General features: G+C 39.6%; 1 protein-coding gene across 3 annotated transcripts; it reads left to right on the top strand.

The window, feature by feature from the left end:
• The first annotated feature begins 3318 nt into the window (after positions 1-3318).
• Positions 3319-41971, top strand: SS18 (SS18 subunit of BAF chromatin remodeling complex). Of its 3 annotated transcripts, XM_048080037.2 has the most exons (11): positions 3319-3471; positions 5236-5312; positions 6512-6596; positions 19401-19554; positions 24795-25016; positions 31430-31597; positions 32315-32419; positions 34566-34658; positions 35375-35497; positions 38029-38162; positions 40293-41971. In XM_048080037.2, exons 1-11 carry the CDS (start codon positions 3403-3405, stop codon positions 40317-40319), a joined length of 1257 nt encoding a protein of 418 aa, XP_047935994.1. In that variant the 5' UTR covers positions 3319-3402; the 3' UTR covers positions 40320-41971. The 3 variants fall into 3 exon arrangements, with proteins under 3 accessions (XP_047935994.1, XP_047935995.1, XP_047935996.1); XM_048080038.2 differs by lacking the exon at positions 34566-34658; XM_048080039.2 differs by lacking the exons at positions 32315-32419; positions 34566-34658.
• The last annotated feature ends 18977 nt before the right edge of the window (positions 41972-60948 follow it).

Here is a 60948-nt window from a genome sequence, read left to right as displayed (position 1 = left end):
GGAAGCATGGGAAACAATCTCTCAGAAAAGGGCCCATCCTTCCCTACGCATGTTTGTATCTCTCCAGAAGATACAACATACTCAAATGCACATTAACAAAAAAGACAATATGCTGATAAAGTTAGAACAGAGGTGAAAGAAAGATCAGGATGAAACATATTTGTGTTTGAAGCTCTTGGTGATGACCTAGATTTATGCATCTAAATTACAATTAAATAATGTTAAGGTTGCGAGTAACTCACAAGAGCAAAGAAATGTGCAATTAAAGAGAAAATACACCATATGTCCTTTGATATCTAGGCATATTGCTGTGCATTAAGAAAGTCATAAAAGAGACACCCTGTTGTGGTTATGTGTTCTGAGACATGTGGCACATTTCCATTGTAGCTATCTATTTCCCTGCTTGTATGCATCTGTGCCATTATTTACATGTTGGTTTTAAAATGGAGCTGTGGAGTCTTTTTTCAACATTTCTTTAGAACTGTTGCTATTTATGAATGTGTAAGTCCAACATTTTAAACATATGAATGAAAAATCATCACAAATGAAAGGGAAATAAAGGGATTTCATTTAATTGTCAGACAAAGCCAGGCAAAAGAGATGGTTTTAGTTATTACAAATGAATGAAATTATGTGTCTGTCTTCCTCTGAAATCAGATATAGTGGAATTCCAAACACTATTCTCCCATATTTTGCATAGAAATAGGAAGGAATGAAAAAGTTGCTAACATTCAATTTGGACCACCTTTGTGAAATACGACTGGCAATTACTCCTTTCATTTTAAGGTTCCTCACCTGTGGAATCCCACAAGTCTATTTTTTCCTCTGCTCATCATCAACCAGAAAACGTGGGGGAACATAAAGCAACGTTCAGGTCTTAAAAGCAGTACTAATGTGGCTGACATCTAACCAATATTGTCCCCAATACTGTGATCACCAAGTTACCCCAATGCAAAATATTTTGCAAACAGTGGTTGGGTAACCAGAACAAGAGAGGAAGTTAAGTTATACTTGTGGGGAAGCATTCTGCTGAATTCTGAGTGTCCAGACTACTTGATGAGAGTGTTTGCCTTCTGGTTACTGAAGGTGTCTGCAGCTTTATGACACTTTCAGACACCTCACCAGTTCTCAAGAGCCAGGTGTGAACTTCTTCTGAAGAATTAAGCCCTCGTTCTTCTATTTACAACTGGCTAGGAGATAGCACCTCCTCATTTGGTCACAGTTGTCTTGCCTTCTTCACTCCTAGGATTCCTTATTGTCATCTGTGATATCTAGAAAAAGTATCCGTTTGAGCACAGAGCTATTGCAACCATTATCCTATGAGTTTACTTGAAGAACATTGAATGATAACCACAAATCACCATGAAGCCTATCAACTTTAGGAAAACAAGTTTCTTTGACACTTTCTCTTTTGTATTTGGTTTCCTACAAGCATGATAGTGAGGATGATGATAAAGTGTGTCGGAGACAAGAGAAAAAAAAAATCCTGTTAGTACAAATAAAGTAAAATGGGCCCAGATACCACGGTGATGAGTGAAATGGTTAGAAACAAACAGCCTAATGGATATGCTGGCATCACTCCTCCTCCTTAGAATGACCTACAGGGAAAGGACCGGGCCAGAGACATTTTCTGGAGAGGACAGCAAGCCAGATTACCGTCACATCGAGTCAGGGTGCCATGTAATCAGGGGCAGCACAATTCTGGGCATGGAGAGGAACAGGCCTAAAAAAGGGGCCTTGGAGAGGGGGATGCAGTGGGAGTGCAGCAGCTTGGAGACAGCAGACTGGGAACTGGTTGTCACAGGGGAAAAAAGGGCAATGGGCAGTCGCAGGGACAAAAGGGTAATGGACAGCAGAGCCAGGAGGAGCAATCTGGACAGGGCTGCGGAAAGGAGCCAGCCTCGGAGCAGCCCCAGGACGGAGCACGCCAGTTGGGAATCAGCTGTACAGCCACAGGGTGGCCAGCGATGCTGCTGGCAACCTGTGCTGTAACCAAAGGGTTAGGGCCTGAGGGACGAGCCGGGGGGACCTCAGCCAGAGACAGCCAAGGGGCAGAGTGCGCAACGTGTCCGCCATTTTGTGGCGGGGTGTCCTGTCACGGAGCCGTGTCCTGCCAGCCACCAGGGCGGGCCTTGTCAACCCCAAGCTCCGCAGCCATGTTACAGAAGGCCGTGGTTTGGGAAGGAGGCAGCACTCGTAGCCCAGAGCTCAGCACATAGAGGAGCGGACGTGCCTGGGGAAAAAAGCATTTTCAAAACACTTTGGCTGTGCATTTTCTGCCTTGCTTTGCTGCCACCCTCTGCAACTCCTTGCCCTGCCAAGAACTTAAGACTTGGCAACTTTGCACAGGAGGATCTGCGGTGAAACCAGAGCCCCTCCAAAGGCAGCAGTGGGAAAGCTGGGCTGATGCGGGGCGAATTTATTTCAGCAAATTTAATTTTATCAGCAAATTTATTTCAACCCTCAGCAGCGACCGCTTCTCCTTGCCCCACGTCGCTTGGGCGAGTGGGAAGCCACAGAGGCCGGTGCTGAAACCAGCCCCACAGTGAGGAGCTGGGGGCACGGGGTGCCTGCTGCTGCTCCCCCAAAACTTCTATTTTACTTTATTTTACCTTATTTTACCTTATTTTATTTTACCTTATTTTATTTTATTTTACTGTTTTATTTTACTTTATTTTACTATTTTATTTTACCTTATTTCACCTTATTTTACCTTATTTTATTTTATTTTACTGTTTTATTTTACTTCATTTTACTATTTTATTTTACCTTATTTCACCTTATTTTACTTTATTTTATTTTATTTTACTATATTTTACTTTATTTTACTTTATTATCCACCTGTCAGTTAGGGCAACGGTTCGGAGCGGGCACCGCGCCTTCCCGCCCCTCCACCCTCGCCCCGCCCCTCACCTCCCCTCGCCCCTCATCGCCCCGCCCCTCCTCCCGAGCGGGCTGCCCGGGCGCGACCAAGTGCCGCGAGGGGCAGAGGGGGGAGGAGCGCGGCCCTTGTAACGTGAGAGCCGCAGAGCTCCCATCCTCCCTCCTCCTCCCCCCCCCCCCAACCGGACTTACCACTTCGCCGCCCGTCCGGCGCTAGGGAGACTTGGGACGGAACGTACCATCGGCGCGGCGGGGGAGGGGGAGCCGGGCAGGCGGCGTGACTCGGAGCGGGTAGCATTCAACCAGCACACCGCCGGCTAAACTCCCGCTGCTTTATTAAAGCTGTCTGAGCTGACCGCGGCCGCTCCACGTCCCCTCCTCCCTGCCTCAAAGCGCGGGGCAGCCCCCCTCCTTTCTCCCGCCCCCCCAAGTCGGGCCGGGGATGGTCCGTCCCGCGGGCGCGGGGCGCCCTGAGGGGCGGGGGCGGGCTGGGGCCCTCCTGCCAGCGGCGCCGCCGCCATGTCGGTGGCCTTCGCGGCCCCCCGGCAGCGGGGCAAGGGCGAGATCACGCCGGCGGCCATCCAGAAGGTGAGCGGGGGGCGGGGAGCTCCGCGCGAGGCGGCCGTAACGGCTCCCGGCGGGGCGTGCGGGCGTCAGCGAGGGGCGTGCGGGGAGCGGCGCCCGCCGGGGGAGGCCTGCGCCCGGCAGCGGTCGGTGCGGAGGGGACGGCTCGGTCGCAGCTGCGTGGAGCGCTCCTCGCAGCCCCCTCGGGGGTGCAGCTGCGTCCCTTCGCCTTTGCTCTGCTCCCGGCCCTCTTCTTTCTGCTTCTCCCTCCCGCGCAGAGGTCCGGCTTGCTCGGCAGCCGCGCGGAGTGCCAGCCCCAAGCTGGCAGCTGGAAGGTCTGCCTGCGCCTGCCGCCCTGCTCCGGGGGCCTTCTGAGGAGAGCCTCGGTTCGAGCTCTTCCTCACGAGTGCGCTCCGCGTCAGGCTGCGGTGTAAAAGATATTATCCCCTTTACCGCCATTCGTTTCTAGTGAAAACGGGTACTGTTTTTCTTACACAACTCGATGTTGGCACGTGTGAAGGGATCTGCGAAGCGTGTTGGTGTAGGACTGTGTTCGTGATCCTCTCGAGAGCGTGCAAGTATACCTCTGCCTAACTGCTGGAGTTCAGAAACTCGGGATATTGCAGTCCTGTCTGCCTTTCCTGCTTGAGGACATGGTTTCCAGGTCCAGCAATTTCAGGCAGGAACAGTTGCTCACTGATTATTCCGGTCTGCTGTGGTGAATCGCTGGTTTGAATTTAGGAAGTCTTGGCTGGTTGGCTTATTCTTACCTGGGTGTAAGTCCTGAGTGGGCTGCGTAAGGTTTCTGACCTTCTTCATAGTAAGGGTGGATTAGCTGAAAGAAAAAAAAAAAGTGTCAGGCCTTACTTCTTTTTTTTCATAGGACTTGTGTAGGTTGGATTCCAAGGGAAATGGAGGTAATGGAGTCATGAGCCTTCTAGCTGATATCTTGAAGATGATTACACCCTGTTAGTTTTGTAAAACTCACTAGCTGGGTAGGGGAAAGAGATCTGAACGATCTTTCCACTGAGAGGAAGCAAAGGAAAAAAAAATCAATGTAAAATTTTCCATTTCATAGTAATTTTTCCCCTTTAGCTGAGTAGACATGGGTAACTTGTCTGATAGCTCAGGTTAGCCGTGGTTCTACTGCCTCTTGTCTTTTTGTAGGAAACCAGGAGATCTGCAATTTCCATGGTTTTAGGACTTTTTTTTTGGCCAGAGAAGTAATTCACATATGTTTACGTTCCTGGATACTTCTGTAGTCTTATGTATCTATTGTGGCAGTTAAGCTGTGTTTTATAAGGATTCTGTACAAGAGATTCGTAATGTTCCAGTGCATTTCCTTGAAACAAGTTCTGTGGCAAGCTCAGTTCCTATCAATAACCATTTCAATGCCTTTTATAACTAAATTTATGGACAGCTGTGGGCTTTGGATGGGGGAAACCCAACGTGGGGCATACACTTTTAAGAAAATTTCTTGGTAGAGGTTAAATGAAGAAACTGAGAACTTCCTATGAACTTCTTGTAGATCAAGCACAGGTAATTGAATGGGGAACTTGACAAATGTGACAGTGACTTAAAACCCTTAAACTGTAAGCTCTAAAACTAAGGGGGAAGGTTAACAGTGTGTTGTATAAGTAATTGGTTAAAGTGGAGCTTTCTGGAATGCTAACTTTTTTTTCTTAATTGAAAAAAAAAAAAGCTCTGAGAAGAGGAGCAAGGCTCAAATTTATCTTCAGTTTTCCATGAAGAATGTTAAACTTAATTCACACTTCTTTATCGTTTCAGATGTTGGATGAAAATAACCACCTTATTCAGTGCATAATGGACTATCAGAACAAAGGAAAGACATCTGAATGCTCTCAGTAAGATATTAATCCAAATCCTGTGGACAGGATAAATTCGCATCTAGATCACAGTTGTTGATTTGTTTAGCTCATGTTGAAGGAAAACTGTGCTGGGAGGAATAGAAGAGTATTGCTGCAGATACTGCACTTTATTTTTTTTGCTGTATGACTATCGCTTCTGTCAATTAAATGTTGCAAACTGATTACTGCACGTTGATAGTATGATGATGCTTATGAAAACAGGGGCTGTATAACTGAGATAATCTCCTGTATCATAATTAAGCTTTGGGAAGGAGGTACTCTTGCCTAAGAACAAACAAGACTTATCTTAAAAGTCTGGCTTGCTAAAATATCCCCTGCAGATCTGTTGTCTAGTGGGGTTTCTGTAGAGTGATCAGGGAGACAGCTGCGGAAGGAGGGAATTATTTTCCCATTACTCGGACAAATGTTCCATCATGTGATGACAGGCGGAGTATCACAGTATGGCTCTTGAGGCCCTTCGTAAGAGAACTGGTAGTCTGGGGGGTAGATGGGGTCGTACGTGGTAGGTATTTTGGCTTTAAGGGAATGCTTTTGTTGATATGAGTAGGATGTAGCACAGTTACTATATTAAGCCGCATGCAAGCGTGTAGCTACATATTTGTACTCTGTTCGTGCTTTCAAAGCTATTCTTGTGACTGTGGGCTAGATGTTGATGCTCTGGAATGTGGTTTGGTAGCAAAAAAAATAAAAAATAAAAATTCCACAGCAAACTTCCAAAGCTTAGGGTCCTGATGAAATGTTTGCACTGTTCTTGGTCGTGATTCATATTAATGTGATACCTTGCATCGTGGGGACAGAGTAAAAGAAGGTCCCTTTCCCTAGTGTTTCTGATTGAGATTACACCAAACAGCCATGCTTATACTCTAGCTGTCTCCTGGTGACTTAGTTTGAGGCAGGAAGTGAAACAGTTGAGAACAGTATCGCCATGTTTTAGACTTGCACTAGCAAGAAAGGAGATGTAGAGAACAAGCACAGATTTGGCAGAAAATCTGGGAAAGGTGGGGCAACAGGGAAGTGCAGGGCAAGGGTGTAGATTCCTGATAATGGTACCCTTATAAATCTCTTCAATTTTGCTTTACCTAAGTAGCTTTCTTGACATGCGTAGAGTTGAAGTAAATGAAGTAACGTTGTCTTCCTGACTTAATGCCTTTTTTGCTTTGGTTTTTTTTTGGTAGGTACCAGCAGATGCTGCATACGAACTTGGTTTACCTAGCCACTATAGCTGACTCCAACCAGAACATGCAGTCTCTACTACCAGCAGTAAGTACAAAATGCTGTAAAACTGAGTGAAGAGATTTTACTTGGGATACTGGGGTGGGTAAGAAAAGGAATTTGAGGTACTGATCAAACATTTAGCCTGCAGTTGACTGTACAGTGAATACAAGCTGCAATGTCTCTTCGTGCCATGTTTGGAGTCTGATGTTCTCACTGCTTTGGTCAAGCTCACAATCTGACTGGTTTAGCTGAAGACTGATGGTCTGGGATTAAACATGCAAAGACTAGCTAATAAGGCAAGCCAGACAACCTGTGTGTACTGCACTTTCTCACCTGGGAGTTTTCCTTGTGTGTCTCTTTGTCACCTCACATAACAGTACTGTTTTTCCCCCCTGCTACTTCAGGGAAAGGTTGGGAGTTTGGGGGATTTTTCACTCTTGTTTTTTGCTGAAGTATCATGCATTTTTCAGCTTCCATGGAGCGAGGTGGTTGGGTGAATGTCTGTTTGCAGAATTTTAGGGAAGTCTCTTAAATTCTTTTTCTTTCCTTAAATTCTTTGTTTCTCTCCTTTATCTGAAAGTGACCTTTTTATGGTAGGTAGTGATAATATGTAAGAAATAAGGTCATGCAGACTTACCTTGAGAACCTGCATAGCTTTACAAACAAAACGTTTGCTGGATTTGCCTTTTGTTTAATCTACAATTTCTCTGAATCTGTATTTCTGAACTTGTATTTCATAACATACCACCAATTTTCCCCTCCTTTCCATTGTTTATGGAATGGTGAGGAAAGATAACAACAAACATGAAAATAGCTTGCTATCTTTTTGTGTGTGTGTGTGTTAATCAGAAAGCTTGGGGAGTTCATTGTGAGTAACATGAGGAAGTTCTTTGTTTTTTTGGTAATAAGACTTTTCTTGAATTAATATAGTCTTGATTCATTTCTGTAATATGAAGCTAAAAAGAATGTCTATAAAACAGCCATTCCTAGATACTAGTTCTCACCAACTGAAATTGAATTACTTTTTCTTTGGTCTCTGGAGGAGTGTTCTCCAATCATTGCTACTAGCGAAGCATCTTTTCAAGTTGGTACCTAGAGGACTATAGAAACCAGTGCTTCATTACGTCCAACCTGTTGTGCCTGCAGAGGCTTCTCTTTTTATAAATCCAAGCTTGTAGCTGTGGGGGAAGGGAAAGAAGCCTTTAAGAGGGTTGTGCATTACTCAGCTAATATGTTTTTTGGAGGCTTAATTCATATCCTGGTTCTGATGACAACTGGAAATGAATTTGACCTTATTGTAGTCCCTGGTGCACAGCCCTGTTCTCACAGTTGAATGTGGTGACATTCTCTTAAGAAAAAAATGAAGATAGGGCCAGGAAAGACTCTTGCAGATCAGGACTGAAATACATTTCTGATCTTGAATGTGAGGTATATTCTATACTAGCGACAAAATAGTTTTTTTCTTCTTCGGATTACTGGGTGGGGGATACAAATGCAGCTTCCTAGTTTTCCTTCTAAGATAAAATGCAAAATGAAATTTAGATGTTCAGTCTCACTGAAGTGTAAAGGCACTGACCTACCAAGTCAAATCTTTGAAAATCTGCCTGAGATGTAGTAACTTAATCAGTTAAGTGTGACTTCTAGCTGAGGTATTTGGAAAATCATTCTTTACAGTTGTTATCTTCCCAATGAATTTTAGCCAGAGAAATTTGGGATAACGCAAGCTACTGCTTTTCTCAATATAGGAAACTTCTTCAGACTTGCTTCATTCGTTATCCACTTCAGACCTGAGGAAGGTTAAGCTGACTCTGAAGTCACTTGGCACATGCTTCTGTGCCAGCAGTTGAACAGTCTTACTAAATTCAAGGGTTGTGGCTGGCAACAGTGAAATGTGGAGCAAGATGCTGGGTGTGGAAACACCTATTTTTTTAATAGTAGAATACATAAACTTTACGTGGGAAGCTACTGCAATGGTAGTAACAAGAGGGCTGGAGTCTGGATAACTTCTAAAGTTGACAGTATCCAGTCTATTCATACCTGGAAGATTGTTCTCCAGTAAAATATACTTCTTGTTGTTTAGATTTTATCTCGTTTTCATTTTAATCAAATAAATACACAAATAAATACACAATAAATAAAACACTCTCAGGAATTTACAAAACTTAAATATTGCTTTCTGTAAAATATTTTGTGTGACAAAACTAAATTGAAAACAGGATGCTGCCGTTAAGATAGCATTTTCACTGAGCAAAATACCTAAATGGTCAGGTTCATGGAGATTTTTAATAATTGGGTCCGAGTCATTTTGGCTTATAACTTAATTTTATCCTCTCACAGTAGTCCTTAGACTTAACGGTTCATATTTTTGGGGGAAGATGTTTGTACTATGCTCTTTTTCACACTTTTTGTCTGTTATTCAAGGTAGATGTTGCTTCCTTCCTGTCTTTTGTGTTGGACACATGTTGGATCTTAAAAATTTTAAAAAGGCAGCTTCTGTGCCCCTGGTCCATGTGTGTCAGAATGCACTATTGTAATCAGGCGACTGTACATCCTTTCCAAAGTGAGTTTGATATTGCCTGTGGGAAACAAGATAAGTCTTAAACTAATCAAAAGTGTAGTGAACCAACTGTGTTGTGCAGAGAAATGCTTTGATGAAGGGCTTGGAGGTGAGGAAGAGGTGAAACTGAAGTAAGCGTTGCAGGCTGTGGGTGAACAGATCTAGAAAGGCTCGCAGCTCCAATGTCACAACAAAGTTCTTGTTGTCTTTGTATGCACTGTAAATGTTGAATATTATATTTAGACTCGTGATAAGAGGCCTTGACATCAGAAGACAAAGGAAATGTGAAGTTCATCTCCTTGAGCTGACCAGTCTCAGCAGTGTGAACAGCACCGTTGCTAAGGGTAGGGCTGTTTTGGCCTGTCTTCTGAACAGGACGGGAGCAGTGGCGAAGTCTGCAGTTGATGCAACTTTCGGTGCCTCTTAATGAGTTATGACATGTTTTCTTGGACAGCAGTGGAAAGTCTATTTACTGTCACCATATAGGGTCAGCTTCCTGAAAAGGGTTTGTATAATTGAGGAACTCAACACATGGGTTTGATTTGCATTTGTCTGGTTTTAAGGGAGGCAACAGCAAAATACCAGTCTCCTTGAATTGTAGAGAACAAAGATGCAGTTAAAGGTGGTTACTGGGACTTCCAAGACCAACCCCCAAAAAAGTAGTGTGCGTAGAAGCAGTATGCACGCATAGCACATGTGTGTTCCTAACTATGTGGGATCTCAAACTGCAAAGTAGGCATCTTGTCCTCCCCAACTTTTAATTCTTAAGCTTTCCTGAGAGAAAGCTTTACTGATGGTAAAAACTTATTGCCAACTATTGAATGAAAACAACCTTATTTCCTCAGGCCTTCTATCTTCCCCATGCAGCTTCTTTTTACCAAGTATTTATAAGAAAAGAACTCATGGCTGTCAGGTTACTGGAACAAACAGAGGGAAATTTTTGTACTGCACATGAATGTGTTCTTTTTGGCATTTTTACAATGGGCAAATACGGAAGCTAGCAGGAATTACATGATGGGGAAGGTTTTTTCTTCTTAAACACAGAAAAACTTACTCTTCAGACTTTCTCATGCAATGCCGCTTGCCGTCTGCCAGTATGTGGGGCACTTGATTTCAGTGTGTATTTCAAGAATGATGAAGATTAAAGGGTTATGATTATTATTCACTTCTATAACATACTAACGATCTCATAAAAAGTGCCAATTTATTCCACCAGCAAGCTAAATTCTGTATGTGAAGTGACTTGTAAGAAAACTCATTGCGTTTCAGAAAGATGTATGCATTAATTAAATTATTTTTCTTTTTAATAACCTTTCCAATATTATGAAACTAAAGTTACTGAAGTGGCTTTTCTTGAGAATTTTCTTTAAGTACAACTTTTTATAGGACTTGTGTCATCCCTTCATCTATATTCCTCACAGTCTAGTCTCCGTCTTGTCACAGAGTCCATGTCATTATAGTTACAAAACACTTATAATATACAATGGTGATGGGTGTTTATAAAAACCAAATGTCTACAAAAAATGAAATATTGGTTACTTCCAAAGAACCTGATTCAAGAGGTAAAAATCATTACATCATCTTAAAAGTACTTTAGTACTTTTCAAATGGGCACTGTTCAGTCTGTGCTTCTAATGTACTTGTGACATGATTAGCTTATAGAAACAATTTTGTGTCTTAGGAACTGAAGAATGTGCTTTACTTTTTTTAGTCCTTCATTCTGAATATAAAATTGTTTAAAATATGCTAATTGGGAAAAAAAGACAGCACCCAGCAAATCCGACTATGACTCAGTTCCAATAACGTAAAATAAAATTTGCAAATACCTCATTCTTACCCAGAATGAGGAATCCTAAATTAATGAAGTGCATGTCTGATTGCATACTATTACATAGTAAATGCTTGATAAAGTCAGGTCTCTGTGATACTACAGTGGAAAATCCGTTAGTGGTATCTTCTTTCCTTATGATCACAGTTGGCATCAGTCTTTGAACCTCTGGCTTAATTCTTTATATAGTGAAGAGTAGGGTAAGTGTTGATAACATTATTTTTAAAACAGATGGAGAAAGCAGTATGGTATACTGTTCTGGATTAGCCTTTCAGGATACAAGTCCATGCCAAAGTCAAGTTCAAATGTAAACTAACTGCTAAAGAATGGCGTAAAAGAAAGTTTGAATGTTTCCTGCCATAAGGCAAGTGAGCTCTTAGTCAGAAGTGGAATGTGAATTTTGAAGAATAATTGCTCTGATTAAAGGTTAGATAAACAGTTTTCAAAACCTATTAATTTCTAGAACACTTTATGAAAGGCAAACACTCAATAGGAGGTGATGACAGGAGCACAAAACAAGCTAATGTTCCTGAGAAGAGGAGGAATGGTGTTGGCATTCATATCCACCATGTTATGCAGGTATACTCCAAGGAGGATTTCTGTCACTGTCAGCAATTGTGCTCTTTAAAACAAGAAATTTGGATACTTCATTTTAATGTGGAGCTTCATGTTAGAGTAACTTCGACAAAAGAGCAATTTTCCAGCTGTTCTTTGAATGAGAGGCAAGTGGAGCAGCTCTGGGATAGGTAAAAGAAATTAAGCTTTGTGTTCCTGTACTGTTAATAGAACTTACCAAGCTAATGCAAATCCTTAAATGATAAAAGGTAACCTGTTTGTCTGCAGTCTCTCCAAAGAATATTATTTCTTACATTAGATCTTCCTTCAATTCTTTTTTCACTCTTTTTTTGTTTGCTATGTTTTGTGCATGAGAGTCATAAGGGGTAAGGCTCCATCAGTAACACTGTCTCTAGTACACAGTTATTCCTTAGCAACAAAGAGCCTGAGAAACGTAGGACATCTATGTTCATTTTGCAGTACCACAATTCTAATAATTTAACATTAACACTGTTTTTGAGTGATCTCAGAGTCTAAACACTTCTAATGAAATGGTAAAGAAGATTTTTACTGAAGTTGTATGGTTCTGTTAGAGATGAGATGTAATTATTTCTGTCAGTAGACTAGTTCTTAGGTATGACTAATCACCAGTCCTAAAAGCAGTACATCATGGTGGAGCTGTTTAAGTCCTTACAGAGAGGTATAGTGTGTCTGTATCAATTAATTCTTTGCTCTATGCGCAGCACATGATCTGCTGTATCTGTTTCCTTTGCTTGAGGCTTCGGGTGCTATTTGAATTGACCTCTGGATGAGCACTGATTGCTTCCACGTTCATCTTATGTAAAAATGTGGTTATGGCATATTAACCAAATGAACTAGTTTTACAAATAACTAGTCAGATTTTATTTATTTACTTATTTTAAGCAGAGCATGGAAAAAGGCATCTGTCACCACGAAATGGAGAAACTTCCCTTTACTAGAAGGAGATCTTGTAAAACTGTCAATAATACGAGTTTTTTAGAAAACTTAAAGGCAAAACAACTAAATTTCCTTTTAATATAGGGTTTGCGAGTTGCTACTTACCTAGTCTTTTGCTGAGTCTTTGTCACAGCAGTAGTACGTACGTTGCTTTGTGTCTTTTGGGGCTAGTAGAGTCATCCTGCTTTAGCGAAAGTGAATTAGATTTGATGCATTTTAAAAAGAATTTTCAGATTGCGGACCCTCAGGTTACCCATGTGTGTTGTAATCTTGTAATAAAAATTGCTTTTCCAGGTTGATTGTTTTGCTCCAGAGAGGCTTTTAAATGTTGGAAAGAAGTTTGGCTGTTTGACAGATTTTCCCATTGCCTTCCCCTGGTTAAGCTGACATAACCAGTGCTGTTCTCTCATCAGCTGCAGTTCTGCTGTTTGATGTTTCACTATTGCTGTACAACGAACCAATCTGGAGAATCAGCCCAGGTTGATTGGGGGAAAGGTGGATATTCTCAGTCTGGGTTGGTTCAGGTTAACTGCAGGGCTATTTAAATGGCTCTGTTGGTAAGACTGAAAGGGAAACGGTGAGCAGCTGCGGGGAGCTGCTTAAGCCAGCACTTCGACTAAAAGAAATTCTTACCAGAACATGGGATTTTGAGATGTTACCATGTAAGGGGTGAATTCATAGACCGCTAGTGTACCGCACGTGAAACAGGAGGATAACTCCAACTTCTGTAAGCTACTTTGCCTATATTGCTAATCAAGTGTGTCCACATGGGGAGCTAGTGCACTGTACGCAAGGAACTATTTATGTTGCCTGCTAACTTCTGAAGCTGTTTTAGAAATCACTAAAAGCAAACAGCCAATTTGATTAAGGATTATGCTCCAAAATGTAATTCTTCTGTGCTTGAAGATGTGATTTGCCTCTCTCCAGTACAGTGTCTGTACAGTATGTGTCTGTTTCAGCCTTAGACAGTTTGCCGAGAGCGGTACCAGGCACTCTGGTGGCATCAGTGCCGTTTGTACAGATACCAGTCCTTTTGACTGTACCATGTTGCTGTTTCCCCAATGAAATGTACCTCAGCTTCTGCAGGATTCTTTGTGCCTTAATTGAGTTTGCTTAAGGCCTTCTGGCTGGAATAGAGGTGGGATTCTTCTCCGAGGTTATTGAATGCAAGCAAAACCTGTAAATATTGGACCAGATATTAAAGCATCTTAAAAGCCAAAGAGGCAGGATATAAATGGCTGTGGAATAGAAAGCTCCTGCTTTTGAAGGCTGATACAAACTGTGTTTTATGGAGCTATAGAGGATCTTTAATTTGTCTAGTTCCTATAGCTGAGGGTTTCCCGACCTAATGCCCACAGTTAACTTATTCCTAGTCTCTCACAACGAAATCTGAATGTGTACCAGATCATTTAACTTGATTTAAATAATTCCTAGTTGTGTTGAGAGTTAAGAATTGTGTGATTACTTTAAGTAAGAGAAGAGCTATTGCTATGGAGACAATAAGTAATTTAGGGTTAAATTTTTCTATTTCTTAAAATGGTGTTAAGGAATATTTTTACAGTGAGATACTTTTGTGAAGTCATTTGTACAGTTTGAAACAACTAAGGATTCCAGTTTGCTCTTTGAGTAAAATGCTTAATTACTATGTCACAAAATACTGTAACATTTTGTTCAGATATCAAGTCAAGATTTTTTTCTGATTATTGAAGATAGCGATGTAAATCAAGACCTAGGAACTGGTTGTCACTGTAAAATCAGAATTTTTTACTGCCGGTGTCACAACTGATACTTCCGATAATGATAGCATAAATTACATTTGTAATTAACATAGGCACATTAATTGGTAGACACCATTGTAAATGTTTTCACACAGAAATCCCTTCTCCCTGAGTATTACTGAGAATTTATATAGGTGGTTCATTTTTTTTCATTTAAGATGCTCTCAGTACAAGGTACCCCGCACCTGGTAAAGAAGAGTCACAACCCAATTACGTATATCTTGGTGCTTTCAAATCTCAGAAATGTATCCCTTTATGATCTTATTTCCCACTCTGACACCTCAGTAAGTGCTCTGCAGGTGCCGTCACCATCTATCGACAGGGTGCTGTTCTCTGAGACTGGGACAGGTGCTGTGATATTAGCAATGTGATATTCGCAGGGCAAGATACCTCCTGGGATGGGATATTTTGCTTTGTAGAACAAGGTATTTGAGAACTGAAAGTAAAAATGACCAAATAAATTCTGAGTTAGGGCTTCTCTTAGAAAGATTAGAAGGCTTTTATGCTTGCACTGCATGTAGTTTTTAATTGTTATGCTAAGACAATTTCAAGAAAATTGTATTTGTGGTAGTCTACTTTAAGTATCTTTTGTTATATGTATTGATTAGCGGTACTTTGTTTTAGTGTGCTGAACAATATTTCTTGTATTTTACATTTTTACTGCTTTAAGAATGTTGACTACTGAGTTGGTATTCCGCCTCAGTTTCTATAACAATAAATTTTCCATAAACAAATCTTTCAACCTGCTATCGATGGTAAGAAGAATCTGATAATTTGACAGAGGGCAGGGAAGAGATGATAGATAAAAGTTCCAGATGTACAGTTCCGCTATAATAGATTTTTATTGTTTGCTGTCTTGCATTTGATCTATTTTATAGGTTATTCTTACAAGTTTATGATTTCAAATAACTTTTGGGATTTGTAGGATTTTGCTGAAAATTGTCAGTTAAAATCTAATGTTTATTTTTCTTGTCTCAGTTTTTTTATTAATTTATAATTGCAGGCAAATTTCATTCTTTATCTAGTTTGGCTTACCAGAATTAAGCAAAATAGTTTATTTTTTCAAGCTGATAAATTTTAAATGCTTGTAGCAGCAATAAATTGTAATCTGTGTGTTTGGGGAGGTGAGCCAAAAAGTAGTGTTTAGCAAGTGAAGCCATGTCTAACGCTACCTTACTTCTAATTCTTTAATTTACTTTTTACTCATAGTAAAATATTTCAAATTTTGTACTTAATAACTGGAATAAAATTAGTAGAGATTTTAACTTCGATTCCTTTACGTCACTTAGCCAGCAAAATAAGGGAAGTTGCCTTTCCTTTGGTTCTGTCAACCCACCTACATGTGGACGTAATCTCATCCGAATGACTGAGTCTATAGGATTCATGTTGGGTCACTTTGCTTTCACAAACTGTGTGGGTTTTCTTTCTTCCATTTTAACTTTTTAAAAAATATTTGGCTTTTGAATATTATGTGGTCGTTTTGTACTTTAAAAGGTCTTCATTGTGCCTAGTGCATATTACAAAAGTTAAGGAAATTGATTGTCCCAGGTAAAGAACAAAAAAAAGGCTAAATGACCCAAGTTTATACTCTTTTAATTAAAGGTGATTTCAAAGACGTTTATTACCTCTAGAAGCATGGAATAACTATGAGAGAAACAGGGAAATTGCCATTTTAAAATATTTTCCCTTGTTTTCTTCTGGGTGTAGCCAGTAGAAAAATGCTCTGGTGGAATTTCACTGGGGAACAATTATATCAGCAGCAGACACTTCTTTTTAATTACTATTGGGTAATGATTGGTTTATGACCCCGACATAAAGGCTTATAACATGCTTAAAAATATTCTATATAATGTAACTCTGTTTCTATTGCATATATGTATGTGTAATTATCTCCAAATCCTATTTAAACCTTGCTCTCATGTCTTGTGTTGATGAATTCCTCAGGTTTATGTGATTTATATGGTGTCTTATATGTTTAATGTTATTCCTCAATTTATTGACTGTTCTCCTGGGGTTTTCTTTGTTGTTAAAGCATAAATTGGATGATCTACTTTTTGTGTGGATCATACATTAAATTGTATTTCTGTCATATCCTTTTACGTTCATTTCCTTTCTATGTTTAAAAAAAAATTGTCCTTTTTGACTTGTTTTGCGTAAAAGGCATTCAGAGTCTTTAATCACTGGTTGCCTGTCTTTGGAGTCCTTCTGCTTTTATAGTATCTTTTTGTGATTGCTTTCCCCAAACCAAACATAATACCACGGCATTTTATTTCTTGTGTTGTGTGCCTCACTGTTATATCAAGCGCTGCAGACTTGTAGCTTGGAGAACAGGGTTCACAGTCTGAGAGCCTTGTGATTCCCGGAATCAATCCTGCTGCTTAAAAAAAGGGTACAGTGTTTGCTACCTTCTAGTTTTCTTATGAGATAGTTTATATTAATTAAAGATCACATTTATTAGCAGCTTGGACCTTTTTTTTAACATTATTCTCAAGGCTCTCAAATGGATTTGCACAGGTTTTTTGGCCCTTTCCATATCCAGAAACTTCTTTTGCTAAATTATCTGGTAGTACCTTTTTGGGTGCTTTTATTACTCTCTCTGCTCTCAGTTCCCTGTGGTTTGAAGTCTTTTACAGGTTTTTGCACCTATTGGGATTTTAAAAATCCTTAATGGTTGTCGCTTGTTTTTTTCCTTGTCCTTGAGCGTTTGTTCTTTGAACACTTCTTGATCCCTGCAGCATCCATCTTAGTATTTTAACAATAGTTGACCTCAAGTTAGAATAGATTTCAGAGTAGGATTGTATCGTTTTTGTCTCAAATAACCTTTGGAGGTTTTTAGTGCATCTTTCTATGCGTAAGGGCATGCATGTGTCTATGCAGTAGCACTTGCAGAATAACTAAAACCTAGCTATGAGCTAATTTTTTTCAGTACTTTATTTTTCATTATCAACATGTTGTATGAACATTAGATTTAGTTACGATTTATAATTGGAATCTTAAGAAGTTCATCTTATTTTTGACAAGTGCTAACAGGACATGCTAGCGTTCAGCTTGGATGCTTTTTTGGCTTTGATCTGTTTGCTAGTACTGGGCTGTTGTTACTCCCTGAGCTCCAGCTCCTCATGCAGCAACACCAAGTATTGGTTTTACTGGTATGCCAAACAATACTTTCTAAATAAAATCTAAGAAGTTTTTGTTTCCATTTGTTTCTCTGTATGTTGGTTTTACATATTTGTTAGATGCAAAGGTAGGATGATAGTGGACTTCTAAAGGTGAAGGAAGGGAAAACTTAGCTGATGTGGCCTTACTCATCCCTTCTGCTGCTCACTAGTGGAGGAAGATGAAGCAAAATGGAGCTGCATTTCACTTACACTGTTCACAGCTGCCTTTCACTTCTACCTTCTTCACCTTCTGCTGCTTCTATTATAGGTTGAGGAAGAAGCTTGCTTATGAAAGGTCATTCTCCTCATTGTGGAGGAGTGGAAGGAATTTAATAAGAGAAGTCATCTACTTGCATTTTTCTTCATCTCCTTCCTTCCTCCTTCTGAGAAAAAGCCTTTTACTAATTTCTTGAGGTATTTTTAAGACTAGTGCTGGGAAAATAATACCTGCTCGAGGTGTCTGGAGGAATGTTGAGAGAATAAACCAGTACTGCTCCCTCCTCCCCTCTCGCCAAGAAGTGAATACATGTCTCTACTGCACATGTGTCTTAGAACCATCAAATATCCTGAGTCGGGAGGGACCCCAAGGACCATCGAGTCCAACTCCTGGCTCCACACAGGACCACCCAAAAATCAGACCATGTGTCTGAGCATTGTCTGAACACTTGAGCTCCAGCAGGCTCAGTGCCATGACTGCTTCCTTCCCTGGGGAGCCTGTCCCAGTGCCTGACCACCCTCTGGGTGCCGAACCTTTCCCTAACCCCCAGCCTGACCCTCCCCTGTCCCAGCCCCATGCCGTTCCCTCGGGTCCTGTCGCTGTCCCCAGGGAGCAGAGCTCGGCGCCTGCCCCTCCTGCTTAGTACTCCTGCTGCACCCATGTTACACGTTGCTGTTAAGAGCCTTGTAATGAGGAGGGGTAGTGGTAAGGGGAGCTCCTCTAGACAGGAATGTAGTTCACCCCCTCTGTTCTTTCTGTTAAGAGAATTTCTGAAAAATACACCCATCCCTGTCTCATAGGAAGGGCTTTTGCATGAATAGTTACGGCTTTTTAGACAGGGTCCTCAAAAGCCAGAAACCCATGCTTTCTCTTTTACAGAGATTGTTTTTATTCCCCTGAAAGCGTTTGGCTAAGATTCGTGAGGAGACTACCGTGCTCTCGCAGGAGTTTTTAATAGGAAAATGAAGCTGGCTACTGGCCGTTCCTTTGCCTCCTTCTATTGCCGAGCATAGAACCTAATAGCGAATTCCCCCTTGTATTTGTTGTTTTTCTTGCTCTCCCTCTTTGAACTCTCAAGGTTATTCAGTTATTTTCCTCACAATTTCATTAGGAAATTTGCCAAAAACATCCTTTCTAGGCAGCTGTCTCTGGACCTTTGGAGGCCAGCACTAATGTGCTTCCAGTCTGTAGGGGGTGTTTGGCACAAAATTATGAACTAGGCCTTCGGTGCTTCAGGGGAGAGAGGAGAGATCTCAAACATTTTACCACACCCAGGTGCAAATTTCTGCTGGTCTACGAGCATTTAGAGGCTTTCATCTCTTGTTGTACCTGTTTTGTCCTGGTGCAAGGTCTGTTAACAGCAACAAATCGGTGATAGGAGAGGATTGTGACAGAGGAGTTATTTTTCTGTTGAACAAACGTTGCCTTGAAGGAAAGCTTTTGTGTGGGAGGGAGTAATTCTGGCGATCTTGAACTGTTCAGGTATAATTTTTTAATGAGGCATTGATCTGTGTTTTTTTAATTCTGAAGCAATGCTCGAAGGTGCTGTAGCGCTGTCTGCCCTGTAATACCTCATGTAAAATTGATAGAAATATTAAATGTTTGGCGAAAATTAATACCGAGTTAAGCGTGTCGGGAGAAAGCCAGAACCGCTTTCCCGTGCCTCCTTTTCGTCCGCTGCCTAACAATATAGGCAACCAAGCACCGTGCCATATGTACGTATAATATATTTGTCAGACTAACTGCTTCCCGTGTTTGACTAAACTGTCTCCTTTCAGCCACCCACACAGAATATGCCTATGGGTCCAGGAGGGATGAGTCAGAGCGGCCCTCCCCCGCCGCCGCGCTCTCACAACATGTCTTCAGACGGGCTGGTAGGTGGGGGCCCTCCTGCACCACACATGCAGAACCAGATGAACGGCCAGATGCCTGGTAAGTTTTTCTCCTCCAAGACATTAACACCAGCGTCGCTTAGCAACGGGAACGACATGGGGGCTCAGGGGATACTAGATTGTTGATGACAAAACTGCTTTGAATGCCCCCGAGTACGAGCTCTCTTAGAGTTTGTTAGCTACAGAGCTACGTGACCTGTATTCAGTGTTTATCAGGCTGCCCTTGGGCTTTGATGTAGCTGACACACAGCATTCCTCTGATGAACAGAACTGGCTAAATTTAGTCTGTTTGAAACCATGCAGTACAGCTGGCTTTAGAAGGCTTATTGGGGAAAGGTATTGGCCTGTGGCTGAGCGAATGCAAATCCTTCCATAAAAAGGTGATGTGAAATTGTCACAGCTAAATAATTAGATAATAAAATACATCTTAAAGCGTGAATTTTGGACGTGGGTAAATATTTAAAAATAAAAAGTAAAAAAGATTAGATCGCTTCTTTGCAGCAAGTCATACAGTTGCCGCTAATCCTCTGTGTTCTTTATTATTGAAGACACGTTGAATGGTAAGGGATTTGTAGAGAAATGGCCTCCAGTTTATTGTTCTAGGTATAAATTTTGTTGGTTTTTATACCATCCTATTTTGCAATAAAAAGAAAAGTGCTTGAGAAGTCAAAAACAAAGCAGTGAAACAAGATGGTAAAATTCCACATCGTGCCTACTGGTACTGGCTTTGGAGTAACTACTCCCTCCAGCAATCAGATCAGAAAGAAGGGAGCCCTGGAAAAGCACGCTTCTTTATAGAGAGGCTGTTTTCCAGAATTTCCACTCATAAAGTCAAACTGCCTATTTCGTGTGAATTGGCTTTCAACTTAAAATTGCATTCACAGGATTCCTTTTGTTCAGGACTCCTTCATTTTTCTGTGTGGAGGAACTTTTCATACAAAAGCTCTTCAGGGTATTGGTCCTTCCAGGGAAGGAATCTGTGGACAAAGGATCTTCGAAAATTCACCTCACAGTGGTCACAAGGATAAGCCCCACAATAATAAACACAGTAAACAACTATGCAAAACTGAAGCTAAAATTGTAGTGATTGCTGTAGTCTCTAATTTGTGTTCAAATCTTGATAAAAATGAACCTGATAATGACAGCTTTTCTAAGAAGAGTAGCTTAATACAGTCCAGAGGTCTTGTGTAAGAAGCATAGTAAAAGATCTAGAGAAGATGTTAGTTTCATCATACGTGTTGGTCATGGTCTGCATTTGTAAGAAAGAGCAATATATACAACTCCCTAAGTAGGGCAGAGATACTCTGGTTGAGGAGTCCTCTATCCATCAAAGATCCATCAGCTCCCATGGAGAATAGCATTGCTTCTCACAAATCAGTCTCTTTGACCCTCTAGTGTAATCATATTATTGTTATTATAATGATCTTTTCCAAGGAGAAGGATTACTAAGTCACAATGTGAGCATAATGACTTCACTGCAGAGCCACAGGGGAGAAAAAGTCACTCCTTAAACATACATATTTTGTAATTAGGTAGAATAAGAAGAGAGTGCTTATGAAGATATGTGAAAGGTAAATAGGTTTGTTTGGGTATTCACCTAGACAGATACTTAAATAGGGTTTTCCAACTAAGCTTTAATTTAGCCTTTCTTCCAACATATACTTTTTTCGAATATCTGTTCCTTCCCTTCTCTGTTTAAGGTTGTCTCTGAGGATGTGAAGATAAACAGCTTAGGATGAGGGCATCTTTAATATCGGGAAGGCATGCTAAAATCATTTTATAGTTACACTCTGGAGAAGGGGAAAGAGAATCATCTTGTTAAGTGGATAGCTGAATAATTTTTAAGTGTTTGTTAGCTTGCTTCTGTGTGAGGCTTTCTTTATTTCATGGACACACATTTGCAATTATTTATTCAATCTGTGCGTTTGCTTTCTCTTTATAGGGCACTTAGTGTAAAATCGCATAGACACTTTGTCATAGAAGCCAGATACAAAACTTTAAATATCTGAAAAGATGATCTGTCCAAAAGAAGTCTCTAGTGTGTGAGTGAAGAGAATCCAGGGTCAACAACCACAAGTTGACTAGCCTGGAAGAAGTAAAATGGGTGCTCTTAAAAATGCTAGCTAGGGATTTCTGGAAGGCTTTATCCAAGTAGGGGCTTCCACAGGCCTGAGTATTAGTGGAAGGGCTACAGAAGGGCTGTAACTAGACAGCTTCTCTTCAGCTGATCAGAAGAGCTGTCCAGTAACACTCAGTGCATGAGTTGCTAGAAAGTTCTGCCATAGACCTCTCCCTTTACATGAAGGGCAAAGAGTGATTTTTCTCAAGTTTGTGTTCTGGTTAATAGAATGCCTGTACTACTGTTGGGGCCCTTAATTGCACCCCATGACAGGTGAGTGTCTGTGTCCTCACGCTGGGGAAGACAGTCATGAAGAGCGTTTTTCAAGCTGTAGTGGAATTCAGTGTTATCTGTACCTGTGACAGATGATGGGTTTTACCTTTAAAAAACAAACAAACAAATCTTGTTTGAAGAGTTGCATTCACTGAATCTGTATGATGTCAAGTGTAAGGGTGGTCTGGATTTGGAAGGAGATGATGAATAATGTCACAAATGCAAATGTTGTCACAATGTCGCAGATACAAACGTTGTTTCAAGTGCACGTAGGCTGACTTACAACTTAGTCTCAGGGCTAATATACTGGCCATTAGTGGTTGAGAGGAAAAAGGACTTCCTGTTACAGTTAGGTAAGATTCTTACTCCACTAACTTGAGGATAACACAGAATCTAATTAATACAGCATTTAAAGCAGTTACTTTAATGACAGTTCTGCACTTCATGTGTCATTCATATTCCATTCTTCATTTATATAAAAAGAGTAATTATTGTGTCCTTATGCAGAAGAACCTCCTGAAATATGTTGGCAAACCGTATTCAAAAGTTATTTGTCAGATATGTTCATACTATTTTTCATTTGCAAGTGTTTTTTTTTTCCATACTATGGTATTAGCTTTACCTCTGTCCTTGTCTCTAGCTAACCACTAACAGACTTCCTGCTTTAGATGCCAGAACATACAGAAGTCTGATATTACCTCTGCCTGCTTGTTCTTATGAGTGCTTTCTCCTGTTTTGGTGCTACCCTAGCCATGAAGTGTAAACCAGCCCATTAGGGAAACTAGTTTGTGTGTTCAGCAACTTCTTTCTTGTGGTGCTTTGTATCTTCCCCATTTTGCTTCACATATTACTGGTTTTCAGAAACTTATTCCACTGTATGATTGGTGAGCTCTCTTAATACCTGTTATAGACAACTTTAAAAAACAAAAAACAACCAGAAAATCCCACTTCCAGACCCCAGCTTTCTGGTACTAAATCCCATGTCTTCTTTCCTTTTCTTAAGAAAGAAACTGAGCGAGTAGTCTTCTCACAGTCCTGGTAATATAGTTGCTTGGCACCACAGTCTGGAGACTTCTTCACCTTAGTTTTGCTTCAGCACGTTAATGATCACATCGTTAGAGATGAGCTCATTTTTTTCTAATTGAACTGTCTCCCTATTCTTTCTATTACAGGTTTAGACAGTGTTAAATTGAAGCAGGGACAGTACTGGCAACTATACTTCTCTGTCATGGTCATAGTCCTATTCACTGTCTTTTTTCTTCCTGTATTTGTGAAGGATCCGCCTCTGTACAATTCAGCAATCTCTGCTTACCTTGTTTTGCAGGAACAGTGAACTGCACGTATGATACCTTTATTGTCCTTTTCACTTTCCTCAATATAATAAGCTTATCTATTCATTTCAGTGAAGTGTCTTGAAAAGGTCAAGTGGCTAAACATATTCGTAAATGTATTTTCTTTCTTCATGTTGGCTTTTAGTAGCTGTGCTCCTTAATTTGTTACCTTCTGTCAATGTTACCTTCTTATTCCGTGTTTTTTTCTGTTTACAGAACAGTTGGTATTGCCTCTGTGACCTTGTGTACAACTTTTAGTCTAAGTCCTTATTTTTGCCTTCATTCTGTCCTAGATTAGCCCAGTTATTTCCTTAGCCAGGGCAGAACACAGGAGCTGTTTACATGTGAAGGCAGATGCTTTTTTTGCGTGTGGAGTTGCATAACCAGATCACTATCCTCCTGCAGCTCTACTGGAATAGTTTATTTTATGTTCTTTTAAATTTCCTGTATTCCTTAACTCTTTATTAATGAGAAAAGCCTGTGGCATGTTTGGCAACAATGGTGTCTTCTTGGTGAACTCTGTATGTGTCAACACTCGCCTTGTTTACAGTTGACCTCCTCTGTCACATACTCTAGTTGTGTGTCTTCATAAACTCTTGATGTGATGCTTGTCATACGCATAATCCTTGCCTTTCATTTACTTCTCTCACTTCTTGTATTTATATCTAGTCATACCTCTTACTAATTTTACTCCCAATAGCTGTTCACTTCTCCCAGGTGAAGTAATGAGAAAGCGGCTCAGATGGTATTGTAGCACAATGTAATGTTTGTACTTTTTTGAAATATCCATTAAGAGTAGATTTAGTTCAGAAAACAGTCCAGTTCCAACCTGGGTTTCAGGAAGAGGGGGAATAAACGGTAAAAGCATGTGGTTGGCCTTGTGGGTATACAAACAGGTTGTTCTTCTTTGTGAGCACGAGAAGTGAGCTGATAATTTGTAGGCTGTCCTTCCAGTCATCATCTTCAACCCTAATATTCTGTACATACAATTGCAGAATATTGACTGTAGTTTTTATGTTCAGTGTTAAATGTGACTATGACCCTTTTTGTTCTACATGTATTTGTACCATATCAATGTTAACACTGACTTTAGAAAAAATGTTAACTTTCAGAAGTGTCTAGTACACTTCATTTAAACAGTAATGTTACAGTAGTTGTAACAGCTAAGCTGCAATAGAGCTACTGAGCTGGCTATTAAACTGATCTTGTGCTGTTCAGATTGAAATTCTGGGTGTCTTGTGTGAGTACTAAAAGGACTAGTTTTGCATATGATATGAATGTAAGATGAGCTGTATGATAATTTATACCTTTGTTTTAGTAGCTTCAGCTGCTCTGCAAAAGAAAGCGTATTGCATGGTAGAACTGCACTTTGTTGTTAATTATTTTGTAAAAGTTAAAAAGCTGGGGACATTGTGAGCAAACACTTCTTAGCTCTATTTTAAAATAATTGTCTTGAATAACTTCTGTTTAGTTTTGTGATTCAGTGTGACTATATTTGCTTGTTGTATAATGCTTAATGTAGAAACTTTCCCCCTCTCCCCACTTTTCTTTCTGAAGGACCTAACCACATGCCTATGCAAGGACCTGGACCTAACCAACTCAATATGACGAACAGTTCCATGAACATGCCTTCAAGTAGCCATGGGTCGATGGGCGGCTATAATCACTCGGTGCCATCCTCGCAGAGTGTGCCCGTGCAGAATCAGATGACTATGAGCCAGGGGCAGCCGATGGGCAACTACGGTCCCAGACCAAACATGAACATGCAACCAAACCAAGGTAAATGAGGTGCTGGTTTGCTTCCACAAAAAAAATGTCTCAGTCAGAACTTTATTAATTGGTCTTTCTTGTAGATTTCCTTCTCTAAATGCACTTGCCCTGTGTTTGTTGGACTCTACATTTCTGTTCTCCACTGTGCCAGTGACTTTTTATTTGTTTGCAGACATTTAACTGTTTTCAGGTGTTGTGTGAGAATCTGCGATTGCATCTGCTTTCAGGAGTTGTAAATTTGAACTACTGTTTATCTTCCTCAGACTTTACGCTTCTAAGTGTGATTATTGCTCAAGCTGATAAAATACATCTCTGTACTCCTCAGTCTCTTGGGTGAATTGAGAAATTAGTCAGGTAGCCCTCAGATTTTTGTACCTAATTAATCTTTGTTCTTTGCTGCATGCTGTTTTAGCTTGGAATGTCTGTTAATCTTAAGAAATAAAATTCAGTTCCAGGACCAAATCTGCTACTCCCTACTGTTTTCAGTAGATGTCCTTGTGTATATAGTAAAATTCAAAACTAATTTTGTATCTAGGATATTTACATAGAACAAACAGATGATGTATCCTGTCGGCAGTCTGGTCCTTATTGAAGTGCAAGGACATCACAGAATTAAAATATTGTATTAGTCACAACAGACCAAATTATTAAATTGCGTCTATACTGTCTATTCTTATAAGTGTCCTTTACAAGTCAGCAAGCAGTATTTTCTGCTTAACTGTTAAATCTGTTTCTATGTTGAATCTGGACAGACCACTCACTAGAACACACAGTGTAGAATTTTTATGCAAGGCTTCTGCTTATGGCAAAGTTTTGTTTTTGTTTTTCAGTCTGTATGAACTTATGCATACTTATTAGCTGAAGGGTATGTCTTGAGTCAAGGTTTTAGTCTTTTTTTTCTGATGCTGTAGAACATGGTGTTTCTCTTTTTTCAAGGCTATCTTTCTGGTCATGGGGGGGAACCTCTAGTGGCATAGTCTTGATAAGTCTTCTGTTGTCCACATAGTTAATGGAATTTTTCTTAAAATGTAATAGTAAAGGAAACAAAAGATAGGTACGTAGCAGAGGAAACCATTACAAATATAAATATTTTTGACTCTCTGAACTTACAAGTTATCTATGTATTCCAGGCAATCCACAACACAGTAATTTTGTAGGCATTGTAGGATGCTTTAGAAAAGCCCTGTGCATGTTCAGTTGAAACTTCTTGGTTGTAGAGAGCAATAAATATGTAGCAGTATGTGTGAGGGAGCCATCAATGAAGTTGCTCCACTGAAAACAACTTACTTTGTATGACTGGCTTACAATTTAGGACTCGTGATTATTCCATCTCGAAATAGTGTTCTTTACTCTTCCTCGTAATATTCCCCTGCTGTATTTTCACTGCTCTGTCAAACTTGAAAATTGTTCATTAGAAATTAGAATTAGAAAGATGCTTGGAAGGTTTCTGTTCTGAACAAATAATAGTTCCTGAAGTGGCCTTGGGGAATAAAGAATGAACTGGTATCTAACCAATTTATAGATTCAAGAACAAGAGTAAAATCTTTTGTAAGAGCAAGAGCTAGTACCATTGTCTGCACATAAGGTCATAGTAAGCTTTCACGTTGTCCTAATTTTGCCAAATTTTGACCTTTTAGGTTCGTATTTTCTTCATCTCAAATGTCTGCTTCAAGGTTGAATATTTTGTGGAAGCTTCACAGAAATGGAGAATCATTTTTGACAGCGGGGTGAAAAATTACATTCTTTAAGATATTTTAGTGTGGCACAAAAACATTAGTAAATAGAGCACTTGATAAGTAAATCATAGAATGGTTTGGGTTAGAAGGGACCTTTAAAGATCAGCTAATCCAGACCCATTGCATTAGAGCAAGGCTTTGAAGTTGGTCCATTATGCCAGTAAGGTGCTGTTTGCTTTTGTGGTTTCAATGAAAATATTGTCCGAAATTAGTCAACTTTCAACTGTCTGTTGGGGTAGGGGATGTCCTTCTAAAGATGTGCATGGTTGTTAGGTATTGGTAGTGAAGATTTTTGACCTAGGAATATTGCAAGACAGGTTTACCTAATACCGTTCTGCCATTTTCTACTCCTTGCTCATTTCATTTGTTTTGAGATTCCTTAGCAAATTAGTGGAAATGTTTGTGTATCTTCCCTCTCCTGTGACTCTGAATGGCTGTTAAGTCTGTGGTAAGTCTGTCTGAGACCATGATAGATACAAGTAGGTGGCCAAGAATTCTTAATCAGTAGTGTGTGCTGCCATTCAGAATGAAACAGTTTTCTGAACTTCGGTATTTCTGTCAGGAAACATTTGTGAACCCCTAAGCATGCTTTGTTTCTTTGCCTTGTGAAGAGGTGATCTGTATTGAGAATGAGAGATTCTACTATTTCTGTCAGTTAATAACAGCACCAGCTTAATATAATGTTACGTATTCTGAAAGATAAGGTCTTAGCATCTCAAGTTGGCTGTTAGATGTTTTTCACCTTGATCTTTCCCTGCGTGGGTTCCCCGTCTGTAAAGGAGTGAGTTGGATGGCAAGGTTATAATGCCATCTGATTTCACGGGAGTGTTGTGAAAGCGTATTCATTGTGAAGATTTGGGCATTATACTTACAAGTGTCATAAGAAAGCCCATGAGTAAATTAATAATTCTGTCCTTATAGCAGTGTTTGAATAGGCATGGCATCTCACGTTGAACAGTTAGGAAAAAAAAAAGTTGAATAGATTTTCAGTGAATAATATCTACTGTTACTGAATGAGGCCAGGACTTGTAGAAAAAAAGTGTTATTATGTAACAGAAGACACCATAACATGCAAAAAGGTTTGATCTAACTGCTGAGTGTTTTTAACATAACATTTTATGTTCAGCGTCTAGCAAAACATCTTATTGTATATACACTTCTTGAGGTAGATGCTATTGGTAGGAAAAACTAGAAAGTGCTAATTAAGGATTATAATGCATAGTAACAAAACCCATTGTTGAATTTACTTTTGGTCTACTCCATAGTCATTATTGATTTGTACTAGTCTATAAAATTCTAGCCAGAGAAGTGTCTTAAATGAGAAGCAAAGTTTTCACAGTATTGTTTGTATATAGTCAGCTTGCTTACAAGAAGAATTTCAGTCATTTTGGAATTAAGAAGCAGAATGTTTTAAGTGGAAGATTTTGTGGGCGACCCGCAACGAAAAAGCTACCGTAGCAGCCTGGAAAAGATAGGAAGCAGCAGGAGCTGATTGAATGTGGAAGAAGCTCTATTTTTATGGGTGCATTTCTTCTTTTGTATGGTAAGCTACTTAGGTTTAGTTGCATGAAATATTTTAATTCTTGCCAATATTTGACTTTTCAGATGGGAGGTGGAAGCCTAATTTTCTGGAACCTGAAACTTATATGGAAATCCCTCCTATTTATACTGAACAGGCTTGTTTGTCCTTAGTGCACTTCCCAAATTTGTCAAAACTTCCCAAATTCGGCACTTCCTAAATTTGCTGGAATGATAAGAAGATCCAGTACCCAGCCTATCGTTACTTAAATCCTCATACCTTTTCTTCTCTATACACATGTATACTTGACACTTGGCTGGAGCAAGGACAGGGTTTTCTTATTTACTAGGTGTAGGAGACTTTTTGAATTGAGCAGTTGAGGAGAATATTGTGCATTCTTAATACAGACTTTAAATTTAAAACTTAACATTGAACAGTTCGTTTTTCACCTGTTGCCTGACTTTCTTTATACGTTCACTTACTTTGCAAGCATGACTTGGGTTTACATTCTTTTTCAAGTGCCTGATTAATGTCTACCAAAAATACTTGCACTCTTCACAGACCATACTGAATAAATTCATGGTATCTTTTTCTTCAGACTTTTATCCCAAGAATGATTCCAATATATTGACATGCGAAGGCAGCCTCCTCAATCTACAGAATCATTTGTAGGGCATATCTGGGTTTGTACTACAAAGTTACAGCTGTTCATCGGAAGTACAACAGTCTGCCTCTGTACCTGCATATTCACCATGACAGCCCTACACAATATTTTCTTAAACTCATTTTGGATGCCATGCAAATCAGCTATTTATTCCCCCTGGAATAAACAGTTCTAGAAATTTGCTGGAGAATAATGGTTTCTGAAAGGAATTTTTGAGATCAGCGAATGTTTTTTTTGAACTTCTCTGTGTGTTGTCTTATGATTTCTTCCAGACTTGGAGATGACTCCTGCTGAATATAGCTTGTTTTGACCTGATTGGAATTTCAAGAGCTATAATTTAAGTGGGATGTAAAAATGTGTGCTATAAATATTAGTAACTCTTAGATTACGAACTAATGATCTTAAGACTTTGACCTAAGCTTTGTGAAGGGGTTTTCTTGGTTACAGTTCTGTCATGTAAGCATTAAATACTGAATATAGGTAGTTTTATTGTAGGCTTTTTCAAAAGAAAAAGCAAATTCCAAGTTCCCTCACCCCTCAAAAGTCCATGCATAAAGGGGTTCTGTTGCATGAGCTGATGTAGACCATGTTTTTCTGCTAGGTATCTTCATAGTAGGAGAGGGCTGTTGAACCAAACTGGAAGGAGGCCAGGCATGCAGTTATTAACACAACGCACAGTCTGATACAGGGTAGTGAATTCTCATTGTGGCTCTACAAAGCGTTAATGAAGTTCTAATTTAAAAAGCAAACAGAAAACCTCTACATTGCACCGTGGGGACCCAACACATTTTATCACATTGTATTGTGACTAATATTAATATTGTTAATTAACAAGCTTTCTTGAGATCTAGGAATATTATGGCAACAAGTTCTTATTTTTTTTCAAGGCTGCCTAATCTTTCTCAGTACCTCTAAACAGGAAATCAGTGAAATGGAATGATCTAAATTACCTACTTGTTCAGAAGATCAAAAAACGAAATATATTTTAAGTGAAAAATAATTACAGTGTCTCAATTTAAACCGTTTTTTTTAACGTTAATATTGGCACACGGAAACTGTCATGCTGACGAATAGAAGCAGAACTAGATCATCTTAAGAGCGGCCAATATTTATCTTCAGAGGAAAATTAAGCTTAACGTAACTAAGGCCACTTCACTTCTCACTGAGAGATTCCACACAGGGGTTTAATGGGATTTAACTAACACACTTTGAATTCATACCATTAATTAATTTGGCTTAACTTTCTCTTGTAACCCCACACAGAGAGGGCCTAAGTGACTGTATTCCATTCCTTATGTAAATCCATTGTCGCTATTGACTATACCTAGCCAATTTGCTAGTGCTGCAGTTTCTATATAGGACTTTCTGTTTGTGCTCCAGCACCTAGTTATTAAAAAATAAAAATAAAAAATGCAGTGGCGGAACTTATCTAGTTTTACTTTTTGCTATCTTCCTTTTTGTTTTGATATGGAGAGACGAGGAGTGGCTGAACTAGTTTAATATTTTGATTTGTTCTGTTTTTTTAGTGAGACTACTTAATTTGCTTCTTTGTGGTGTATTTTAAAAAGTGCTTAGGGTTTCACCATTATAAAATGTGTAATGTGCATTAATTTGTTTGAATTAGCATATTATAAAAATGTTGTTTAAAAAGTATAGCTCACTGTTACAACTCTTCCTTTTTCATATTTTTAATACTGAGATAACTCTTGTGAAGTGGTGCTTCAGAGGAAGTGAGGAGGCTATACTTTTTAAAAGTTATCTCAGCATAACCTGCAGTCACATAATAAAATGTCTTAATCCACATTTTCATTGTTATGTGGTGTCAGCAGGGCACTCTTTTACTGTCTGCTTTCATTACTGGTTTGCGTTTCTCCAAGTCTTAGCGAGATTTTCTTGGTTGGTAAGACATGGACAGTGCTTCATCTCTGCTGGTCTCTTCCTGTGGCTCGTAGAAACTTTCTGCAGCTTAGTATGGAAGAATTTTCTAACAGTTCTTGTGGGTCTTTCTTCATAATGCATTTTGTGTGATTGTCTGACTTGGTACAAGTGGTTTGTCTTTATAGGCTAGATAAAATTGTTTGTGATAACAGCTAGGTGGTTTGTTTATGGACTATAACAACTATATGTGTATTAAAACTATGCCCTGAGGAATTTGTAATGTTAAATAATGTTTCTATAGCTTGTCAAGTTTTCACCACCAGGTATTCATCTATGCTTTCTTTGAAGATAATTTTTAAAACAAACAAAAACAGAAGAAGATTGAAAGCAGAACTTTAGCTGAAAGCAGTTTTGCTTAGGCTCAGTTCTATTTTGTAACTTGGTTACTGAATTGATTGCTTACATTCACCGCATACCTGTCTGTCCAGAAACAACCAACCCTGAGAGCATTAGAAACGCAGAAAGTTTTTTGATCTGTTTTTGAGTTTTCCCTGATAGATTTTTTTTTTAAGATTTAATCACAAATTGGGCGTTACAGAAAGCATTTGTTGTTTTTGTCTTGTAGGTCCAATGATGCACCAGCAGCCTCCTTCCCAGCAATACAACATGCCACAAGCAGGTGGCCAGCATTACCAGGGACAGCAGCCACCTATGGGAATGATGGGCCAAGTTAACCAAGGAAATCACATGATGGGTCAGAGACAGATTCCTCCATACAGACCACCACAGCAAGGTAGGACTTCACTTCAGTGTTCTTACATGGATTTTAAATAACCATTAAAAAATATATGTTTTTTTGAATCACATTCTTGCATACACCAGATTTCAGTCAAATCATTGGGTGACCAAGTTACAGCCTGTACATACTCTTTTTTTTTTTATCTTCGTAAGGATGATTCTTGAAGCAATAGGTTACTGGTATCAACATGAAACATGAAGGCGAGTTTCTTTTCTTTTGAGTTCTTTCTAACAAAAAATATCTAAAAATACGCATCTCGTATGCTGATGCAGAATTCTGTTTTGATATTAAAGTGATAGGTGTAGAAGAGAAACAGAGTACCTGTTTGGTTCTGAATTTGCTCAATTACAAAAAGAAAAGGAACAGTGTTGTGCAATATTGTTTTTTTGTTTTTCCCAGTCCTTTTAGAAAAGGAGTAACTTCATTTTTAACACCTTGGGGCTGTTATATGCATGTTCCTAAAATGAGCTCAGAACTGACGTTTGATACGTATATATGTGCTTAATCTCGCGCAGCCAAACAACTGTGTGTGTGTGTATATATAGATGTATTTTTAAGAAAAAAAGTCAATTGGATTACATGTCTGAAATGCAACAATATATGGGTGGGGAGTACGTTTGAGAAATATTTCTCATAGTAAAATCAGAAAATAGCAGGCTTTATAATAGAGAAAACAAGTTATTTACGTATTGACTGGTTGTGGTTTTTCAGGCCCACCACAGCAGTACTCAGGCCAGGAAGACTATTATGGGGACCAATACAGTCATGGTGGACAAGGTCCTCCAGAAGGCATGAACCAGCAATATTACCCTGATGGTAATCTCTCATAAATATTAACTTTCCCGTTTTCTATACCTGCCCAATATTAATGTAGACAAATGCCCAAAGTTAGGGAATGGGACAGCAATAGCAATTGAATATCATACCTCACGTTTAGGAAAGCTTCCAAATTCAGAATTGTTACTGCAGTTTAAGTTACTGTGACTAGTTAAATACTCTGAGGAAGTTGTAAAATTAACTTGTAATAATCCTATTTGAAACTGTAACAACAGTTTTAGTATTTCGAAATGAAAGTTCTGTATTTGGTGTATCTAAGGAACCCTCTATGCTTTTAGCATATCTAGTATAATGGAGATTAATTAGAACAGTTATCATAACTTTATTATAAATAAGAAAAGGGGTGATATCCTTTTATTAAGGAGTCTATTGAAATGGAAAAACTTGCTTAAAAGAAGTTTTTTCTCTAAATGTTCTATTTTTTAACTCAGTGCTTAGTTCTAATGCTGCACGAATGTATTATTGCAGCTATTGGTATGGGCCTTTAGCGTAATTTTTACAAAGGAATAAAATGGTCCCTGCCCTGAGGATCTTGTAATTCTGAATCCTCTTTAGAACTCCCCCCAGTGCTTTCAAGACAAGACCCTAACTTTGAATTGCATAAATCTCTCCTTCTACCTCATGGAATTTAGAGTTCTGAAAGCTATTGGATTGTGTTATAAGTTAGAAAAGTTGTGAATAACCTGTTCTTAGGCTGAGCAGAGGCTGGGAGAACAAAGATGTTGGTTGACTCATGACTACTGTGAGAACTGTGTGTGCAACTTAATGGTATCTTACAAAGTTCAAGGAATGTGGTAGATGTTGATGTTTAAGGGAAAAAAAAAAGAAACATACGAAGCAAAGATACCTAATTGCCAGAGCAACTACTCATTGCAAATAGAAGGATACAAGTTAGTTGTCTGAATTTTAAATTCTATTAAATTGACTTTAAGATGCATCAAGCTATATGCATAGATGTTTATGGGTGGTTTTGGAGCTAAATGTGCAGTTATTTTGCAAGTTGCATAGCTTGTAATTATTAACCTTCTCTTTTGGAACTTCTGCGTTAGACAAGAACTTGAAATGGTTATGATCAATTTACTGTAGTAAGGGCAATTGGATGTTACCATTGACGGCTCTGTGGCAGCACTGATGAATTCAAAGACCTATTCCTTTAAAGATTCATTTCTAATCACTACCTCATTATTCCTCTTCAATAGAATGTAAAGAGCATATATTTTAAGACTTGTGTTAATGGTTATGTATTTATATTAGATTCAGTCAATGAAGTATTGTAGAGTTCCAGAACTAATTACTAATTAGTTTTAAAACTGTTTTCTCCTAGACTACCTTCTTGATATAATTTTATTCCAGATTTAAACACAATTTTGGCTCGTTTTCTTGACCAGGGTAGCAATGCAATATATTTTTGTCATCTGTAAGACACGTTTGTTCTTAAGGCAACAAAGAGGGAGGGTGCTTACTGAACGTATTGGTTTTGTAATCAGAGATGCCTGTAGTATCTGAAGAGGAAGGCTCGTTTGTAATGATTCCACTCAGGACTGGAATGTAAGAGGAAAAGTTTACTTTTAAGCCTTGTAGGAATTCTGTTCGTAGGGAAAAGTTGACCTTGAGAATGTTATTTTTCTGTCACTTCAAAATTTAATGTAGACTGTGGTTCATAACTTCATTGAGCTTTATTTGTTATATTTCACACTGCTTTTAGCATATGCTTTTGAATTGGAGATCAGCAGAACAGGTGTTAGACAAAGTATGATAATTGCTTTCTTTGTTCATTCTAATTTAATTCAGGTTATTTACATGTGAAAGGCCTAAATGCTTTCATTTTTTTTGAGTGAAAGATAAAGTACTTTTTTTCCCCCAACAAGGATTATCAGAAGGTTAAGACCATCCCTTGCTGTGATGTTGCTAAAACTAGTGCTTTAAGCCTTTTTTTTCCTGTCACATGTTAATTCAATATGAAAGGAAATCATATTAATAAATCTTTGGCTAATACAATTGAAAATTATTTTTCATGTATATCCAGTTGAAAACTTTTTTCCTTTTTCTGAGAAATGAAATATTCTTAGGGTTTTCACTCAGAGGCCATTAACGTTTCTTCCTGTCTCTTGTCGAATTGATGTAGGTCATAATGATTACGGTTATCAGCAACCGTCGTATCCTGAACAAGGCTACGATAGGCCTTATGAGGATTCCTCACAACATTACTACGAAGGAGGTATCTATATACCTTCACACACATACGCACATACATTCCCTTTCCTCCCCCACCCGCAACGGGAACAAAAATTCCTGCACAACACAACTTATACCCATGCAAAGCTCTTGTAGAATACTAGTCGCTGGCTGTCTTGAAAATTGCAGGGAACTTGAAGCATTCAGAATAATTTCTTGCAAACACCTAAAATATATAACCACAATTTGCCATTTCTAACAACAGTAAAATGACTAAAACACGTTAGAGATTTTTTTAATCTCAATGAAAATTTTTATTTAAACATAAATTTGTTGGTTCAGTTGTATATCTTTTTGTGTGTGTATATATTTTGTATAATTATAGTGCCGTTAGGAAACAGCTTGCTGATCTTGTGTAGCTAGTCTGTGCTCTTGTAGCTGTCCTTAATTTTGTCTTTTTTTATTTTATTTAGCATAGTCATGATCTTATGACTGTGATGTTCCAGTAAATGTAATGCTCGTTTGGCAGAGATGCTGAAAATGCTGCAGTTCAACTTTGCAAAATTGGCTTTAACTGCAGTTTGTTTGGCCGAATTCCTTCTGTTTGGTTTGAGTTTTCTTTGTTTCGTTCAGTTTTTGAAATCAATATTGCATTTTCATTTTGTTCTTGTGTTGTTGGCTGTGCATCTTAGAAGGAAAAATATTTAATGAAAGTAAATATCTTCAGTTGTTCTTTTCTTTCTTGCAATCATCTTACAGGAAACTCACAATATGGTCAGCAGCAAGATGCATATCAAGGACCACCCCAACAGCAGGGTTATCCACCACAGCAGCAGCAATACCCAGGCCAGCAAGGCTATCCTGGACAACAGCAGGGTTATGGTAAGAGCCTGAGGATGCAGACAGTAATCGCAGGAAAGAGTAACTGATCCTCATATGTTATTCTCTTCTTGTTTTACTGGGTTGAAAAGCTAAGCTTGTACGAGAAACCTGTTTCAATGGACCAAAACGAAGTGTAGAAGACAGTATCTGTTGGGAAGTAGGTCTGTTGGCAAGCTTGGGTGATGTGGTTGCGCAGAAAGCTGAACAGTGCTCAGATAACATTTTCACAAGTGTTTGTAACTTATAAAGGGTTTGCTCTTTTCTGTCCTCAGTAGGTGAGTACAGAATCCAGAGGGCACAAGGATGGCACAGAGCCATGTATACCCCTTCACCTCTGGATTTGGCATTTAAAACAAGATTTAAAAAAAAAAAAACTATTTAAAATTTCATAAAACACAAATGAATCGTTCTGTTAAGAATCGTTCTATTAAATTTCTTGTACACATCAGTAGAGAAATGAATAGGAGCATTACCTATGATGCTTTCTAAGAATTTGTCTTAGAAATGTTTGCACTGGTAGTGCAAACCTTGCAATGTATGTCAGGAATGAGAAACCCTCTGCCACAAGTGAGATGATGTATTCTTTGGATTCAAGGAGAACCTCCCAAACAGGAAACTTAGAATAGTAGTATGGAATTTTTGTGCATTGTTTTTTGAAAGCTGTAAGTGAGAAAATCATACTGAAAATACTGATCTTAAGCTTTTGCTTGATTGCATATTGTAAAGCTGTACATATTTATCTTAAAAGATCCAGCCTGTGAGAAGGAACCTCTGAAATCCAGTTCCACATATTCTGACTTCTAGGTTTGTGGTAGGTTTATATGCTAAGACTTCCAGCATTATGGATATACATGGAATTCCATAGCTGACTTCTTTGCCATGGAGATAAAATCCCAGGTTTGCATTAAATCCAGTTATGTTGAGACAGAGTTAAGTTTTAAGGGGATCCACTGAGATTGAGAAAAATTCCTCCTTTTGGATGTTATGGGTAAATTAATAGTTGTAAGATGTTTGTATACTTAAATTCTGCTAAGCTTAACATAAGAACAGACTGAAGATCTATCTAGCTTTCTATTCTGAATGTTGTCTGAAAAGAAAAATTTTATTCTGAAAATTTAGGTTAAGAAATAGTAGAGGAAAGGGATGAAGATATCCATTGGAGCTACTTACAGCATTTTTAAACACAAAAAAATATTTTTCAATTTATTTTTAAAAGCAAAAATAGATATTGAAGTCCCAAATTAATAGATTCCATTTTTATTTTATAAAATCTATTGCCGAATATTTAGAATTCAACCATAAAGAATTACCATGAATAAATAAAAGCTAAGTTTCATTTGTCAGGTGAACACAGCACTTTTTAGGATATAGTACCCTTGCTCGATTTAATATTTAATTGCTTTCTAATTTGCAAAAATAAATCAGCATCCCAGTCATCATTATAAATCTTTAAGATTTTTATCCCACTGTTCAAAGCTGAATCTGCATAGTTCAAAGAGATTTGAGGCCTGAGGAGAACGGTAATAGGCTATGGAGCTTTTCTTTGCTAGGTCATCTTTCTGTCCATCTCATGGATCCAGAATTACTAAAAGAGTTACCAGCTGATGTGGTTTTGATTTTAAAGAAGGCAATTCTGTGGAGTCTCAACTCTTCCTTACTACGCCGGTTTTTAAGGCACGGTGTTGAAATAGCTAGTGTCACCGAAATACTCAGTACTTCGTATCTCCCAAGGCAGGAGGGGATGAGGTTAATTTTGTTTGGAACGTGTCTGCACTACGTGATAGTAGCAATGTGCAGCTTCCCATGGTAGACAGGCCGAGTCCCTGTGAATAGTGACAGAGTTTGTCCTGACAAAAGAGCTGCTTCCTTTTACAGCCAAAAAAGGCTGGACCCAAAGTTCTTTTCTATCCTATTCCTGGAAAGTTAAGATGACTAGAAGAGTAGGGAGTAGATGGTGCCCTTTTTTCATCCTACAATAGCATTTACCGGTTGTCACATCTCACATTTTATGCATGTAACTTGCTTGCCTGACATCCCATTTATGATTTCCTGCTGTGGTGTGAGAACTGACTTTTTGGCGGTGCAGCACTGCTGATCTCTTCAGAGAGTCCAAATACTAAATGCAGTTGATCATATGGCTGTTCCTGGCATTAGGAAGTTCTGAACTGGAGTAGCACGCAGCAGGAGGAGAGTGTGCCCCCCGAAATGGAGAGTGCCCGTGTTTATAGTTTCACTTCTTGCCTTGTTCTTCTCTATTCTGTGACCTTATGTGTGGAACTATGTGCACTGGTAATTAAAAATAAAAAATAAAAAAATGCAATGGTTAGAGCACAGGCCATGTCAGGTAAAGTGCTTTTTTAAGGATGAGAGAAAGACCACTGATCCCTAATGTCTTCTTAGATAGAAGACCTAGTTGCATGGTTGTGATACTTAGTCCTGCTCAGCTGTAAAAATCCAATGCTTTTCCTGTTTGTTTCCTAACTCCTTAAGCCATCTTTTTCTTTTTTCATTTCCATGTTGCTCTTCTCCAGGTCCTTCCCAGAGTGGTCCCGGACCTCAGTATCCCAATTACCCACAAGGACAAGGCCAGCAGTATGGGGGATACAGACCCACACAGCCTGGGCCACCACAGCCACCACAGCAGAGGCCTTATGGATATGACCAGGTATTCTTCCATTCAGTCAGAAAGTTACGATTCTTACACGTTCATTTGATAACTTCAGTTTCCTGTGACATTTAAACTGATGAATCTGAGGACATGGTCTCTCTGGTGTGTATATATAGTTCTTGTGGGTGTTGTTTCCAGGTGAGATACCCAGAAGCATTTGTCTAGAGGAGTGTTTAGTCATTCTTCTCTGAGTTTGCAAAGTTTAATGCAATTTGGCAAAGTGAGACCCTCCAGACGATACTTGCGGGCTGTAAAAATTAAGTTGATCTGTTTCATAGCCTAATGTGGAATGATAAATATGAAAATTGAGGTTCCTAAATCTCATGCTGCATCGTTACTGCTTTGCAATAAAAATGATTTAATTGATTTTTTCCACAAACAGAAATCCAGTAATCCTTGTTTCCAGTTGCAGAAGCACCTCAGGTGTACAACTTCTTACTGTAGAGCTGTGTGAGGAGATAGCAAGCCTTCTTTGCACAGGTTTCCTCTGAGCAGTATTAAAGGGACACTGAACATGGGAAAGAAGTGACCAGAAAATCAACTGTTTCTTTCCCATTGCTTTTAAGATAAGTTTAAAACAAATAAAAATACCCCACCAAAACAATAGGCTGGAGTTTTACTGGAGGACTCCTGGGGTGGGTAGAAAAACAAGAAACACAGTCTGTCGTCTTACTTAAAGTATAAAATATAGATGTTATTCCTATAGGATGTACTGAACTCTAAAAAAATCTAATCCTTGCAGCATAAAAAATTCAGCAATGTCGTTGAAACACACAGTATTATTTTCCCTGCCATAAATAACATATATTTAGTTATCTCCATTTTAAGATACAGTTGAGATTTTAGTGTTTTAAAAAATATAAAAATAAAATCCTGATATGCCAGTAGAAGATCAGTTGAATTTAAGAATTTTCTTTTAAAAGTGAGAGTAGCAACAATTACCTGCGTTTGTAAAGGAGAGCAGCTGGCTCCCTTTCTACAGAAATTAGAAAAGACAAGGAAGAAGAAACAGACAAAACTCTTTCAGTGTGGTAATTCAGAGATGCATTTCTAATTACTGAAACGAAAACGAGATGCTCATGCACTGAACTACTAGCTTCCTCATATAAAGAATGAGCTACATGAAAGTGCTCAGGTTGTGGCACATGTAGAGTTAAGGAAACAACTTCAGTTTGCTGAGTTTTTTCCAGCTTTCTTTGCAATAGAAGTTGATAACCCTCTGTAGGTATGCTCTAGTCCTTCAGTTTGTGCAATCTAAGTTCTACAGGGAAGCACGATTATAAAAGACCTCTCCACACTTCTGTGCTAGCCATTCCCAGAGGAATTACACTGTTTAAATTCTCATCTGGTCTGAATTTTTTCTTCCTGATTGGCATAATACAATGGAAAAAACTGACACTAACATGAAAATGAAATTTAAAGTGTACTGGTGTGATGGTACTTAACATGGAATAGTGCTGAGGCTGCGCTTTGGAGAATGTTTGCTTCATAGCATGCTACTTGTTTCTACAGACCTTGAACCTTGTGGTGAAGGATCATGATAAGCTTGTAGCACTGATGCTTTCACCTCTGCTCTCCTCTGCAGTATGTGATGTTATCGATGATGGTAATAATTCTGTGAAATGGAATTATGGAATAATTGATCCTAGTAGGATAAGCTTACTAATTCTTTGTGTACCTTGGTTTTTGAGCTACATATCGGTCTATTCCATGATGCTTGATAGATGAATATTTTACGTATCTCTGGAAGCAGGTTAGTTTCCTAAATTTGTTGAATTTAGGTGACCTTGTCTTATTTTAAAATAAGTGTTGAAGTTTAGGTGGGAAAGAATTACTGTCTTTCAGTTTTGGTGGTGTTCTGCAAATTTCACAGCGGTGTATTGAGTTTAAAGGCATACCATTCTGATCAAATTAGATTCCTGGCTTTAAATTCATTTCATCTTGCATTAAAACAAAGGATTTTTACTGAAGTGAAGCTCTGTACTTAGTCAACTCAGTTTACCGTTTGTTGTCATTTGTGTTCACCTCTTAACATCATAGTTTGTTTGGAAGACCTTCTGATTTGAGCTTTTAATACAGGATAATATACCTTGTGGTCTAATAATATGTTTTGAATTTTCTTTTTAGGGTCAGTATGGAAATTACCAACAGTGAAAAGTATTCACATTCCGGTAGGCAATATCTATTAGCAGCCATATTGTCTTCTCAGCACTGTGGACACCTTCCTGAGATGAGAACCTCCCATTCCATCTAGTTTTTGGAAAAATCTTGTGGCTGTTTTATGGTATACAGTCTTCATGGGTTAATTGTTAAAGACTGTAGATTCTCAGAAACTGATTTCACATCTCTACTCTAGATGGCAATATTGGACAGAAAATATGTGACATAACGATTTGCAGTGAGTTGAGAACTGTATATCAAATAGACTGTTACAGACTGAAAGGTGCGAACAGCTTTGTATGTTTATGAAGGTTATGGGAATTTAATATTTTTTCCAGATTTTTTTTGTAGGGGAAAAGGGGAAATGCACACTTTTTACAGCAGCAATATTTTGTATATTATGTTTTTCATGTGGTGAATATGCAAGACAGTACACTACTCGCTGGGCAGGATAAGAAATCTACAGTTAAAAATGGGTAGGGGCATGATAAGTGCTTGATTGTGTAAGTCTCGAAATGGTGTACAATAAAGATAACAGTGAAAAAAGATGAAGAGCATCACACATCACTGATAGGTTCACGTACAAAAAATAAGAATCCCAGTTATCTAAATGGGAACATAATTAAGGACAGTATAGTCTTGTGCAAAGATTAATTTTTTAAGCTTTTCAATTTTTCTGAGTGAAACATTTTTGTAAAAATGGTTTCTAACATAGTTTGACAATTTTCTGCGACATTTTTTGGGTAACAAGATAAACATTTGGGTTGTATTTCTCAAGTGTTTTGTCACAGCTTCACATAAGCAAGCTGTAATCCCTCTTAATAATTGCAATAACAAAGAAAATGAGAAGTGTTAACTTTACTTGGCTTGAATATGCAAAGAATTTGAAAAAGAATATGGAGAACAGGACTGTATTGTATAAGTATTTTAACCTTTAGTTGAATAATTTGTATGTATCAAAATAGCCTAGAAGACTTTGTAAAACCTATCTAAACTTTCCTGAGTGGGAGTTAATATCTTTAGAAAGGGGGCATTTTGTGTGTGTGTCCATTTTTCTTATTGGTTAACATGAGACCAAGGGACGTTTTACAACATCAAATATAAAACCTGTTGGTGAGGTAAATGCCAAATTTTGTTTTGAACTGCATTAATGCTTATAGTGTTGCATGTGAGATAGAGGCAGCACCTTGATCAGTAGCATAGTACACAAAAAAAAATTGGGTTTGAGGCTGTCCTGCAACTGTGTATCAGATAAATGAATATTCTTTTGTGCAGGAATGTGTATTCAAGAATTCCTGGCGATGTTTATAAAGGACAAAATTTAAGACTAGCCCAGGAGTAAAATCTTATTTTTTCAGTTGGTGATGATGTTAGGGGGAAAAAAAAAGGTGTCCATATTATGTATGGCAATATATATGGAAGACAAGATTTTCAATTTAGTCGTTTTTAAAGGGAAAACAATTTTTTCTTAAAGTTGTTTCATAGAAAATACACATCAAGATTTGAACAGATACGGCATGAGGAACATTATTATGAATGAAATGCTTGTAGGTTCTGTGCCAATTTTCCACCACTGTGTACTTCATTGCTATTTAAAACTGTACTCCATCAATTCTAACGGAAGAATAAATTATTTGTGATTTTAATTTTCTCATTTGTTTCTTTAAATTAGATCCCTATCACTCTGATGTCTCATGTGGAGACTCTGCTGTGGGTTTTTATTTTAGAGAAGTTTGGCCAGGATAACCAAACTGTATTTGCATTCTAGGACTTTATCAAAATTCTCTTGCCATAGCCAAGTTAATTAGAATTAACTGTTCAGTAATCAGCATGTTGTGTAGGTTGTTTGTTACGAAATTCTTCCTCTGAAAATGAAGGTCCATGAGGCTATAATCAAGATGACTGAATTAGATAAATGAGTTGAGGAGGCAACAATGTGTTGAACCCAACCTGGTGTAGATATGTTATCTCATTTGAAATAAGCTCAACTGACATTAAGAAATAATTTGTCTTGCCAGCCCATCTTCTGTTGTCTTATTCTCCTTTTTAATGGAAACTAAAATTGCAATTTTAATAAGCAGAATTTCCTCCAGGGTTTCCCTCCTAGAGACTACTGCATTTTCAAGGTTTAATTGTTTTATAACGGTCCTGTTTCGTAAAACTTTTTAATTGGTGGTGACAAAAATTACCTTATTCCTCTGATACTATGCCAGCAGAACAACTCAAGAGGAAACAGCTCCACTCAAAAGTGAGTATTCCTACCAAAATTATGTAGTAAAAAAGAACCAGTTTTCCCTAAACAAAAAGAAGCATGTATGCACAACAGGAGCATGATGATGAAATAGCAAGATACAAGGTTGATTTTAGTAATTATTATTTATTAAGTAAAGACCGACCAATAGCAAACTTGTGAAAAAGGTGTTATATTTTACAGAGTGTAAAAAATAAGAGCTAAGTGAGAAATTGAGAAAGCATATAAAGTATGTGAACAGAAATGGTACAAATGTCCAAAGAGTAAAGAGGAGTAGTTAACGAATTAAATGATTTTTAATTATTGAAGTGCTGTGACTTTTGCCATCACATTTTGCTCTTTCTTTCCAGATAGTTTTGTCTTCCTTTCTGCTCTAGTAAGGAGTCAGAATAGGCAAAAAATGGTGAGCTGTTTGTTTGGAATTAAATTGACTTCACCATGTTCTAACATCTGTAAGCAAAAATGCTGTTTTATAAAGCAGAACAAGTGTATCTTTCTGCAAATAGACCCTCTTTTATTTTCCTAAAATTAGTTTTAAATGTTTAAAGTAATAGCATTTTTAAGAAAATACTCCTGATTAAGAAGGGCAGAGACTTCAGGGTAAAAATATTGTACTTCTGCAGTTCTTACCACAGAGAATGCTGGAACATACTTTCATATTATTTTGAAAAATAAAAAGTATCTCAGATTCCAAAAAGGTGGCAATACTTAAATTTATAAAAATGAAGAGAAGTTGTTACATCAGCAAGTCCAGGTGCAATTCAGCCAGAAGCCCTGAAGAAATTTTAAAAGTACCTGATATTTCTATGCAGGCAACAGTTCCTGTGCCATAAAATAGGAGGTAAAGTTGCTGTACTATAAAATAACTGTGAAATCTTGTGAAATGAACCCAAATGCACCTTCTAAAGTGAAAAGATAACTGGATAAAGTAGTAAGTTTAAAAAAAGAAAAGTATAGATTTAAACATCTGTCAACTATTATAGTACTTATATGAAAGTATATATAGTACTATATTAAATAGTATATGAGATGATAAATAAAAACAGTATAACAAAACTATCTTAATTGATTAGAATTACTTTAAAAGATTTGTAATAAAATCCAGTGGAATTGCGCTTCATTTTTACATTCACAAATCTTGAAATTCTCTGAGAAGCTTCCGTCAAGATGGAATATCCAGCAAGGTGGACTCTGAAGCACTGGAAACCAGATGAAGCGAGAGGGGAGCAGAGTAGGAATAAATGTTAAATATCAAAAATGATGAAGATTGATAACAAATTATGCCAGAGCTCTGGTGGGACCACTGATTAACACTTCCTAAATGAAGTGGAGAAAAGAATATATGTTCAGGTATTACAGTGAGGTGGAAATAGTACTACTTAGATTGTTCAGCACTTAAAACTTTGAGGAAATGCAGCTGACCACAGCAGAACTTACTAAATGGCTACGTGTACAAATACAACATAGTAGGTACTGGGTGGGATAATACCAACTTAATCATACAGAGTTAATTAAGTGTCAGGAGAAGTTCTGTGGCTAGTTCAGTAAACTTCTGTTCAGTAGGTGTTGGGTTTCTTTATTTCAGAAATCAGTATGTGTAAAACAATTGTATGTAATAAACAGTAGGTTTTGCAAGGGTGCAGGCAATATGATGAAAATGGAAGGCAACACCTTTAAATCCATAATAGGAAACACTTTTTACAACATGCACAACTGCAAACTCAATCCACAGTGTATTATTAAGGTTAGGGGTGTAGGATTTATAAAAAGGAAATTATGTATACAAATATGTACAGTTGCATTAGATCAGATTAAATGGTTTCTTTTGAAATAATATAAAAACTTGTGCTTCGCAGCTTTATGCAACAAGCAGCACGCTAGAGTTTGGAAGAAATTTCCGCTGGTTCCTTCTTGACAGTCAGTATTGGGTGTATACTGAGATTTTGTTTAGTCTGAATTTTCAGAATTCTCTGCAAAATACTCTCAGAATACTCTGCAAAAGCAGGTAATGGGCATCATTAGCACCAAGCACCAGGCTGTTGGATTAGGTTGCAGAGCTAAAGTGAACTGTGTATCTGAACTGGAGGTGCATTGTTCTGTTCAGAAAATGATTTTTTTTCCAGTTCCAATGTGTAACTGCTGGGATACAGTTAATTTTCTTCCTAGTAGCTGGAAAGGCTCTGTGTTTTGGATTGAGGATGAGAATAATGCTGATAACACAGCATTGTTTTAGTTGCTGCAGAGTGGTGCTTACACTAAGTCAAGGACTTTTCAGCTCCTCACCGCCCTGCCAGGAGGAGGCTGGGGGGTGCACAAGGAGCTGGGAGGGGAGCTGACCCCAACTGGCCAAAGGGATATCCCATACCATATGGTGCTGTGTGAACAATAAAATGGGGGGAGATGGTCGGGGGGTGGCTGCTGCTCGGGGACTGGCTGGGCAGCAGTTAGCTGCTGGCGAGCAATCGCATTGTGCATCACTTGTGGGTTTTTTTGTTTTCCTTTTTTTTTTTCATTTAATTTTTTCAACTGTCCTTATATTAACTGCTGTGTTTTCTCACGTTTTACCTTTTTCTGTTCTCCATTTCCAATGGGATGGGGAGTGAGTGAAAGGCTGTGTGGTGCTTAGCTGCTGGCCAGGTTAAACCACGGTATGGTGGAATATATCACAAAACTGACGCGATCACTGACATACATTTCAAACTTGCTGGATGCTTTCACTCAATTCTCATAAGCTTTCTATGACAGTTTTTCAAGTTCTTGACTTAATTTAGCAGAATGTATGATTTTCCATGCCTAGACCTGATTATTTTACAGGAGATGTCTTCATTTTTCTATAGATAACATTTTCTAATTTTCCTTTACCATTCTTCACTTGGTCTTAAGAAATGAAGGCAGTTCAGTATGTAGGTGGCTTTGCATGTTCCCACATCAGGTTTCAGGTGGGAAAGCTGGGGATGGAAAGAAAGCTGCTAGAACACCAGTACTATTAGTCTGATTGTTCAGAACACGGCATTATATTCACTTGACACTTTTTAAACAAATGGTGTAGGTGAATTGCCATATAAATGCTTTTGCATTTTGGTTCATAATTTTCATTGCGTCTAAAAGTTAATTTTACACAGCATAAATTCTAATCACCTACTGCAGTTGGTGTTGCCAGAAGTGTGCTGGCATCTTGACACAGCTCCATACAGCTCCATTACAGATGCATTTTTAGAAAAATGCCATTTGCTAGGGCAGGTTTGGTAGAAATACACATTTTGTTTTCATGAAATTGTTACATCAGTTCTATTTCCTAACTTTTTCAGCAAACTTCAGGTCAAGTGAAGAATTTTTAGTCTCTAGTAACAGCGCTTCTCACCCCGGAGCCTTTAGACTTGTTCTCCACAGGGCTACAATATAAACAAGTGCCATCCTTCTTAGAGTTTCTGTCTAAATACTTGTTAATGGCCTTACTTGTTAAGGTAGCTTCTTGTCAAGCTGATCTGGTGTCAGTCTCAAAGGTTAATGATCTGTGTATCCTTTTTTTATCTTTGTTTCCCCAGCAATGGTAGAGATCGTTCAAGAGCTAGCTTTTTTTATATGAGCACCTACATAACTACATCTGTACGGTTGCTCCCAAGGCTGTTTCCAGCTTGGATACAATACAATGTTTGCCTTCTACCATGAAACATCTTACTTAAAACATACTGTTGGGGAAACAGCTCTGCTAATAAATGCCAGAGTTTTTAATTTCTTAAGCCCAATGAGAGTACACATCTGAATATGCCAAATTTTTCACTGGCTTGATGCTGGTTTCATACGTAGTAGCATTTGCTTTGGTATTCATATAGACAGTGAAGAGAAGAACATAGCAAAACGGAGGTAACTGTGTGGGTTTCTGTTGTATCCCCAAAAGTTCTTGCTGATGGCAAGTGGTTGGTTTTAGGACTGCAAATGAATAGATGCCTGGTGGGTACTAGGAAATCCGTAACCACTACAAATACCTTGCGTGCAGGCTAACATCTCTAATGGAGCCTGGTGTTCACTGGTGCTTGTTATGATTGTTGCTATGCTGTTGCTATAAAGGCAGCACTGATATTTTATTACTGCAGAAACTTGGTTCTGCTTGCATTCTTTGCCCTTCTATTCTGCATTATTTTGTGTTTTCCTGCTCTCCGGGCAGGAAGGCAGAAAGCCGGGATGGTATGAGAGACCCACTCTGCTGAGGAGCGAGTAAGGAACACGGAGGTGAATGAATTCAGCTGCTTTATCAGTTTAGGACATGGTAGACCTGAGGTCCATGGGCCAAGCATGATGATAGTGACCTGGCAACTAAGTTTTCTTGATAGTCTCCCCTATTATAATTATTTTAATGACATTGGCAGCTGGTCACCATTGAATGAGCAATTGGCAGTACATCTGCACTACCACTTTGTAGCAGTTTTTGAAGTGAGCTGGTGGGGTGAAGCACCTTTTGTTGGGCTGCCTGTGTTTCCACTGAGTTGTTGCTGAATGCTGCTGTATGTGTCAAGCTGGCCATGTATTGGCATCTTTGCAGCATGTGGGTCAAATAACAGTAAATGTAGACTACCCAATATTATGTTGTTAGTCGTGCATACAAATTGTATATTTAGGTGAACAATAAGAAGCTCTTTCCTTTGTTGCTGTTGCTCTTTCTCATCATGGAACCACATCGGTCATCTTTCCTGTTTTTTTTTTTGTTGTTTTTTTTGTAAGCCATGATGTCTCAATTTTCGGCCATGCTCATCTTCTTGAAGAGCAGCAGGCAAGACTCACCTTGAAACTTGGTATGGATGCAAAGGTATAATTGCTGGTGGAGTTGCTGGAAGATGCCTGTGATGATAGCAGTTCTTTGCGGAGCTGCCCCCGTTAAGATCATCTGTAGTTCCTCCTTTGGTATGTGTTTGAGACCACCTTCTCTATTGGTATGGGAAGGCTCTGCTTAAAATTCCAGATGTCTGTGTGTACATGCAATAAATAGAGGGATATACAGAAAGATGCTTAGCATATGATCAAAATTACAACTGTTTTTACAGAAAGATGCTTACATTTATTTACAAGGCTTGAGTATTAATATATGCAGAACTTCTTCAGGAAGGACAAGCATGTCAGTGAATTAGCCAGTACATCTTCCCTGAGGTATGCAGAAAATAGACCAATTGTGAATCTGTGGCAGTAATAAATGGGAAGAGAGCAAATGCTGTCATTGTGGCGAGAGTTTGCTCTAGACTTCAGATTAGATCTGCTTGAGGTGCACTGGGGCATTCTGCGACTAACCAGGCTGAATAATCTGAAATGCAGGTGTTGATGGTAATGAGGAATTGTATCTATGCAAGCGTCTCTTGGGAAGTGAATGCAGCAACGTGCAGGTGGGTTCTTAGGAGAGTTTTGATATGGGAGGTATGGGGAAAGCAGCCAAATGGAGAAGGTCTTCTGTGTTCATTCTCACAAGTGAAGAGGAATCATCTCTTGAGTAAGAGATCATGAGGTGATAAGAGTCCACTCTTAGAAAAGGAAAGAGAGAAGCAAGTAATTTTTTGAACAGCAGAGCCAATGTTGCTCTTTTTTTGCATAGTAGTGTCAGTAAATTTATGTTTGGATTCTCTGATGCCTAACAAGTGTTGAGCTCTAACTTTTTTCCCATTTCAAAATGTAATTCAGTTTCAATTCATCCTTTCCTGGATTGAAGTATATTGTCATAGTAGGGTTGTTTCATGATCTGTGTAGAAATGTAATATCTTGAAATGACCCTCTCAGAATTTGGTGAAATTTGTCAAATTAGGTTGAAATTTATGGAAGTTCACTTTTCCTCAGGAAGCCTAACAAACAGCAAATTTACACAAAGACAAATTCGGTGGTCTCAGAGGATGAAGAGGAGACATGGCATGGGGAAAAAAAGGTCTGCAGAAAAAGAGAGTTCAGGAGAATTTGCAAGTCCTTAAAGCAATTCTACTACAGGTAGAAGTACAAGTTATCAGTGTGGAGGTTCAAATGTTTATCAGTGCCTCCAAACAAAAGAGGAAGTGAACTGAAAGGTTTAATTATTAGGATTAAGCTTAAAAGGATGCTAAAACATTGAAATAAACTCAAGGTAACAAACAAAAAGAAATATAAGTATCCAGAGATATTGGTAGAAGAAGAAAAGGAAGAGGTGGTCCGTTACTTCACAGAAAACAAAAGCTGTAAGTTATGTTGCTGAGGAGTATTCAAGCTTAGGACATTACTCCCAGACTTCGGTATAATCAGTTATGCAAATATCTGACAAGGAACAATGCATTAGGTACATACATTTTCCCATAGTTACGGCACACGATTAGATTGCTAACCCTATTTTAGGATCAAAGAACTAGTAAAATAACAGCGATAATAACGATACAGTCCAGATTTGTTATCTTAGTGCCTGTACCAGACCAATTCATGGCAGGAGGAAAGGCAGTGGGCACATTAGAAGTAGGCTCTTGGTGGGGATAATTATTCCCGAAAGCCCACTGGCAAGGGGTGAGGGGGAAGAGATGATGATGGGTGGATGTCAGTGGGGAATAACTTTCATCGATTATATTTATCAAATGCAGTGAGCTGACCACAAGATCCATAATAGTATATTGGCTCATTACAGTACCAAACATATATCAGCTCTAACACAGATTACACCTTTACTTTTAATCCCCACTACCGCCAAGGGAGCCACGAACTTCCAGCAAAGGGTCTGATGGGAAGGGAGTAAATACAGGGTCTTACAGAGGACCTGCCAGCTGCCACAGCCCACTGAAATGGATGCTTTTAGAGCCTGGGAAACCTGTAGGTGAAGCTCATTTGGAACATTAGTAGCTGCTGCTATTCAGCTCTACTATTATCTATTTTTAACTTCAGGAAACGTTGTTTTCAAACTTTGCCTACACAAATTTAGGATTTTATGATTCCATGGGGCCTGTACTCCTGAGTGTTTTTTGACCTCACGAAACACCAGTGTAAAGTTCCCAATTGGTGTTGAGAAACTGTAGCTTCGGGGGAGATGAGAATCCAAATTCTCTACTTAATGGGCTGTTCTTAAGCACCACCATCTCCTAAGGCTTGTTTCTCTTTTTGGTGCTGAGACCCCAGTGAAGATGACTGAATGTTCAGGATATCCATGCACCGCCTTCAGCTGAGCAGGAGCCCTCTAGGCTGGAGCTGCAGGCAGTGCCCGTGCTGGGGGAGGCAGAGCGGTCCCTCCACGGCACCTGAGCAGGAGCTGGCTTTCAGAGTTACTTACCTGTCCTTGACCTTGCTAACCAGTGCATACACAAAAGCGAGCACATCTTCTGAGGTGTGCTGAAAAAGTAACTTTGCACCACAGGTGAATCTTGCCTAAGCGCAGGGACTTGGAAATGGTCCCTGGCTTGACTACATTACACGTATTTTGGAACTCCCTCAAACATCCAAAGCCAGGATCAAAAGAACCATTTCTACATTATCTACACCCTCCTGAAGTTTTTAAGAAGACCATTTCAGACACTCCTTGTAGGATTCTGTTCCTAAACCTAAAGCCCGTGATTCCTTTCAGCAGCGGCAGCTCTACTATGCCAGCGAGACCTCGTACTTTAATTTCAGCATCCCACTCTCCAGCAAGTAGTTGAAGCTCCATAGGAAAGTTGAGCACTTCAAACCCTGACAGTTAGAGCTCAGTCCTCATTCCCACATAAACACAACCATTTTGCAAACATGATCTGATATTAATTACCCCCCTGGCACCAAAAGTCAGGATTTCCTGATGCAGCCCGCTAATGTAAAATGCATTAGTGAAAATGCTGGCTCCGAGGGGTTAGGTTCTCTAAATAAACATAGCAAAGTTCTTCTTTATTCACAACTCCCAGGCTATTCTGAAAGCTGGATTTCTCCAACATGAGGGAAAAAAAAAAAAAGACTAAAATCATCCTTGGGTTTTTAATAGGTTATAAATGCCTTTTTTCTATTCAGTTGCAGGAACTGAATGTCAAGTTGTAGATCAATGAAACCTGATTCTTTCTTGCCTTAGAATGAAGTTTGCCCAAGCTCCTCTCTGCGGTCGTGTGCTTTGTTTCCTCTCTCTAATGGCAGATGACTGAGGATCAACAGGAGAGGTTTGCACCTCGCACTTTTGGGCAAAGGTGGCATCACTAAAATTTGTAGGTAAAAATGGAAACATTTGTAAGAGCTAGGGAAGGTTATTATGAAAAAAATATCTATGGCACTGATTTAAGAATAATTTTTCTTCCACTACAAAAGGGAAGGAGGACTCAAATAGAACCAGCTTGCAATGAATGAGAAATGTTCAACTCTGTTAACAAAATATGGCTGTGAGGCTGATGATTTTCATCTGAGAAACTGCCCGTCTCCTCACTGGCGATGCCAGCTTAAGGCATTACCACCTCCTGCCAGTACCACAGTGCACGCTGCCTTCTTGTCTGTGCCAAGACTTGAACGCAGTCAGGAATTTAACCTGGCTTTAACAGGAAAATAAAATTTGGTTTGGATTTTATTTCATTTTTCTTTTAAGCAAGGACCCCTCCTGTGTGTCCCCGGGGTCTTAGAGGGGTCTTCAGAAACAAGCTTCAAGATGTTCCACCTCTCCTATTCCTTGCTTTTCCCATCTTTCCGTTCTTACCGATGAAGGAAAGGAGGGAGAATGCTGGAGCCCTAGTCTAGCCCTTTTACATGGTGTAATGAAGCTGGAGCAGCAGTGAGGATTGTAATCCATAAATGGCAAGAACTGTGTAACTAGATTGTCTACCTAATGTGTGCTCGGCCCTCTTCCTATTTCAGAGCAGCTAAAAATATACGCACTTGTATGATAAGATCAGATACCAATACAAGCATCTCATCCCCACCTGATTTGAAACAAATGCCTGTTTAATATTACTCCACTAGAAATAAACAAATTTGTATCTGAAATGCTGTCCAGCACATACAATAAAATGTATTCAGCTAATGGTCCTGTCACATTTATAAGAAGGGTTGAAACCTGCACTAGGTTGAAAGAAAATTCAATTACAATTTCAACAGAATACTTTTCCAGATCAAATTTTGTTTGAATCATCTAATGAGGCATACTTAATCACTGGAAAACTGCAGCGTTTCTTAGACCAGTTTTCAAACGCTAGCTGTGAGCATAATGCACCACTTCATTTAAACACTTCATGTATGCCATGCTTTAGGTTGGTTACAAGTTTAACTTTCTTGATTCCAGCCAAAATGAAAATCCTTTCAGTCTTGGTATTCTGGCCTTCAAAATTCTAATTTTTGGTTGAATCATGTCCTGAAAATTTATTTTATTTTCATCTTGCACACCTGTGGAGGGAAGAGTGAAATGGCAGCTTTAGTCTACTCCAAAATTTGTTCTTAATCCAAAAAAAAAGTTTGTCATGCAAGTTTTCTGCTGGGGTCAAGATCTGGGGGAGGAGGGGAGAGAATTCTAAAATTTTGAGACTAAATACCTCTTTTCTACTCAGAGTTTTCAGAATTCATTCTTTGTCGTGCAGGTCTGAAAGGTTAAAAATAACTGTACCTCCTGAGACTTCTCCCTGGGCTGTGTTCTTCCCTGGGATTCGGCGAGCTTTTTCCACCCAAACTGGGTCAACATCAGTGCCTAATTTTAAAATCTCTGGGATCTGATGCTTTATAAAAATCAATGAGAATTTTCCCATTATATAATCCAAGCAGTCGCATATGGTATGCCCTGGCCTGGTTCTGCTGAAGGTCAATTTTATATATTGAAATAGTGATTATGGGTTTTAAAGAGATGTGAGCTCCTTGTGGAAAATTATGGGGAAAATTCTTCATACGTGTAGACTTTCCCTGTTCCTTTATTCAGACTGTTTCCTCTTTGGACAGGAAGTGCCTTGATATTACAGTCTTAAAAATGGGAATGTTTCCTGTCTGAACTTAAAAAACTCTCTTTTAAAGTAAAGGTTGATAAAGTAGATTTTCTCATATTTGCTGTGATTCTTCTTGGGATCTCTTTTACTCTGAAAATGTAATTAGAAAAAGTGGTAGTGGAGGTCATAAATACCTGTCCCAGTACTGTTCTTCTAGATGTTTTAATACCAAAGTTGTTCATGCAGCTAACCTGAGAGGTCTGGAAAGAACACAAGCAATACTAAGTAATATAGGGGACCTTTATTATCAGATAAATGGAGAAACCAAAAGTTAATTTTTTTATGGAAAATACCTCATTGTTTTTCTGGTCTCTGCTTAGAACTCTTCTTTGCTGTGCTGCCTACAAAATACTTGACAACTTTTTGACTGCTTGCCTGCTAAACTGGTGTCTGTCGTACCCATATGCCTCTTTCTGTACTCAGGCATTTCTGGTGATACCTCTTGGTTCCTAGACTTAGACTGTGTATTGGAATAAGATTTTTTCTGAGCTGCGTTTGTGCAGCACCTAGCACAGTGACATCCTGATGCATGGCAGGGAACCGAAGATGCTTCTGCAAAGTAAATTAACAGTGTCTTAGGGATTTAGAAATGACACGAAGAATTATTCAAGATTCAGCTCCAGAAAGTAAATCACTATGTCAAAATTGTTAACGATAGCTGTGACAGGCCACTTGGTAGCAATGCATGGTTTGGAATATTATTGTAAACAATTTGACAAATACTTTAGATAATGAACGAAGTAATAAAAAATCAATGTCTGTTCTCAGATAATTTGTGAAAAGGAAAAAGGAGAATATTTATCAAACAATATTGTTTCTGCAAATAGTTCACCTCGTGATTTCAGAGGGGAAATAGGTAGGAAAAGAAAATGAGCTCAACCAAACAAACATTGGTTTATATGTCAATATCCTTGTAAACGGCAATGACAGAAGGGAAATACGGCTAATCTGATATGGGAACAAAATTGTTTCTAAACTGAGTATTTTGTTGTGACTCTCCTGAACCTCACCACCCCTGTAATGATGACAAACGCCCCAGGGTTGCACACTGCCGCCTAGCGAACGCAGCTCGGGAAGTGAGGCTGTCTGAGGGCTTTCTGCTTTGGTCACACATCCCAGCTCTTGTGCTCCCTCGAACACCATCCAGCACCGCATGTTTCCTTTTGCTCTGTGTTTGTCTGTGGTAAATTACTGTTTGGGAAACAAACAGGCACGTTTCTGCATTCCAGGGGAACAGCAGTCTGGCTCGGAGCAGAGTTCCTTGTGACTTCTTGAGGACAACATTAATATCATTTATAGTCATCTTAATCATTCCCTTTTGACAGAAACAAGCACAGAAGAGGGAAGCTCCTTCCAGGAGTTGGCCTCTGCCTTATTCATGGCTTCCCTCTCCATCTGGAGGCGTCTGACCCCTGCCTGGGGTGGATCTAGACAGGTTTCGAAGCCCAGGACTTATGTACCTGTGGTGGTTTTACCCAGCTGGGCAGCTGAACTCCACCACAACTATCTCTCACTCCCCCTCCCCAAAGGACATGGGGGAGAAAATACGATGGAAAGGGCTCAAGGGTTGAGATATTATTGTTACGGGCAAAACAGACTCAGCATAGAGAGATTAATATACTTTATTGCCTGTCATGAGCACACTAGAGCAGTGAGAAACTACAAGCAAACTAAAAACACCTTCCCCCATCCACCTTCTTCCACCTCCTCCCCCCAAGCGGCACAGGGAAACAGGGAATGGGGGCTGCGGTCAGCCTCTAACACTTCGTCTCCACCGCTCCCTCCTCTGCCCCTGCTCCCCGTGGGGTCCCTCCCACGGGATGCCGTCCTTCCCGAACTGAGCCTGCGGGGGCTGCCCACAGGCAGCAGCTCTTCAAGAACTGCTCCCACACGGCTCCGTACCACGGGGTCCATCCCCCAGGAGCAAACTGCTCCAGCACGGGTCCCCCACGGGCGGCAGCTCCCCCCAGACCCCCTGCTCCTGCGTGGGCTCCTCTCCACGGGCTGCAGCTCCGGCCCGGGGCCTGCTCCTGCGGGGGCTCTCCATGGGCCGCAGCCTCCTCCAGGCCACATCCACCTGCTCCACCGGGGGCTCCTCCACGGGCTGCAGTGTGGAGATCTGCTCCGTGTGGGACCCATGGGCTGCAGGGGGACAGCCTGCTCCACCAGGGGCCTCTCCACAGGCCGCAGGGGAACTGCTGCTGTGTGCCTGGAGCACCTCCTGTCCTCCTGCTGCACTACAGAGCTGGTTCTCACTCCTCTCTCCCAGCTGCTGTTGTCTAGCTTTTTTTTTTTTTTTTTTCAATCTGCTCTCCCAGAGGCCCAACCAGCCTCACTCACTGTCTTGGCCCCGACCAGCAGCAGGTCCTTTTTGGAGCTATCTCTGATCTGACATGGGGCAGCTGCTGGGCTCTGCTCACAGAGGCCACCCCCGCAGCCCCTCTGCTACCAAACCCTTGCCACGTAAACCCAATACAGTACGGTGTCAAAACACAGGTGTCCCAGCCCCAGCCATGGTGGAGGTGTGTCTGCCATCCTTTCCTTGGCAGTACAGAGTTTCCCTCCCCGCTTCCCAAGGTTTTTGTTTCAGCTCAGTGCATCATGTTTCTCCTATCGTTTGGGTTTACAGGCAGAGCAGAACAGCTGCTCTGAAAAGTTACAATAATTTGTTTTGTTTCTGATTGGAGTTGTGATTTTTCTATGAGTTATTTTTAGTCTGATCAGACCTAGGAGAGGAAACAGCGCTGTAGCTGAGATAAGAGGGAGAGCCAAGCCAGAGGAGTATGGAAAAACTGAGTACGCTCAGATCTCCCTTGCAGTAAGAAAACTTGTGGCAACACCAGCTCAGGAAAAGCAAAGCAGCCAAGTGTGTACATATGTGGGAGGGGGACTGGCAGGGTCCTGTCTGTGCCCATTTGCGCTCTCCTTGGCACACACGCTCCTCTGGCTCTTGTGGGAAAGAAGGCACATCCAGATTGAGGAATGCATTCACAGCTCCTGTCCCTCCCCTGAGCAGGGCGGCTGGGCTTGCTCTGCTGGTGACGGCATCTCACCACATAATCCCTGCATGAAGAGCAAGGCAAGACAGCCATCTTCTGCTCGTGGAACAACGTTTGGGCCTTCCTAGGTGATGGGGACATGCCAGGGGAGAGGAGACCCTTGTCAGAGCCAGCAGCTGCTTGCTGTGCCCTGGCTGTTTGTCTGCCTGATGCTCCCCTGGGCAGCTGAGGCCTTCCTCAGGGGCACGGCAGTGCTGGCCCCTGAGATATGTGGCCATCTCTTGAATCTCCCCAAACCAGAATCTTAGGAGATTCTAGTGGGAGAGAAGCTCTCTGGAAAAATAATATTCTCTGCCAAATGCAGAGACCCTACATTAAAGTAAGACTTCAGCTGGAGGATAGGCTGAGTAACACAAATCCCTCAGCAGGTCTCTTCTTTCCCATTAATACCCTAAAACCTGGCAACATATGTCTGGGAGTTTTATCTTCCTTCTTTCCACAGAGTGATCTTCCGCTACAAGTAGTAATATTCCAGGGATGTGCTGTCATGTTGTGAGTATCCTAATATTCAGAGAGGCAGGTAAGCATGGTCTTCATGAAAGAGCCTGCTTGTAATGAAGGGAAAATGGCTCCTTGAGAAGGAAGGTGGCAGTGAGCTCTCCAGCATCAGCTCTGTGTTTGCTTACACCTCAGCCTGTTTTTCCCTCTGGGATCGTGAGGCCATTTGCATAGGCTGAGTGATAAATGCCCGCAACATTCACCTCATTTTGGGAGGTCAGATGTTCTTCTGTCCTTATCCCATGCAAGGTCAAGATACCCTACAACAGGGAGTGGAGTAACAGTACTTGACAGCAGATCGTAGGCTCTGAACGCTGCCATAATCAATGGAGGTCTGTGCTATAAACAGTCTGTGGCATTGTTTAAGTCTCAGAGGTCTGTGGAAAACATCAAAGAACTTTCTGTCCTCATTACTTTAGAGTGTGTTCATTCAAACTGAACACAGAGCATCAAGGAGTCTAAAGTTTGTTTAAAGCCTAAGTAAAGTCACAGCCTCAAATTCATTTTTAAAGCACAAAAAAAAAAAAAAAAAAAAAAAAGGAAAGGAAAGCTGACTTTCAAAAAGCAACTGTGAATTCTAGACAAATTTTTAGTTTCAGAGAGAGCAATGAAATGCCCATGAGTGGAACTGTGGATCATATCCTGTTTCTTTGGCTTCAGACAAGCTCCTTGGCTTGGAGAAAATCAAAAGCAAAGAGTTGGGAAAGCCATTACTGGAGGGATTGATTTCAGTTTGTTGGGGTTACACAAGTCTCGCCCTGACTGCTCTTGTTCTCCAGGAGGCTAAGTGGTTATCTTAAGTGTAAGGGAGTCTCTCCAGGTACAGCATCCAGCGAGGCAGCTGCAAGGATACAGTAAGGATCCTAAGACAAAAATGACAAAAACTAAAACAAAATGCAACAGTTCTGATCCACACAGAATTTTTTATTTTTTTTTAAATCTACCTGACCTGATATACAGAAGCATTATTTACAATACTATCATTTATACCTTTAGAGAAGAATGAATTTCCTTCTACAGACTTCAGTTTGCTATCTGCACTTTGCTTTCTCTTGTACAGTCTGAATTTATTTTTCCTGAGGACCACTGATCATCCTATTCAAACAAAGACCAAGTAACACAGTGCAGGGAGAATCTGGCAAGCCTAGTCCTCCTGATGGGTGAAGTATTGTGTATCACTGTACCTGATTGCAAACTCTATGTTTTGATAGTTTAAATGTTAAATGTCAGTTTACAATGTGGCACAGACTAAGATGGCTATAACCTGCTGGAAATCAGCGAGCGCTGAAGTCTCTTTATGCTTAATCTTAGGCTCCTAGCCAGAGAAGTTTGACCCTTCCATTCAGTTTTCAGGCTTCTGATTCATTTGGCTTTTTAAAGATTGTCTTCTAAGTGTTATTTTTTGCCAGCAGATGATTTAGAAGACCTACCTAAAGCCTTTTAGATCATAGTGGTCCTTCAGCTGAGCTTCAGAGCCTTCCAGAAGGTCCATGATGCCTGGTGCCTGGATGGTATGGTGTTTTGATGCTGTCCATTATGGAGTCTGGGCTGACTTTCCCCTCTGAACATTTAACAGACCGTGTCTGGGTGCCAAGACCACTCCTCGGGCAGATTCCCTGGGTGCTGGGACCTTCGCAGAGCACCACCTCCTCCCCATCATGTTTCCTCTTGGGTTTGAACACACAGGTAAACTTTGCAGAGAGTCTGCAAACCACACATTTATTGTGATGGATAGTACAGGATATATGTGGGACCAAACAGAAGTCACATTTTGCAGGAAGTCTTCTGCCATTTTGCTTGGACCTGCTGCTAAATTGGACACCCCGTTGTTAGAAGATGCTTCCCTGCCTCTAGGGCTGTAAACCCTGAGTGATCAAAAATCCTGAGTTAGATTCTCTCCAGAGAATCAAAGTGAAAAGACTATCCCAGTAGCCATTATATTATACTTAAAAAAAAATAATTGAAATTGTATTTATTTATTTTTTTTTTAAAAAAAACAAACGTTTCCCCCCCCCCCCCGTTGTTTTAAACCCTTCTCTCCTTCCTTTGCACTGTTTGTATGCCAACTTTTAGCTGAAAAATCAACATTTAAGACATCCAGAAATAGACATCTCACCTTGCTTGCTCCAGCAGGTATTCTGCACGTGCCAAAGACAAGGGAAGTCCACGTCACGTTACAGTCTGTACTTTCTTCTCTACCATGGCCTCATTTCTTCCCTGTACTTACTTGTTCATGTACAACAGTTCTAAAATGAAGACTGAGGTATATTCCTTATGCACCCACTGTGAAATTATTTTTCAATACATATTTATGTGATCTGCAAACATCTTTAAATGTAAAATTGTCATTACAGTGTCAACCATCTTGCTAACTGCTGGAAAACCCCTAACCTAAGCAGGGCTTTTTATAACTCAGCACATTAATTATATTTAGAATCCTTAATTATCTTTTTTCCATAGACAACTAATAAATTCCAAACATTTAAAAATAATTTTAAATAATGCTGCTTTCTTTGCATATTTTCAATCAACTGCACAAATATCTAAATTAGGTGGTGATTATACGACATTTGCTTTGCTTTAAAAACTGGTGCTTAATTGTCCAATACAACATTTCCTTCCTTAGTTTGTGTTATTTTCTTCCCTTGCTGCCCTGGGACCTGCTCACTGGTACGGGATGGGATGGGATGGGATGGGATGGGATGGGATGGGATCCTTGGCCCTGGCAAACAGCAGGGGTGGTGGCTGTCGGTCACTCTGGGGTGACCACCTCCTCCGCCCTTGTAGGAGGCCACCGCTCCCTCCACAGCTGATTATTCTGTGCAGCTTTGCTGATTTCCATGCAAGTACTCATCATTGTAGGAGCGAGTACAGCTGCTAGTAGGTGTAGCTTTTTGGTAGTGGAAGGTTCAGGGTCTCAGTTCTTGAGCTACTCAGACCAGGCGTCTTCTTGAGAACATCTTGAGTGTAATAAATCCTTGCATGCTCCAAACAGTTGTAGACAAGAGGAACACAAACTACAAGTGGCATTATAAATGGTGAGCAGCAATATGTCTAAGACTCAATTGTACCAAACATGTAACAACCCTTTCACTTGTACACACTGTTGTCAGTCATACTGATTAACCAGAAAGATTTATTTTTAAGGAAGATCTTTACAAGTGTTTTGTTTTGTTTCATTTTGTTTCAAATTTTGCAAACTTTTTCTTTAAAATCATCTTTAAACAAGTTTCAGTTTACCATAGTTTCCAATTAGAAAGTAAATATTAAAAATAATGTGGTTTTTTGTTTGGTTGGTTTTGTTTGTTTGTTTTTTAAGACACCCTCTCCTCCATATTTTAACTTAAAAATATGTCACCCCAACAGGTGGGTATGTTTTATGAATGAATGGTTCTTGTGATGCCCCCCAAATATTCAAGCAATAAAATTCCATCCAGTAGAAGGCTTTTAGGGAAGAAGAATCACATCCTACTTTAATTATAGAAATAAATATTTTTATATGTCTGACTTTTTGTTTTTTTTGGTACTCGATAAATTTTCATTTGCTTTTAAACTGTTTTTTGATAGTTTGTTTCGAAGGGAGGGAGCCAGAGGATTGAGGGAGGCAGGTGAAAAGAAGACTAGGAGTCTGCAGGGAACCATTTCAAAGAGAAGGGGAGATAATACCAGAAGGAAATGATAACATTCAGCATTTTTATTGAAAACTTCATTTCTCCTTTAGCTTGTCTGGTGCTCATAAGGTCCAAGTATCACCATCCTGCAAACATCCTTTGACTCCCTGAGAGAGGCTGTGCACAACACCTGTTTAAGCCTAGCTGCATCAGGTTTCCACAACAAAAACCATCCCATATGGAAAACAGGTGATGTCTTCAGAGAAACGAGATGATGGCATCAAGGGACAAAAATATCAGTATAATCTCTTTCTAAAAATCAGAACAAGCAGCTCATTCTGGACAGTTTCACATTTGTTAAAGAGAATTTCTCCTGAAAATCCATTGGGTACTTTTGTAGGGGAATTACTGAAGGTGGCCTGGTGAGTGCCACCTTCCTGCTTGTTTGTGCTTGCTGAATGTACAGACTGAATAGCACTTCCCAGCGTGGCAGATGAGGAGTCACAGGGTGAGTGTGAGCTCTGCTACAACCTGTTGCATGGCCTCAGGCAGGTCACTTAGCCTAGCTCCACGATGGGACCCTCGTGGCCCGTTCACCTTTGTAAAACGCTTCTTTGGCAACTGGGGATGAAACAATGGGGCTTTTATTTGGAGATTGCTCTACATTGCCTCTGCGAAAAAAAGGTGATAATAAAACAAGGACTGACTTTGCCCTTGGGGTAGTCAAAAAGAAGATGAACATTTGAAGATAGTTGAAGAAATATTTTCTGGCAGATCATCTCATGTGACAGAAGGAAAGTAGAAGCAAAAGGGAAATACGCCTAACAGAGATTTGTGTCTTGGGGCTTCCTTTTCTGCACGAGGACTTCTGTGTTGCGGGTCTCCACCCTCTTACCATCCTTTAAATTGCTCTGTACTGGGGATTTCTTACTGTTATTAGAAGGAAGTGAAGACTCTCCCAAGGATACGTCTGAGCAAACTCTCTCAAAAACTGACAGGCCAGAAAGCCTCTCTGGCTCCTGTGAGTGGTGAGCCTGGAGCAATGATGAAGAGAGCCAAGAGCCGAGAATGAAGGAAATTGAGCCATGCATGCAGGTAGATGAGGAGAAAACAAAACCTCTCATATACTGCCTCAGCATCTGTCTCCTGCTGCACTGACAAGGCAACACGCAGCCAGGAAAAATCAGGGTAGACCCTTTAATGGAAGAGAATTAGGAAAGCCAGTAGTCTGAAAGAAAACACTGATCCTGGCATGATGATAACCCTGAGATATTTTTTCCACTGAAAGGACTGAGTAAAAAAAGTGAA

Source organism: Anser cygnoides, chromosome 2, assembly GCF_040182565.1.
Source record: "Anser cygnoides isolate HZ-2024a breed goose chromosome 2, Taihu_goose_T2T_genome, whole genome shotgun sequence".
Classification (NCBI taxonomy): Eukaryota; Metazoa; Chordata; class Aves; order Anseriformes; family Anatidae; genus Anser; species Anser cygnoides.
The sequence above is the reverse complement of the archived record's forward strand: the minus strand, read 5'-3'. Positions and strand labels throughout refer to the sequence as shown.

Excerpts from the sequence above, each read along its gene's own strand:
- SS18 (XM_048080037.2), top strand. The coding sequence starts at position 3,403 with ATGTCGGTGGCCTTCGCGGCCCCCCGGCAGCGGGGCAAGGGCGAGATC. Across the intron at positions 35,498-38,028 it reads TGGACAACAGCAGGGTTATG|GTCCTTCCCAGAGTGGTCCC; the intron begins GTAAGAGCCTGA and ends GCTCTTCTCCAG. Across the intron at positions 38,163-40,292 it reads GGCCTTATGGATATGACCAG|GGTCAGTATGGAAATTACCA; the intron begins GTATTCTTCCAT and ends TTTTCTTTTTAG.